General features: G+C 43.4%; 1 long non-coding RNA gene across 2 annotated transcripts; it reads right to left on the minus strand.

Annotated features, from left to right (window-relative positions):
- Window positions 1-9,451: 9,451 nt before the first annotated feature.
- LOC130366973 (uncharacterized) lies at window positions 9,452-43,542 on the minus strand. Of its 2 annotated transcripts, XR_008892023.1 has the most exons (4): window positions 43,424-43,542; window positions 41,590-41,708; window positions 10,110-10,184; window positions 9,452-9,697 (listed from the first exon to the last, which is right to left on the minus strand). It is a non-coding gene; the product is annotated as an uncharacterized LOC130366973 (long non-coding RNA). The 2 variants fall into 2 exon arrangements; XR_008892024.1 differs by lacking the exons at window positions 41,590-41,708; window positions 43,424-43,542 and adding an exon at window positions 12,281-12,317.
- Between the last annotated feature and the right edge of the window lie 28,547 nt (window positions 43,543-72,089).

Here is a 72,089-nt window from a genome sequence, read left to right on the forward strand (position 1 = left end):
GGGGACCAAAATTCCCTCGGGCGTATGAATACGCCCTGGGTCCTTAAGTACCAGGACGTCAAGGCGTATCCATACGCCCTAGGTCCTTAAGTGGTTAAAGGGCCTACACTTTCATTTTTGACCTTTTTGCTATTTATGTAGTGAAAAAACATTTTGGGGTTAGCTTTACTTTCTTTGGCAATGAGTCTTTCTGTCTCTATTTTTGCGGCTTTTAGCTGTTTTTTACATATTTTTTTATTTTTCTCTATAGTTTGTTAATGCTTCTTCACTGCCGTCCTGTTTTAGTAGTTTAAGTGCTTTATTTTTGTCATTGATTGCCCCATTAACATTCTTATTCATCCATATTGGTTTTCTTTTATTTCTGACCCTTTTATTCCCATAAGGTATATACATCTTACAGTGAGAATTTAAGATATTTTTAAAAGTCTCCCATTTAGTGTCAGTATTCTTGTTTTTGAGGACACTATCCCATTTTATATGGCTAAGGGCTTCTCTGAGTTGATCGAACTTTGCCTTCCTAAAGTTCATTGTTTGTGGCCCCTCGAGAGACTCCCTTATTGAAGAACAAGTTAGAATGTATTATATTATGATCACTATTTCCTAGGTATCCTTCTACTTGCACATTAGTTACTCTGTCAGGTCTGTTGGTTAATATTAAGTCTAGTACGGCGCCCCCTCTGGTCGGGCCCTGCACCATTTGGGACAGATAATTGTCTTTAGCTATAGTCAGAAACCTGTTTCCTTTATGAGATTCATAGGACTCAGTCTCCCAGTTTATATCAGGATAGTTAAAGTCCCCCATTATTATCACATCATTTTGATTTGTTTATTCTGCCTTGTTTATTTGCCTCAGTAATTGATCTTCTGTCTCTTCCATTATGTTTGTTGGCTTATAGCAAACCCCTATCAGAATTTTTTTATTCTTATCTCCATAAATTTCTACCCATGATGACTCCACATTATCGTTTCCCTCCCAAATATCCTCCTGCAGTGCAGCCTTCAGACTGGACTTTACATGAAGACAAACTCCTCCCCCTTTCCATTTTGTCCGATCCTTCCTGAATAGACTATAGCCCTGTATGTTGACCATCCAGTCACAGGTATCGTCCAACCAAGTCTCTGTTTTACCTACTATGTCACAATCCTCAGACATTTTCAACTCCAGTTTGTCAGTTTTTTTGATCAGACTTCTGGCATTAGTCAACATGCAATTCAAAGGTGTATGTTTTTTTCCCTATGACGCCTATCCCTATTAACTATTCTAACCTCTCCCTCCGCTCCACCCCCAGGTACATTATTAAGTCCCCCCTCTCTAGCTACACTATCTTCCCTGTTACGCCTAGCGCTCCGGGTCCCCGCTCCTCCCCGGAGCGCTCACGGCGTCTCTTTCCCTGCAGCTCCCCGGTCAGTCCCGCTGACCGGGAGCGCTGCTCTCTCATGGCCGTTGGGGATGCGATTCGCACAGCGGGACGCGCCCGCTCGCGAATCGCATCCCAGGTCACTTACCCGTTCCCGTCTCCTGCGGTCATGTGCTGGCGCGCGCGGCTCCGCTCTCTAGGGCGCGCGCGCGCCAGCTCCCTGAGACTTAAAGGGCCAGTGCACCAATGATTGGTGCCTGACCCAATTAGCTTAATTGGTTCCCACCTGTTCCCTGCTTATATCTAGTCTCCTCCCTTGCACTCCCTTGCCGGATCTTGTTGCCTTAGTGCCAGTGAAAGCGTTCTTTGTGTGTTTATACCCTGTGTACCAGTACCTTTGCTATCTCCCTTGACTACGAACCTTGCCGCCTGCCCCCGACCTTCTGCTACGTCCGACCTTGCTACTGCCTACTCCCTTGTACCTCGCCAATCTTCTGTATCTTCAGCAGCCTGAGAGGTGAGCCGTTGCTAGTGGATACGACCTGGTCACTACCGCCGCAGCAAGACCATCCCGCTTTGCGGCGGGCTCTGGTGAAAACCTGTAGTGTCTTAGAACCGGTCCACTAGCACGGTCCTCGCTATCCCTCTCTGGCACAGAGGATCCACCTCCTGCCAGCCGGCATCGTGACAGTAGATCCGGCAATGGATCCCGCTGAGGTTCCCCTGCCAGTTGCCTCTGATATCACCACGGTGGTCGCCCAGCAAGCCCGACAGATCGCCCATCTAACCCACCAGATGTCAGAAATGTCCACCATTGTGCACCAACTTCAGTCGCAACTTCACCAGCAATCATCTCCTCCGCCAGCTCCTGCACCCCTTCCGCAGCGAGTGGCCACTCCTAGCCTCCGCCTGTCTTTGCCGGACAAATTTAATGGGGACTCTAAGTTTTGTCGTGGCTTCCTTTCGCAATGTTCTCTGCACTTGGAGATGATGTCGGACCTGTTTCCTACTGAAAGGTCTAAGGTGGCTTTCGTAGTCAGCCTTCTGTCTGGAAAAGCCCTGTCATGGGCCACACCGCTCTGGGACCGCAATGACCCCGTCACTGCCTCTGTTCACTCCTTCTTCTCGGAAATTCGAAGTGTCTTTGAGGAACCTGCCCGAGCCTCTTCTGCTGAGACTGCCCTGCTGAACCTGGTCCAGGGTAATTCCTCCGTTGGCGAGTACGCCATACAATTCCGTACTCTTGCTTCTGAACTTTCCTGGAATAATGAGGCTCTCTGCGCGACCTTTAAAAAAGGCCTATCCAGCAACATTAAAGATGTTCTGGCCGCACGAGAGACTCCTGCTAGCCTGCATGAACTCATTCATCTAGCCACTCGCATTGACATGCGTTTTTCTGAGAGGCATCAAGAGCTCCGCCAGGAAAAAGACTTAGATCTCTGGCCACCTCTCCCACAGTCTCCACTGCAATCTGCGCCTAGGCCTCCCGCCGAGGAGGCCATGCAAGTGGATCGGTCTCGCCTGACCCTGGAAGAGAGGAATCGCCGTAAGGAAGAGAATCTTTGTTTGTACTGTGCCAGTACTGAACATTTTCTGGTGGATTGCCCAATCCGTCCTCCACGTCTGGGAAACGCACGCTCGCACTCAGCTCTCGTGGGTGTGGCGTCTCTTGATGCCAAGTCGGCTTCTCCACGTCTCACGGTACCTGTTCGGATTTCCACTTCAGCCAGCTCTCCCCTCTCAGCCGTGGCCTGCCTGGACTCTGGAGCTTCTGGGAATTTTATTCGGGACTCCTTTGTGAATAAATTCCGTATTCCGGTGACCCGTCTTGTCAAGCCACTCCACATTTCCGCGGTCAACGGAGCCAGGTTGGACTGTACCATACGTTTCCGCACGGAGCCCCTTCTTATGAGCATCGGATCTCACCACGAGAGGATTGAACTTTTGGTCCTCCCCAATTGCACCTCGGAAATTCTCCTTGGACTTCCCTGGCTTCAACTTCATTCCCCAACCCTGGATTGGTCCACTGGGGAGATCAAGAGTTGGGGGTCCTCTTGTTCCAAGAACTGTCTAAAACCGGTTCCCAGTAACCCTTGCCGTAACTCTGTGGTTCCTCCTGTATCTGGTCCCCCTAAGGTCATTAAGGACTCTGCCTGCCACAGGAAATGCCCCTCCCCCCCTCCCAGTTCCATCAGGCAAGCTTCTGTGTCCCCTCATGGCCCTCGTCCTGGTGTCACACTGCCCCGTGCCAGGTCCCGCCCTCTGCCCTCTCTCCCCATTCCTACTCCTGCGGTTCTGCCTGCCGTTGAGGAATCCCTCCATCCTTTCCCGGTGTCCTCATCCCAGGGGAGGCAGTTACCCGATAAAGAGAAGGGGAGACCTAAGGGGGGGGGTACTGTTACGCCTAGCGCTCCGGGTCCCCGCTCCTCCCCGGAGCGCTCACGGCGTCTCTTTCCCTGCAGCTCCCCGGTCAGTCCCGCTGACCGGGAGCGCTGCTCTCTCATGGCCGTTGGGGATGCGATTCGCACAGCGGGACGCGCCCGCTCGCGAATCGCATCCCAGGTCACTTACCCGTTCCCGTCTCCTGCGGTCATGTGCTGGCGCGCGCGGCTCCGCTCTCTAGGGCGCGCGCGCGCCAGCTCCCTGAGACTTAAAGGGCCAGTGCACCAATGATTGGTGCCTGACCCAATTAGCTTAATTGGTTCCCACCTGTTCCCTGCTTATATCTAGTCTCCTCCCTTGCACTCCCTTGCCGGATCTTGTTGCCTTAGTGCCAGTGAAAGCGTTCTTTGTGTGTTTATACCCTGTGTACCAGTACCTTTGCTATCTCCCTTGACTACGAACCTTGCCGCCTGCCCCCGACCTTCTGCTACGTCCGACCTTGCTACTGCCTACTCCCTTGTACCTCGCCAATCTTCTGTATCTTCAGCAGCCTGAGAGGTGAGCCGTTGCTAGTGGATACGACCTGGTCACTACCGCCGCAGCAAGACCATCCCGCTTTGCGGCGGGCTCTGGTGAAAACCTGTAGTGTCTTAGAACCGGTCCACTAGCACGGTCCTCGCTATCCCTCTCTGGCACAGAGGATCCACCTCCTGCCAGCCGGCATCGTGACATTCCCCCTCTATGTTGTATATTCCCTCCCCCCCAGTCCCTAGTTTAAACACTCCTCCACCCTTCTAGCCATCTTCTCCCCAAGCACAGCTGCACCCTCCCCATTGAGGTGCAGCCTGTCCCTATGGTAGAGCCGGTATCTGACAGCGAAGTTGGCCCAGTTCTCCATGAACCCAAACCCTTCCTTCCTACACCAGCTTCTGAGCCACTTGTTTACCTCCCTAATCTCCCGCTGCCTCTCTGGTGTGGCTCATGGTACAGGTAATATTTCAGAAAATATTACCTTGGAGGTCCTTGCCTTGGGCCTTAAGCTTGGGACTTAAGCCAGGGACTTAAGCTTGCGGCATAAGTACCTGAAATCCCTGCGACACAAGGCCATGAAATCATTTTTAAGGACAATCCACCTTCCTCTTACTTTGTCATTGGTGCCAACCCAATCCGCGATGTGCCGAACCTGTCTGGCCTGCCCTGCACTCCTCCCTCCCTCCTTTCTGGAGCAGACACCCCCCTGGCTGTCAGAGGCAGAGTCCTGCTGCAGTACTGCTAGCTCTGAAATGGCATCCCCCTCATCTGCTAACCGGGCAAACTTGTTGGGGTGTGCCAGTTCAGAACTAGCCTCCCTGACACTTTTCCCTCTACCCTGTTTTCTAACTGTAACCCAGCTAACTGCCTGACTGTCCTGCACCTCCGTCCCACTATCTTCCCACACATCTACCCCCGAGAGTACTTGCTCAGTGAGTAGGAGACTCCTCTCCAAGTTGTCAATGCGTCTCAGTGTTGACAGTTGCTCCTCTAGATCCAGAATCTGGGCTTCCAAATGAACAACTTGCACACATATCGCACAACAATATGCACCCTCAAACTGCTGTTCAAGGATTGCATACATTGTGCAGGATGCACACTGGACTGCCTTTTCCAACATGGAGGCCATACTAGATGTGGGAATTGCAAAAATTAACAGTAAAAAAAACAATCAAATATTTCAATTTAAACTCCCTGAATTTAAAGTCTCTTAATTTTAAGTCCCTCTCACTTTTATACTTACACTCACTTGTATACCTCAAACTCTTGTATACAGACACACAATCACTAGCTCAGACAATCGCTTAGTATACTTTCTTTTATAGTTACCAGTTATGGTAAAATGAGTAATTACAAAGGACAACTGCTCATGCATAAAACAAGCCCTCATACTGGTCTGTGAAGGAAAATATAAAAGAGTTATGATTTTTAGAAGGCGAGGAGGAAAAAATGAAAAAACAAAGATAAAATTGTCTGTGGCTTTTAAGAGATACTCCGTTTGAAACATCTTATCCCTTATCCAAAGGATAGGGAATAAGATGTTAGATCACGGGCATCCTGCTGCTGGGAACCTCCGCGATCTCTGGGTTCGACAGCGGCTGGAACAAGGAAGCCTGCAGCTTCCGCGTTTGTGATGTTATGCCACGCCCTCTCCATTTATGTCTATGGGAGGGAGTGTGACGGCTGGTACAAAGCTTTCATGCTTCCTCCCATAGATGTGAATGGAGGGGGTGTGGTGGCCCGCATTGCCAGTCATCGGGCATGGAGCGGAGTTCGCTCTGTGGTTGAATGACAGGGGTGCCGTGCCAGAGATCGTGGGGGTCCCCAGCGGCGGGACCCCCGCGATCTAACATTTTATCTCCTACCCTTTGGATAGGGGCTAAGATGTTTCCAGAGGAGTACTCCTGTATGGCCAAAATGGGCTATGTCCTTAAGTGGCTAATTAACATTATATTTTAACATTATATTTTAAAAGTACTAACATTTACGCACACAGTGACGCCACAAATGATATTGTTAATTTTTGTTTACATTATTTTATTAACAAAATGTGAAAAACTATTTTTAATCCCCATAGGGGACTATTACTTGCAATTTTTCGATAGCACAGCATCAATCGTTGTTATCGGAGATCAGTGTTATCGATGCTCCACTAGTGCAGGTTGCCTGCACTATTGGAGTGAGTCGGAAAAAGGTAAAAGACCGCTCAGCTGATCTTGACCACCATCACGAAATTGCATGATCCCTGTCAGCTCCCTAACTTACCAGCATTATTTTTTTTCCGTTTTAGACACCATGATCAACTTTGATGGTGGCGTCTAAAGGGTGAATGCCAGAAACCAGCCTGATCAGCAATGTTCAGCATTAGCCATGGGTCCTAATTGCTGCCCACTGGGTATGAAGCACGCTCAGCTCCTAAGCGCGCTCCATACAGTAGGAGATGAGACTAAGGCTTGGTTCAATTTATATAAATATTTAATATAAGATGTGTTGATATCTGCTTGTTGTCAGTGAATGGAAATTAAAGGGAACCCGTCAGATCACACAAACAATAAATAAATGAATATGTTACTCAGTACCTAATCCTGACTATGTATATCTATTTTTATGGGGGCGTGTCCTTGTGGTGGTGGGAGGGGATTGGTGTGTCTGCTCATGCAGCCTTGTCCACGAGTCATCTCTTGTCTATGACACATGGACAAGCATGATGCTGCTGCAGGATTGGTTAGTATCCCAGTAGGTATGGGGACCCCTAGTGGTGATATGCTTAGGAGCGGTTTTCTTTATTAAAAATGTAAAATATTTTAAACAACATATTACAATAGGTCTTTCATTTTCATCATTAACAACATTTAAAAAGGTTTTGGATCTGACAGTGCCCATTTAAAGGCCAAAACCCCATCCTGGCCTACTTTTGTTTTAGGAAAGAGCTTTTCAGTTTTTTAGACAGCAGCAGATACAAACCACATTGCCTAAACCCATCCAAATATGTCTCAGCTTCAAGATTTAAACAACAATGTTTCCATTCTCTGAAAGCAAACATTTGTCTTGCATATGGTGATTGATTTTAACAATTGAGCTGCAGCGGCAGTCTAAAGTGATACATTGAGTTGTATAGTTCTTGAGGACTTAGTTATTCTTGTGGACTGCAGCTGTCACTCCATTGTTAAATTCTTTTATGTTGTGCTACAAAAGTTGCAGTGTAGCCCTAGCACAAGGACTACCACTTAACGTAAACATACAGTAACAAGTTATTTCATATACATTGTCCAAAGGCATTTCCAAAAGCATGAAAATTTTGACTGCGATAAAAAAAGTAATATTTTATAAATTCTCTTTTAATTATGACTTTTCTTTTTTAAGTATTTCTTGTCTTAGGGGCCATGAGCCTTTTTATGTTCTACACTAAAAAAGTAAAAGCTTTAAGCAATGAAAAAAAGTTTGCCGTCTGAGGTACAAAAGAGATGTGGTAGTGCAAGAGGCAAGTTACATTTATACACTACATTATACAGAGAATATTGCCTTAGGTCTCCAGAGATACAAATATTTGGCCAAGAAAGAAAGAGGTAACAACAGTGTTGTATCATGTGACGTCTCATATGTGAAACTCTGAAAATGTACACTGCAATAACATTAAGACCTTTCTTTTGTCGCTCCATAATATAAAACTCCTTTACTGCTGGGCTCCCATCTACAATGTAATCAAATGAAACCTCACTCGTGCTTATGAATCCCTCTACAGTATCTATTCTCTCTTCCTTTATTAAAAATTGTTCAGTCTCTCTTTTTTACAACCTGTATTTTCCCATGACCTTTTCTATCATTCAACACCTATCGCTTCCTCTCATGAATGCATCAGAAGGCTTTCAAATGTGAAATCTATTCTTTGCAACACACTTCTTTGTTCTATATCTATTCTGTAGACCGCACAAAAAAATATCCCAATAGCAAAGTTTAATATAAGCCTGGAGAAGTAAAAAGCCAACCTAGCCACTCTGAGTAATTGGGAATCACTGCAAATACTGTAACATTCTATGTAGATAAATGTAAACCTAAATATCTTAGGGAAAACATTTGCCATATATCCGTGAGGCAGGTAAAATTAAAAGATTCACAGGTAAAGTAGCATGCACTGCTTATTTTCTGCTGCTTAGATTCTTTTTTTATATACAACCAGGCAGACATAATTTTGGTATTATGCAATACTGTGGCCATATCTAAATATACAGCTTTGTCTGGGCACTTGGTCACATCTTGGCATATGGTGGAATCTGTCACCAGTGTCACCTGCACTAATCTGCTGGTAATAGGGCGGGTGGCGCTGATTCCAACTGTTTACCTTTTTTTTTTTCCCTACGTGGCACCCCTCCTGAGTTATGCAAATATGCAAATGAAATGCTTTGGTACACTGGGTGTGGTCCTAGCCACGTGGTCCACTCTTCTGCATGCCCAGCTCCTATCATATAATCATGATCACAGGTTTTTCAGCCGCATTATCTTCTATACTGCACCGCTGAGCTCTGCCCCACACTAGTCACATGATTGTGACATCATCATAGATCTTACTCCTCCAGCAGATGCAGAGCAGGCCCTGGTTGGGCAGTCATCGCTGTTGTGTTGTGTGTGGAGATCTCTGCTCCTCAGTGACTGCCCAACAGGGACCTGCTCTGTATCTGCTGGATGCCGTACATGTGGGAGCGGGGCTCAGCAGTGCAGAAGAAGCTCAGGGTCATGAATATTTATAATGGGGAGGATGCACAATGGGCTTGGGGGACAAAACAGAGCACCGAGGAGCTGGGAACGCCCAATTGCACCTAAGCACTTACTTGCATATTTGGAATTTTGGGTGTAACTCAAGAACGGGGCCACATTGAAAAAAAAAAGGTAAATAGTGTTGGAATCAGCATTACATAATGACACTTTACTTGAGTGCTTTTTTTTTTTTTTTTGGTCCCCATCAACCTACCATTACTTTCCAAGCTATATTGTCTGCAGTTTGTCCTTTCCAGTTTCCTAACCCTATATGCTAAACCGCTGGACCACAGACATAGACTTACTTCTCACAAATAACCTTAGAAATATTGTAATATATTCTCTAATAATAAAAAAAAACATCAATATATTAATAGATAATTTTTTTTTGTTTATTGTTTTTTTTTTTATTGGAACAGTTGCAAAAATGTGTTTTTATTTTCTCTGTATACAATTGCATAAAAGAAAATGTGCGATTGTATATTACTGTGACCTTGGGTATATAATGTGATTAGGGATGGCTTGGGCCACATCAGGTGCAATCTTAGCATAATAAATACATTTATGCTGCTTTCCACCTGGAAGGTGCTGATCATGTGGAAAGTTTATTGTCAATCAATCCTCTGCTATCTCTGAAATCCACATGTGCTCCTCGGATTGAATGTTAAAATAACCTGGACAAGGTTGAAAGTAGGAAGGCAGAAATGACTTTCAGGCATCTAAAATTCCGGCAAGCACTTCATCATAAAAGCATCGCTGGTTAAAAATGAGACAGTCAACAAACTGAATTTGAGGCAGAAAGGTGAGAGAAGGAACGAAATGTAAAGGACATAGATCTAAGGTCCAAAGTAACATCTGTGATAGTGCATCTAATTCAGTTATTATTCCATCTACTGGCTGATCTAGACACTGAGCCAGGAAAATATGATACAATGTGTATATAGAAGGTTTACACTCCACTGCACCATGATGAGAACTTATCAAAGCACAGTCGAAAAATCACCCCATCCAATTGCTTCACCCACCGAGAGGAATGTGTGTCACAGAAAGAACAAAAGGCATTCAAATCGGCAATAAATTGCTTACATTTTATTTTCTCCAGCAATCTTTGTTCCCTCAAGGTGTCATCTGGAAGAGGACAATTACATTATCCGTCATTACCTACAAAGGAACAAGAATGGCTCAATAATGCTAAATATTGAGTTATTATTGATTTATCCAGTTCAGATATGTTAGCAATAAACGTGTCTGTCAACAATGGGATTAATTCAAAGAGCTGACATTAAAAAGAAAGCCCATGTGCCCATCTGTTACTATGTGTAGCATTGAAAGGATTGTTTTAATGTGAGACGTATACCATAATGAAGGCTGCTGACCTCTGGTCCCCAGCAGAATAGGAAGGGATGATGGTGGCATCTGTACCTGCCATGGGCATTATGGGTCTATATGTCCTACATCCCGGTATACCTCTATGAAAGTCATTTCTTTCTTTATCTCTTCTGAAGACAAAGGAAGAACATAGCTGCTTTATTGTTTAACATCTCCCTACTAATAAAGATTTCTGAACTGCTATTCTTAGTAGATAGTGTTGACCCTTACTACGAACTGTTAGTTGGCACCCACATAAATCATTAGAAACTCGATTCCTAAAAAAATCCATACCTTGTCTAACCTACATTTTTATGGCAGCAATTAGTGCTTCCCTGTTCCTCCCACAGAGAAAGGTCACTATTCTTGCATTTGAGAAGAATGTGTAATGAGAGAGCGAAACAGTGTATTAATAAACACATAATGTGAAAAAGTGTCAGGAATAAGTGGGAGATATGAAAGTTGTAGGTTAATGTAATGCCAACAAATGGCAGATTTATAGTGAAATATGGCCAGCTATTGTATCCTATATAAAATACTGCTTTAAAGGTTCAAAAATATGTTGTCTATATGCCAGCCATTGTGTGTTGTGCTGCTAAAAAAAAAAAAAAAACTCCATACAATATACGAAGAGCATATTAGAGTAAATTATAGTAATATATTTTAATTTAGCATTTGTATTCTGCTGTGAAGTTGAACACTACACTTGAGGGTGTATAGTACAATAATCTTATATTAATGCTGATAAATGTATCAACTTACTACTGTACTTATTCATTGTCATCAAAGTGACTGTTTTTGACATAGAAAACCCAATCTTTAAAGCGTGAAAACTGCTCAGGCGAGTGCAAGGTGATGTTGTTTTCAAGGTCAAAATGGGCTAGCCAAAGAACGTGTCAAATCTGAATTTAATGACTAAAGTTAAAAGACCACTGCTGTCTGCACTACATGAAAAATGCTAGATAATATTAGCATTCTGCAAAAAGACCAGGCTGTTTTTTTATTTTGCAATATTAAGACGAATAATAAGAATTGATTGTATATTCATTATAACTGGGATTAGAGGAAATCTACATATTAAGTCACTTATATTTCATTTTAACAACATTTGATATGATTGCCTGTAAAGAGACTGGTTCACACCTGAAATGTATAGCTATATTGCCAGGTATATATTTACAGCTCTCGCTGTTTTAGGCATCAAGCCTGAATATGCCCCTTTCACACGCACCAATTATCATCATGACACTTTTGTAAAAATACTGTAATTGGTTGATATTAAAGGGGATTTCCAGGACTTTGTGATTGATGACCTGGATGACAATACAGGGGTAAGGGGGAGGATGGCTCATAATATATGGGCAATGTGGCAGAAACTAGGGGGATATTGTGGATGGGATTATGACAGCAATGTGGTGGATACTTGGGGAATATTTCTGGTAATATGAAGGGCAAGGTGGCAGACACTGGGATGGTATATTGGCCACCAATATGGGTGTGTTGTGGCTGACGGTGGGAGGATGTAGTAATTAGAAAGTAAGGAGGGACATTAGGAGATATACTGTAGTGGTTGACAATAGAGGAACATTGTGGCTGACACCTAGGTTATTGAATGCCCGGGGGAGAGGAACTGCTGTACTTAAAGTTACTCTGCTAAAGTCACAGCTGTGGACACACACTCCCTCCATGGGCAAGACAGGCCACAGGGAGTAGTCAGGGGCACAGCTTAAGGCTCATGGGGCCCTGATGCTAAAGTTTAGCTTGTTGCACAAATTAACTTTGTATATACTTGTGTCTGCAGGACACAAAAACAGACTACCGTACTTAGGACTTCAGCAATACAGAATAGATACGTGTGTATAAGACTTATTTGTGTATAGAAAACATACCATATACAACTAGAAGGGACAGTACGTAGACCCTGACTCCTCCCACCCATGTAACTGATCACATGACATCATTACTGGTCCTTTAGCCTACACTACTCAGGGTTCCCATCTTATACTACAGCAGCCCATGCTGCTATCTAGCCATAGTGAATCTCATCCTGATTAAGGGGTACTTGGCTGGCACAGGCTCAATAAATGAGGGATTTATCTACTGTCTTGTGCTGCAATGGTCACCAGTATTCAAATTGCATTTCGACCCTCCTGTTCACAGTAGTCCCAATATACAAACTATACATCAGGGACATGTACACATAGGCCTCAAATGGGGCTCCATAAAGACCACTCAGACCCCCAACGATCTAAAACTCATCCCCTATTCAGCACATAGGGTATAAGTTTTTATCCATGAGGTACCGCATGTACTCGAGTATAATCCGACTCGAATATAAGCCGAGGCCCCCTTATTTTACCACGAAAACCCAGGAAAAGTTATTGACTTGACTATGAGCCTAGGTTGGGAAATACATCATCCCCCCATGTAATCATCCAGACCCCCGTCATCATCCCCCCCCCTTCATCATCACCCCCTGTCAATCCCTTCATCAGTGGAATTCAACCTGCGGACCTTCAGATGTTGCAAAACTACAACTCCCAGCATGCCCGGACAGCCATTGGCTGTCTGAGCATGCTGGGAGTTGTAGTTTTGAAACATCTGGAGGTCCGCAAGTTGAAGAGCACTGCGGCCTTCATCATCATCCAGACCCCCGTCATCATCCCCCCCTTCATCATCACCCTCCTTCATCATCACCCCCTATCAATCCCTTCATCAGTGGTCTTCAACCTGCGGACCTCCAGAGGTTTCAAAACTACAATTCCCAGCATGCCCGGACAGTCATCGGCTGTCCAGACATGCTGGGTGTTGTAGTTTTGAAACCTGTGGAGGTCAGCAGGTTGAAGACCACTGCAGCCTTCTTCATCATCCAGCCCCCCCCCTTTTGTTTTGTACTCACCTCCCCTCGGCAGGACGTTAGGGTGAGCTGGTCAGGGCCATCTATGCTGCAGGGACCGTCCGGTGGGGATGGTTAGTCATTGCAGGTGGTCCATCTTCACTGGGGGGGCCTCTTCTCCATGCTTCGGCCCCAGCCCCGGAGTAGGGACGTTGCCTTGACGACGATGCACAAGGATTTTGCGCATTAACGTCCCTGTGGGTCGTTGTCAAGGCAATGTCACTACTCCGGGGCTGGGGCTGAAGCGCAGAGAAGAGTCCCCCCTGGTGAAAATGGACAGCCCGCTATGACTAACTATCCCCACCGGACGGTCCCTGCAGCATAGATGGCCTGGACCAGCTCACCTTAACGTCCCGCCGAGGGGAATTGAGTACAAAACAAAAGGGGGGGGGGGCTGGATGATGACGAAGTCCGCAGTGGTCTTCAACCTGCGGACCTCCAGAGGTTTCAAAACTACAACACCCAGCATGCCCAGACAGCCGATGGCTGTCCACGCTTGCTGGGAGTTCTAGTTTTGAAACATCTGGAGGTCTGCAGGTTGAAGACCACTGATGAAGGGATTGACAGGTGGAGAGTTCACTCGAGTATAAGCCGAGGGGGGCTTAAATCGTGCTGAAAAACTCGGCTTATACTCGAGTATATACGGTAAAAAAAAAGTACACTCTGAATAAAAATGGTACCGATAAAAACTACAGATCACGGCACAAAAAATAAGCCTCATGCGGATAATAAAGAGCTATAGCGGTCAGAAGAGGACTTATAGAGGGACATTTATTATTGGAGGTGAGTTTTTTTTTAGCTTAGCTTGGATGCATTAATAGTCGCAGGTGTGCTTAAGCAAAGATTCGTGCGACAATTCATGAGGCAAGAGGTTAGCAAGTTTTTGAAAATGCTCTACATGGAGTAATTTAGGAATTTTTACTATGCAGTGGTAACAAATTTATCAAGTGTGGCTTTCCCAGAAAATGTTGCAAACTCCTTTGAAAACACCACAAATCTACACCAGCCCAGTCCTGCCTTACAAAACTGCCTTTGGAGTGCACTTTTAAAAAGTCACTCATTTAATGCGCAACAGAGTAAAAAGTCACAGAGGAGTGAAGGAATCATACAAAACAGTGTTTTGAAAAAATAAGTATGATAAATATGTTGCACGTAAAATGCAAAACTAAAGAAAAAATAAATTACTTCAGAACATACTTTCCAACAACAACAATGATTAATCTCCCCCCAATGTTTTTAATAGTAGTAAAATAAGAAAACTAACTATAAATTGGGTATCGTTGGAAGTAGAGATGAGCAAATTTTTGAAAAATTTGATTCAGCTGATTCGCCAAATTTCCCCCAGAAGATTGTTTCCGTCCTAATTTATTTGCAGCGAATCGCTAATAAAAATGGCTATTACTGGCCTACAGAGAGCCTCAATAGGGGTGTAGAACATTTTGCCTGGCTGTAACACGCATAGGGTTTGTGTTGGGTTAGTAAAATAATACTGTTATTCAGTAAACATGCAGATCAGAAGCGTCACTATTAGAATCAATGTCGGAGAGCAGCACAATGACAGAGCCTGGAGGTGGCATCAGTATGAGGAGACCATATAGTGGCTGAATGATACAACGTGGAGGTGGCGGCAGCATGAGCAGAACATATAGTGGCTGAATGACACAGCCTGGAGTTGGCAGCATCATGAGGAGACCACATAGTGGCTGAATGACGCAGCCTGGAGTTGGCGGCAGCATGAAGTGGCTGAATGACACAGCTTGTCTTTTGCGGCAGCATGTAGAGTACATATAGTGGCTGAATGACACAGCCTGGAGGTGGCGGAAGCATGAGGAGAACATATAGTGGATGAATGACACAGCCTGGAGGTGGAGGCCACATGAGGAAACATATAATGCCTGAGTAACACAGCATGGAGGTGGCGGCAGCATGAGGATTACATCTAGTGGCTTAATGTCACAACCAGGAGTTGGCGGCAGCAAGAGACCATATAGTGGCTGAATGACACAGCGTGGAGGTGGCGGCAGCATGGGGAGAATATATAGTGGCTGAATGACACAGCCTGGAGTTGGCGGCAGCATGAGGAGACCACATAGTGGCTGAATGACGCAGCCTGAAGTTGGCGGCAGCATATAGTGGCAGAATGACACAGCCTGTAGTTTGCGGCAGCATGAGGAGAACATATAGTAGCTGAATGACACAACCTGGAGGTGGCGGCAGCATGAGGAGACCATATAGTGCCTGAATGACATAGCGTGGAGGTGGCAGCAGCATGAGGAGAACATCTAATGGTGCCGTGGGTGGCAATACCAGTACCATGTGATGAAGGTGGGTGAAAAAAGGAGAACTTGGCATCAGATGTGTAGCATTAGGAGGGTGGCAGGATCAGAATAGTAGCAGGTAGGCAGAAGAAAACGGTCTATTTGTAACAGTGTTCATGTGCACAAGTAAGTATTGAGGAAGTGCATTACTTAAAACTTAACTTTTAATAATATACTTAGGATAAAATATTCGGACCCCATTTTTTTTAAATCAAACAAAAGGAAAGGTGTGCGAAAAACATGTGTCACCTACACCACCAAGTATTGATGTGATGCAAAGACCTCAAAAGGATGGAAGGGAACAACATATGGTCCATTGTAACCGGTGGGGGTAAAAACTACCTCTGTAAGGCCCTATTCTCACATTATTAATTCCCTTCTTGACAAGTGTTACTCGCCCTAAAATGGGCTCCCCACACAGCCAACTCTCCCTATTTCCACCTACAAACACTGCCATTTCCTAGGGTTTTTAGGTGGAAATAGAGATTGGCACCTGTGTGGGGCCGCACTTTTTAAGACGAGTAACCCTTTCCTCGGAAAGGATGAAGGAAACAACATATTGTCCATTGTAGCAGGTGGGGGTAAAAACTTCCTCTGTAAGACCTTACTCTCGCCCTATTAATTCCTTTCTTGGCAATTGTTACTCACCCTAAAAAGGGTGGACCAACACAGGAAACTCTCTATTTCCACCTAAAAACCCTTGGAAATGGCAGTGTTTGTAGGGGGAAAAAGGGAGAGGTTGCTGTGTGGGGACACCCTTTTTAGGGCAAGTAACACTTGCCAAGAAGGGAATTAATAATTCGAGAGTAGGGCCTTACAGGGGAAGTTTTTACCCCCCCCCCCCCCAGTTACAATGGACCATACTTTGTTCCCTTTCACCTTTTAGAGGTCTTTGCATCACATCAATACTTGGTGGTGTAGGTGGCACATGGTGTTTTTTTGCACATCTTTCCTTTTGTTTGATTTAAAAAAAAAATTTGGGTCCATATATTTTATCCTAAGCATATTATTAAAAGTTAAGTTTTACATAATGCATATCCTCAATTCTTACTTGTGGTCTGATGCGGAGGAATGTCTGTAACTGGGGAGCAGCACCTTTAATATGTGTTGCGCTATCCATATTTATGAAGTGTTGGTGTGGCACCATGGTGACTTTACTCTGATGCATCAGGCATTGGTGGGTGGAAATCCTGGCTGATCCATGCCTGATTCATCTTCACATAAGGTCAGTCCCTCCACATTTTTCGTGAACAGACGAGATCTCCTTGGGGTTACTTTGGCCCCCGCCCCACTAAACACCCGCTATGATGGCACACTACTGGCCGGGCAGGACAGCTTTTCCAGAGCAAACTCTGCTAGTTGAGGTCACAAATCAAGTTTGGCTGCCCAGAAGTCCAGTGGATCTTCAAGGTGTGTTGGCATGGTTACATCAAGGTATGCCACCACCTGCTAGTTCAGGTCCTGCTCCAGGTCTACCTGCTGCTGATGAGTTGCATATACCATATAGTGGCTGAATGACACAGCTTGGAGTTGGCGACAGCATGAGGAGACCATATAGTGGCTTAATGACACAGCCTGGAGTTGGCGGCAGCATGAGGAGACAATAAGGTGGTGGAATGACACAGCCTGGAGTTGATGGCAGCATGAGCAGACCATATAGTGGCTGAATGACACAGCCTGAAGTTGGTGGCAGCATGAGGAGACCATATAGTGGCTTAATGACACAGCCTGGAGGTGGCGGCAGCATGAGGAGAACATATGGTGGCAGAATGAGACAGCCTGTAGGTGGCAGCAGCATCAGGCTTCCTGAAAATGACCCGGTGACAGAGTGGTGCAGTGGGTGGCAATACCAGTACTGGGTGACGAAGGTGGGTGAAAAAAGGAGAACTTGGCATCAGATGTGTGGCATCAGGAGGGTGGCTGAGGCAGGTAGGTAGAAGAAAACAGTCTCTTTTGTAAAAGTGTTAATGTGCACAAGTAGGTATTGACGATATGCATTACGTAAAACTTAACTTTTAATAATATGCTAAGGATAAAATATATGGACCCCCAATTTTTTTTTTAAATCAAACAAAGTGAAAGGTGTGCAAAAAACACCATGTGCCATCTACACCACCAAGTATTGATGTGATGCAAAGACCTCTAAGAGGTGGAAGGGAACAACGTATGGTCCATTGTAACCGGTGGGGTTAAAAACTTCCCCTGTAAGGCCCTACTCTCGCATTAGTAATTCACTTCTTGACAAGTGTTACTCGCCCTAAAAAGGGCGGCCCCACACAGGAACCTCTCCCTATTTCCACCTACAAACACTGCCATTTCCTAGGGTTTTTAGGTGGAAACAGGGATTGGCTCCTGTGTGGGGCTGCACTTTTTAAGACGAGTAACACTTTCCTCGAAAAGGATGAAGGGAACAACATATTGTCCATTGTAGCAGGTGGGGGTAAAAACTTCCCCTGTAAGGACCTACGCTCACCCCATTAATTCCCTTCTTGGCAATTCTTATTCACCGTAAAAAGGGTTGTCCCACACAGGAAACTCTATATTTCCACCTAAAAACCCTTGGAAATGGCAGTGTTTGTAGGGGGGAAAAGGGAGAGGTTCCTTTGTGGGGCCGCCCTTTTTAGGGTGAGTAACACTTGCCAAGAAGGGAATTAATAATGCGAGAGTAGGGCCTTACAGGGGAAATTTTTACCCCCACTGATTACAATGGACCATACGTTGTTCCCTTTCACCTTTTAGAGGTTTTTGCATCACATCAATACTTGGTGGGGTAGGTGGGTCCATATATTTTATCCAATGCATATTATTAAAAGTTAAGTTTTAAGTAATGCATATCCTCACTACTTGTGGTCTGATGCGGAGGAATGTCTGTAACTGGGGATAAGCACCTTAAATATGTTTTGCACTATCCATATTTGTTGGTGTGGAACCATGGTCAATCTACTCTGATGCATCAGGCATTGGTGGGTGGAAATCCTGGCTGATCCATGCCTGATTCATCTTTACAAAGGTCAGTCTCTCCACATTTTTTGTGGACAGATGAGTTCTCCTTGGGGTGACTATGGCCCCCGCTGCACTAAACACCCGCTCTGATGGCACACTACTGGCCAAGCAGGACAGCTTTTCCAGAGCAAACTCTGCTAGTTGAGGTCACACATCAAGTTTGGTTGCCCAGAAGTCCAGTGGATCTTCAAGGTGTGTTGGAATGGTTACATCAACGTATGCCACCACCTGCTAGTTCAGGTCTTGCTCCAGGTCTACCTGCTGCTGATGAGTTGCTTCACTGTGCAGGTGAAGAAAGATACTTATTAGCGACCGTAGACTCAGGCTGCTGCTGATGGAGCTGGTACTGCTCCTGCAACCCCACCCCTCCCCAGCAGCCATGGTAGTGGAAGGTGAGTGCAGAGGGCCCCCCCGAGTCAGACCTGAGATAGGATGGATGATGGCACAGATAGGCATTGGCCAACTGACTATGTAGGATGTCTCTGTAGTAGGACAGTTTGTCCTCCCTCTCAGTGGGTGTAAAAATAGCCCCCCTTTTGTGCCGATAGTGATGGTTCAATAAGGTGGAGAGCCAGAAGTCATCCCGCTGCCGAAAGGTGACAATTCGGCAGTCACTACGCAAGCAAGTGAGCATGCATTGTGCCATTTGTGCAAGTGACTCGGAGGGACTCCCTGCCTCCATCTCCACTGCATACTGCCGCAATGTGTCTGGGTCCTCTGTCTCGCCTTCCTCATAACCCTCTAGCTCCTCTGGCTGCTCCTCCTCTCTTGTCAGATGACTAGAAAAACCGCCCATCTCGCGAAACCTAAACTTTGCTCCACTGTGCCCCTCCCACTTTCCTCCTCCTCCAGTTCAGGCCCCACATGGCTAATGTGGCTGTGAGATGTAGGCGCCATGTCTCCAGTGCCCTGACCAGCCATCGTTTCCAACACGTGTTGTAGTAGATGATGCAGTGGAATGACGTTGTTCATCATGTAATGACTGACTAATAATGTGGCTTACTCAAAGGGCCTGAGCAAATGGCAGGTGTCACGTATGAGCTGACACTGGTTAACATTGAAGTTACACAGGGGAGTCCCCATATACGCTTGGATCATGAAGAAATTGGGGATGGCTTTTCTCTGTTCGTATAGTCGGTCCAACATATGGAGGGTGGAATTCCAACGTGTGGAAACATCGCAAATCAGACTATGTTGGGGGATACCGTTCTGATGCTGCAGCTCAAGGATTGTGTGCTTTGCTGTGTGCGAGTGGCTGAAGTGCATGCAAAGTTTCCTTCCCATTGTTAGGATGTCTTGAAGATGAGGGGAACACTTCAGGAACCGCTTGACAACCAGATTGAACACGTGTGCCATGCAGGGCTCATGTCTCAAGCTTCCTTGTCACAGTGCAGACAAGATGTTCTTCCTGTTGTCGGTCACCATGGTTGCCATTTCCAGTTTTCGTGGAGTAAGCCATTATTCGATTTCTTCATGAATGACTTTTAGCAGTTCCTCCCCTGTGTGACTCCTATGCAAACCATATTAAGAACAGTGTAACACCGCCGTTGTCACGATGCCGGCTGGCAGGAGGTGGATCCTCTGTGCCAGAGAGGGATTGGCGTGGACCGTGCTAGTGGACCGGTTCTAAGTCACTACTGGTTTTCACCAGAGCCCGCCGCAAAGCGGGATGGTCTAGCTGCGGCGGTAGTGACCAGGTCGTATCCACTAGCAACGGCTCAACCTCTCTGGCTGCTGAAGATAGGCGCGGTACAAGGGAGTAGACAGAAGCAAGGTCGGACGTAGCAGAAGGTCGGGGCAGGCAGCAAGGATCGTAGTCAGGGGCAACGGCAGGAGGTCTGGAACACAGGCTAGGAACATACAAGGAAACGCTTTCACTGGCACAATGGCAACAAGATCCGGCAAGGGAGTGCAAGGGAGGAGATCAGATATAGCCAGGGAGCAGGTGGAAGCCAATTAAGCTAATTGGGCCAGGCACCAATCATTGGTGCACTGGCCCTTTAAGTCTCAGGGAGCTGGCGCGCGCGCGCCCTAGAGAGCGGAGCCGCGCGCGCCAGCACATGACAGCAGGGGACGGGAACGGGTAAGTGACCTGGGATGCGATTCGCGAGCGGGCGCGTCCCGCTGTGCGAATCGCATCCCCGACGGCCATGACAGTGCAGCGCTCCCGGTCAGCGGGACCGACCGGGGCGCTGCGGAGAGAGAGACGCCGTACGCGCTCCGGGGAGGAGCGGGGACCCGGAGCGCTAGGCGTAACAGCCGTGCCCTGCACACATGGTATGCTGAAGGAGCACTGAGACTTGTCCGTGCAGTGGAGGCTGAGGACACGGTGGAGGATGAGGAGGCAGAGTCACACACTGTCACAGGACCAACGGCCTGAGAGCATGGAGGCGGAAGCGGTGTGATCTTTCTAAGTTGCTGTTGTGGCTGTGCAGGAACCCCATTCACCCAGTGGGCCTTAAGGGAGATGTATTGTCCCTGACCGTAATTACAGCTCCACTTGTCGGCGCTGCCGTGCACTTAGGTACACACCGACAGGCTCAAGGACTGGCCCACCTTCTGTTCCAAAAAATTGTGCAGGGCTGGTACTGCCTTCTTCGGAAAGAAATGATGGCTTGGGACTCTCCACCTTGGCTTGGCCCAAGCCATCAGTTCTCTGAAAGGTGCAGAGTCCACCACTTGAAAAGGGAGTGACTGCAGCACCAGAAACTTGGACAGGAGCACATTCAGCTTCTGCGCCTTTAGATAAGTGGGCGCATACTGGTGTCTCTTGGACATGGCTTCGCTGATGGATTGCTGGCGGAGTGACTGACTCGAAGTGAGATGAGGCAGGAGCATCTGGAGTGACTGCAGATGGGTATGACACACAGCTCAGTCGAAGTGGTGGATCCTTGGCTGGCTGAAACGGGAGCAGCATGCCACTGGGTGATGCAACAGACTGAGCCACCACATCGGGGCCACGGTTCTTCCAGGCTGCTTTATGGTGAGGCTGCATATGTTGACACAGGGTCGTGGTGCCAACATTGGGACCCTGGCAATGTTTCACCTTCTTCCAACAAATCTTGCATATGGCCATGTTAACCTCCTCTGGATGCTTGAGGAAAAACTGCCACACCGCCAAATAATTGATTTTCCCACCCACAGTCCGCACTGATTGACTCCTACTGCCGCTGACTCCAGGAACCCCTGTTTCACTACCTCCTGTGAAGGTAGGCTGACGCGAAGCAGGTGGTCTACCCCGGGCACGTTAGGCTCCAGACTTTCCACTTCTGCCACCATGCTGACTGTCAACCAGGCTACCACCTTGCTGGCTCAGCTGCTGCCTTACGGGCAACCTGCAACCCTCTTCATCTGATGATGATGATGAAGCCCCTTCTACACCCGGGTCCCAAGTGCGATCGGCTTCATCATCATCGAGTTGTGTCTGCACGCCACTGATGTTCTTCTCAGGTTCCTCAACAGTGTCTGTTTGAGGAGCCTGAACGCTCGCAACACCACCTCCCACGCCACTCTCCTCATCACTACTTGCCTGCCTAGCAGAGGAAGCGGTGGATGTCTCCTCCACTTCTTGGCTGGGCAGTAGCTGCTGACTGTCCTCTAGTAGATCGTCCTCACTAAATAGTGGAGGTGAACCCACAGCATAAGATACTTCTGTTGGGGAGGGAACAGCATAGGACAGAGGCAATGGGAGGACAGGGACTGCTCCCGGGCCATGCCAACTGAGGGTTCTGTCTGAGAAACCCACCAACTGTTGACTGGGGGTGTCAGATGTCACTTGTAAGGAAGTGGATGACCGTATTAACCAATCGATGACGGCAGATGGGTTGCTGGTCGAGACACGACCATTAGCTGATACCGGGAGCTCAATCCTCTCGCTGCGACACCTGCTGCCACTCGCCCCCAGTCTGCTGCGACCTCTGCCTGATGAATTTAGGCCTCTGGCACTCCTCTGTGCATGTCCTGGCACTTCTCTGCCTGACATACTTAGAGTGTACATGAGGGGAGTACAATACACTCCACTACACTTTAAACAGTATTTGTGTACAACACCAGCCGGTATTTACTTTTGGCTTTCCTTTCACAGTATCTAGGCCCTTAAGACTTTAACCCCTTTCCGCAGAATGACTTATATAAATTTCAAGTTATGCAGGTAGTTAACGCATCTTTACGTTTGAATAAGTAATTCAATTAACCCGGTTATGCGTGGCATAACACGGGTTAACGGGCAGAACTCCCGCTGTTACTGGAGGGAGACAACTTCTGCAAGCCCCCTCAGGACCATCTGTGAATGGTCCTGGTCAACGATCACTGTGATTGGTCCCTGTGGACCAATCACAGTGTCTCAGATGACAGGGGGGGGGGTGAAAGTTCACATCCTCCGCTCTGCCTGTCCCTAGAAGTCTGGGCAGAGCAGAGAAAGAGGACCCTGAGAGCTGTGGGGGACAATGTGGCGGAGGGAACAGTGGCACTTACCTGGGACCGGCGCAGGCAGCGGGGACCAGGGACCAGCGGCAGGCAAGTGGAGGAGGCAGCGTCGGCATCAGAGGCAGCAGTGAAGATCAGTGAAAAGTGATCTTCACTGCTGCTTCTAGGAGTTTCAAAACTACAACTCCCAGCATGCCCAGACAGCCTTTGGCTGTCCGGGCATGCTGGAAGTTGTAGTTTTGCAGCATCTGGAGGGCCACAGTTCGGAGACCACTGTGCAGTGGTCTCCAATCTGTGCTCTTCCAGATGTTGCAAAACTACAACTCTCAGCATGTTCAGACAGTCCAGGCATGCTGGAAGTTGTAGTTCTGTAACATCTGGCCCTTCACATGTTGCCGAACTACAACTCCCAGAATGCCTGGACTGTCTGGGCATGCTTGGAGTTGAAGTTTTGCAACATCTGGAGACCTACAGTTTGGACACCACTACACAGTAGTGTCCAAACTGTTCTCTAGTTGTTGCAAAACTACAACTCCCAGCATGCCCTTCAGCTGTCAGGGCACGCTGGGAGTTGTAGTTTTGCAACAACTGGAAGCACACCGGTTGGGAAACATTGTCTGTTTCCTAACCCGTGTGCCTCCAATTGTTGCAAAACTATAACTCCCAGCATGCACTGACAGAGGTGGAGGCAGCTGGAGGCACACGGGTTGGGAAATACTGAGTTAAGTAACAAACACTCAGTGTTTTTCAACCAGTGTGCCTCCAGCTGTTGCAACATTACAAGTCCCAGCATGCCCTTCTGCTGTCACTGCATGCTGAGAGTTGTAGTTTTGCAACAGCTGGAGGTTTGCCCCCCCTCCCCATGTAAATGTACAGGGTACAATCACATGGGCTGGGGTTTACAGTGAGCTTCTCACTGCAGGTTTGAGATGCAGCAAATTTTCCGCTGCAGCTCATACTCCCAGCGGGAAACACGCTTTGACCCCACCCGTGTGACTGTACCCTAAAAACACTACACTACACTACACTTACACAAAATAAAGAGTAAAACACTACATATACACATACCTCTACACAGTCCCCTCCCCTCCCTACCCAATAAAAATGAAAAACATATCGTATGGCACTGTTTCCAAAACAGAGGCTCAAGCAGTCAAAAAACAACAACTCCCAGTATTGCCATACAGCTATTGACTGTCCAGGCATGCTGGGAGTTTTGCAACAGCTGGAGGCACCCTGTTTGTGGATCACTGGGATAGAATACCCCTATGTCCACCCCTATGCAAATCCCTAATTTAGGCCTCAAATGCGCATGGAGCTCTCTCACTTCGGAGCCCTGTCGTATTTCAAGGCAACAGTATAGTGCCACATATGGGGTATTTCCGTATTCGGGAAAAATTGGCTAACACATTTTGGGGGGCTTTTTCTCCTTTTACCCCTTATGAAAAGGTAAAGTTGGGGTCTACTCCAGCATGTTATTGTAAAAAAATAAAAAAATTTACACTAACTTGCTGGTGTTGCCCCATACTTTTTATTTTCACAAGTGGTAAAAGGAAAAAAAGAACCCCAAAATCTGTAATGCAATTTCTCCTGATTACAGAAATACCCCATATGTGGACAAAAAATGCTCTGCGGGCGCACAACAAGGCTCAGGAGTGATAGCACCATGTACATTTGAGGTGATTTGCACAGGGGTGGCTGATCGTTACAGCGGTTCTGAAATAAACACAAAAAAACACCCACATGTGACCCCATTTTAGAAACTACACCCCTCATTGAACGTAACAAGGGGTATTTTCGTACAATTTTCGTTGAAAATGAAAAATGTAAATTTTTTTCACTAAAATACTGGTGTTATCCCAAATTTATCATTTTCACAAGGGGTAATAGGAAAAAAGCACACCAAAATTTCTAACCCGATTTCCTCTGAGTAAGAACATACCCCATATGTGGACTTAAAGTGCTCTGCTGGTGCACTACAGGGCTCAAAAGAGAAGGAGCGCCATTGGACTTTTGGAGAGGGAATTTGGCTGGAATTGAAAGCCATGTGAGTTCACAAACTACAACCCTCATAGAATGTAATAAGGAGTGCTGTGAGCATTTTTACCCCACAGGTGTCTGACAGATTTTTGGAGCAGTGGTCCGTGAAAATGAAAAATTTAATTTTTCACTTGCACAGCTCTTTGTTCCAAAAGTTTGTAAAATGCCAGTGGGGTGTAAATGCTCACTGCACCACTTATTATATTCCGTGAGGGGTGAAGTTACAAAAATGGGGTCACATGTGTTGGGGGGGGGGGGGTCACACTGTTCTGGTAGCATGGGGGCTTTGTAAATGCACATGGCCCTTGACTTCCATTCCAAACAAATTCTCTCTCCAAAAGCTCAAAAGCTCCCTCTCTTCTGAGTATTGTAGTTCGCCTGCAGAGCACTTAACATCCACATATGGGGAATATCCATTCTCACAGTACGCCTTGTTACGTGCCTTTAGGGGTGTAGTTTCCAAAAAAGAAAGCCATGTTTTTTTGTTTTTTTGGGCTGTTATGGAACCATATGGGCTTCCTAAATGCAACATGCCCCCTAAAAACCATTTCAGCAAAATTCACTTTCCAAGATCCTATTGTCGCTTGTTCGCTTCTGAGCTGTAGCGCACCCACAGAGCATTTTACGCTCACATATGAGGTATTTCCTTACTCGAGAGAAATTGGATTACACATTTGGGGAGCATTTTCTCCTTTTACCCCTTGTAAAAATAAAAAAACTGAGTCTACAAGAACATGTTAGTGTAAAAAATGGAGATTTTGAATTTTCTCCTTCACTTTGCTGCTATTCCTGTGAAACAACTAAAGGGTTATCAAACATTCTGAATATCATTCTGTATACTTTAAGGGATGCAGTTTTTATAATGGGGTCATTTATGGGGTATTTCTAATATGAAGATCCCTCAAATGCACTTCAAAACTGAACTGGTCCCTGAAAAATTCAGATTTTTAAAATTTTGTGAAAATTTTGAAAATTGCTGCTGAACTTTGAAGCCCTCTGATGTCTTCTAAAAGTAAAAACATGTCAACTTTATGATGCAACCATAAAGTAGACATATTGTATATGTGAATTAATATATTATTTATTTAATATATTTTCCTTACAAGCAGAGAGCTTTAAATGCAAAATGTTCTAATTTTTCATGACATTTTCGATTTTTTCACCAAGAAATGATGCAAGTATCGACGAAAATTTACCACTATGATAAATTAGAATATGTCACAAAAAATTATCTCGGAATCAAATTCATTAGTAAAAGCATCCCAGTTATTAATGCTTAAAGTGACAGTGGTCAAATGTTCAAAAAATGCTCTGGTCCTTAAGGCCAAAATGGGCTTGGTCTTTAAGGGGTTAACAGGAACAATATAGTACACCACCTAGATGTACGTATGTGGTATGTACTTATGAGAGGAGGACAATGCGCTCCAGTATGCTTAAAACAGTATTTGTGTACTACACCAGCCAGTGTGTACTTTTGGCTGGCCTTTCACAGTATCTAGGCCCTTAAGACTTTAACAGGAACAAAATAGTACATCACTTAGATGTGGAAAAATGCTTTTCTGCGCAACACACAGCACTGTCTGTCCCTCTCTATTAGTGATGAGCGGCATAGGCTATATTCGAATTTGCAATATTTTGCGAATATATGGACGAATATTCGTCATATATTTGCGAAATTCGCATATTCGTTATATTCGCTTTTTTTGGTGCATATGCGAAAATATATGTGCATATTCGCGAATATTGAGCCCTCCCTTCTTTAATGTATAGGGAACTATGACTAGTGCATTAACTCTGTGATTTTTTGCCTGTTGAAACCAATAGGCCTATTGTGGTCTATGGGGATCTCATGGCATATAAAACAGTAAGATAAGCAGGACCATCTTGGCAGCACAGTGGAATGGGAGACCACCACTGGTTCGCGTCCTGGGGTGGGACATAGTGTTTCAGTCAATCTGTATCTGATTGGTTGCTGAGTTGCCCATAGCAACCAATCAGATTGCTTCTTTGATTTTTTTAGAGGCCTTTTCAAAAATGAAAGAAACAATCTGATTGGTTGCTGTGGGCAACTGCACAACTCTTCCTCTACACTGGTTTTGATGAATCTCCCCCATAGAGGGAGATTTATCAAAACCTGTCAGGAGGAAAAGTTTCTGGGTTGCCCATAGCAACCAATCAGATTGCTTCCTTCATTTTACATTATCGTTTGAGGAGCTTGTCCAATGTTTTGTAGGTTACATACTTTAAATGTAGCCAATTTCTGGTCCAATTTGTGTAAAAATGACTTGCATCTCATTTATTATGAGTTTTGTCACAATGATGCCATCTTTTCTGAGTGAATGAGATGTTACTGTATAACGTGATGTGCCGAGCAGCTCTGGATGACAACTGTGCTGCTCCTCGCATATTGATAATAGACCTGTGTGAGGAGCAGCAGAGCCCATATAGAGGACATGATAGACTATTATCTCTGATGGGATTTATTCTCTACACAGCTCTGCTGCTCTGCCGAATACCACAACCACCTGCAGTCATTGCAGGAATTGAGTTGTATTAAAGGAGAACTCAGGTACAGAACATCTTATCCCTTTTCCACTGGGTCCGATCATTGGGGCCCCCCACTATCTCCTGCCCGCCTTTCACACCGTGCATGGAATGTGTACCACTGCACGAAGCAGTGGCTGATAAGCCCCTCCATGTATCTCTATGGGAAAGCCAGAGATACACGAACGAGATACATGGAGTGACGTGTTATCCGTGCACGGATTGGATGTCGCTCCGTACATGGAAGGAGCTGGGGTGCTGACCAGGACATTGCGGGGGGACCTAGCGGTCGGATTCAATGTGATCAGACATTTATCCCCTATCCCCTATCCTGAGGATAGGGGGGGATAAGATGTTCCGTACCAAAGTTCCCCTTTAAGAAATGCAAGGCTTTTACTAACATTTTAGTGCCCTTTTTTTCCTTGAGCACCTGCCCTCCAAAATGTCTGTGCACATCCCTGCTATATATGGTGTGTTACATGGTCTGTATATTAGGGTATTGTCATGTTCTCTCTCAGTTTCATGATATGGAATCACTGCAGACCATTAACCTACAATAATGTCAATAAGGAAATCAGTATCAGAAGTAAATGTCCTATTGATAAGATCTTGGAGTGAACGTCATCCCACTGGAAAACCTCTTATTACTTGTTCCTTCCTTGAGACCCAGCCACCTATATTAGCATGGCTTGTTGTGCCCCAGTGAGCAGTAATGAGTATTGTAGCAGCAGAGATGAGATGATCATTTCTAGTCAGGCTCTTTAACCCCTTCAGGACCAAGCCCATTTTGGCCTTAAGGACCAGAGCGTTTTTTGCACATCTGACCACTGTCACTTTAAACATTAATAACTCTGGAATGCTTTTAGTTATCATTCTGATTCCGAGATTGTTTTTTTCGTGACATATTCTACTTTAACATAGTGGTAAATTTTTGTCGATACTTGCATCCTTTCTTGGTGAAAAATCCGTAAATTTGATGAAAAATTTGAAAATTTTGCATTTTTCTAACTTTGAAGCTCTCTGCTTGTAAGGAAAATGTATATTACAAATTTAAAAAAAAATTATTCACATATACAATATGTCTACTTTATGTTTGCATCATAAAAGTGACGAGTTTTTACTTTTGGAAGACACCAGAGGGCTTCAAAGTTCAGCAGCAATTTTCCAATTTTTCACAAAATTTTCAAACTCACTATTTTTCAGGGACCAGTTCAGGTTTGAAGTGGATTTGAAGGGTCTTCATATTAGAAATACCCCACAAAAGACCCCATTATAAAAACTGCACCCCCCAAAGTATTCAAAATGACATTCAGTCATCATTTTAACCCTTTAGGTGTTTCACAGGAATAGAAGCAAAGTGAAGGAGAAAATTCACAATCTTCATTTTTTACACTCGCATGTTCTTGTAGACCAAATTTTTGAATTTTTACAAGGGGTAAAAGGAGAAAATTTATACTTATATTTGTAGCCCAATTTCTCTCGAGTAAGCACATACCTCATATGTCTATGTAAATTGTTCGGCGGGCGCAGTAGAGGGCTCAGAAGGGAAAGAGCGACAAGGGGATTTTGGAGAGTACGTTTTTCTGAAATGGTTTTTGGGGGGCATGTTGCATTTAGGAAGCCCCTATGGTGCCAGAACAGCAAAAACCCCTCACATGGCATACCATTTTGGAAACAAGACCCCTTGAGGAACATAACAAGGAATAAAGTGAGCCTTAATACCCCACAGGTGTTTCACGACTTTGGCATATGTAAAAAAAAAAATATTTTTTTTCACTAAAATGTGTGTTTCCCCCCAAATTTCACATTTTTCCAAGGGTTAATAGCAGGAAATACCCCCAATATTTGTAACCCCTTCTCTTCTGAGTATGGAGGTACCCCATAAGTTGACCTGAAGTGCACTATGGGCGAACTACAATGCTCAGAAGAGAAGGAGTAATATTTGGCTTTTTGAGAGCAAATTTTGCTCGGGGGGCATGTCGCATTTAGGAAGCCCCTATGGTGCCAGAACAGCAAAAAAAAAACACATGGCATACCATTTTGGAAACTAGACCCCTTGAGGAATGTAACAAGGAATAAAGTCAGCCTTATTACCCCACAGGTGTTTCACGACTTTTGCATATGTAAAAAAATAAAATAAAATTTCCACTAAAATGTGTGTTTCCCCCCAAATTTCACATTTTTGCAAGGGTTAATAGCAGGAAATACTCCCCAATATTTGTAACCCCTTCTCTTCTGAGTATGAAGGTACCCCATAAGTGGACCTGAAGTGCACTATGGGCAAACTACAATGCTCAGAAGAGAAGGAGTCATATTTGGCTTTTTGAGAGCAAATTTTGCTCGGGGGGCATATCGCATTTAGGAAGCCCCTATGGTGCCAGAACAGCAAAAAAAGAAAAACACATGGCATACCATTTTGGAAACGAGACCCCTTGAGGAACGTAACAAGGGATACAGTGAGCATTTGCCCCCCACTGGTGTCTGACAGATCTTTGGAACAGTGGGCTGTACAAGTTTTCATTTTCACGGACCACTGTTCCAAAGATCCGTCAGACACCAGTGGGGTGTAAATTCTCACTGCAACCCTCATTACATTCCGTGAGGGGGGTCGTTTCCGAAATGGGGTCACATGTGGGGTTTTGTTTTTTTGCGTTTGTCAAAACCGCTGTAACAATCAGCCACCCCTGTGCAAATCACCTCAAATGTACATGGCGCACTCTCCCTTCTGGGCCTTGTTGTGCGCCCCCAGAGCACTTTGCGCTCACATATGGGGTATCTCTGTAGTCGGGAGAAATTGCGTTACAAATTTTGGGGGGCTTTTTTCCCTTTTACCTCTTGTGAAAATGTAAAGTATAGGGCAACATCAGCATGTTAGTGTAAAAAATTTAATTTTTTTACACTAACATTCTGGTGTAGACCCCAACATTTCCTTTTCATGAAGGGTTAAAGAAGAAAAAGCCCCCCAAACCTTGTAACGCAATTTCTCCCGAGTACAGCGATACCCCATATGTCGCCCTAAACTGTTGCCTTGAAATACGACAGGGCTCCAAAGTGAGAGCGCCGTGCGCATTTGAGGCCTAAATTAGGGATTTGCATAGGGGTGGACATAGGGGTATTCTACGCCAGTGATTCCCAAACAGGGTGCCTCCAGCTGTTGCAAAACTCCCAGCATGCGTGGACAATCAACGGCTATCTGGCTATACTGGGAGTAGTTGTTTTTCAACAGCTGGAGGCTCTGCTTTGGAAACAGTGGTGTACCGGACGTTCTTATTGGGGGAGGGGGGCTGTGTAGGGGTATGTGTATATGTAGTGTTTTTAACTTTTTATTTTATTTTGTGTAGGTGTAGTGTAGTGTTTTTAGGGTACAGTCACATTGGCGGGGGATTACAGCAAGTTTCCCAGCGCAAAATTTGCTGCATCTCAAGATGCGAGAAACCCACTGTAAAAGCCTCGCCCATGTGAATGTACCCTGTACATTCACAGGGGGGGTGCACCAGCTGTTGCAAAACCACAACTCCCAGCATGCATGGTCTGTTAGTGCATGCTTGGAGTTATAGTTTTGCAACAGCTGGAGGCACACAGGTTAGGAAACACGGAGTTAGAAACAGACAATGTTTCCCAACCAGTGTGTCTCCAGTTGTTGCAAAACTACAACTCCCAGCATGCCCAGACAGCTGAAGGGCATGCTGGGAGTTGTAGTTCGGCAACATCTGAAGGGCCAGATGTTGCTGAACTAAAACTCCCAGTATGCCTGGACAGTCAGTGCATGCTGGGAGTTGTAGTTTTGCAACAGCTGGAAGAGCACAGATTGGAGACCATTATACAATGGTCTCCAAACGGGGGCCCTCCAGATGTTGCAAAACTACAACTCCCAGCATGCCCAGACAGCCAAAGGCTGTCTAGGCATGCTGGGAGTTGTAGTTTTCAGACTCCTAGAAGCAGCAGTGAAGATCTTCACTGCTGCCTCTGAGGACCACATACTTACCCGTCGCTGCTCGTCCACGTGGCCGGTCCCGCGCTGCTCCTCGGTCCCGCCGCTGGATCAGGTAAGTCTGCCGGTCCCCACGTGTTCCCCCCGAATGCCGCAGGTCCCCGCGAGCCCCTGCAGCCTTCGTCCCCCGTTCTGCCCGACTTCCAGGGGCGGGCAGTGCGGGGGATCTGAACTTTCACCCCAGATCACTGTGATTGGTCCACAGGGACCAATCACAGTGATCGCTGACCAGGACCATCAATGGATGGTCCTGGGGGTGAAGCAGAAGTTGTCCCCTGCTGGAAACAGCGGGACTTCTGCCAGTTAACCCGTGCGATGCTGCGCATCGCCGGGTTAACTGAATGTCATTTATAAACGCCGGGATGCGCGAACGCACTGCACAACCCGGCGTTTATATATGACATTCTGCGGGAAGGGGTTAAAAGGCGTTTACTGGAGGAAATCATGTCTGGTGTAAATAGGTAAAAAAAAAAGTATAGAATTGTTGGCCTGGCGAGTCATTTTCAGATCAAAGTAGTTTCATTCTTAGTGCTTACCCAATAGTCTATTTTAATTTTTATTTACCATTTCAAGTGTAGTTTACCACCTTGACATACTTTTTATTTTAACAAATTCTCCTGTCTTTCTAAATGTCTTGTTGCAATCTAGGGGACATTATTGACAAAGCTCTTTCAATTACCTTCAAATCAAGGGATATTCCAGCACTAAAAAAAAAAAAAAAACAATAAATAATAATAATATAAAGCTAGAGCCATGTGTGGTGGCGGAATTGGGATTAAGCCTTGTGGAAGTGTAGGGTAGTTAGGGTGTTGCTCTTCAGGATAGTTAAGGTCGTTGTTAACCCTTGTCACTCATGACACCAGGGTGAGGGTTAAATGCTGTGTATTTGACAGGCCTATTGCCACCCTTCCCAAGAGCAATAGTTGATGCAGAAATAAAGGATTGTCCATAACCACTGTTAACTGAAAACTTGCAGGAACTTTTACTGAAGAATTTCTGTACATGCAGCAATAGTAACAGTCCAGATAACAGCGTCTCTATGCATATAGCTTGAGCAGCGATTGACAGTTGGTTGGGATCAGATAAGATCAATTTAGCTTCTTAGGGATTTTGTAGCATAGATTCGCTGGATTTAAGGGTGCGTTTAGGTCCAGTGATCTTGCGGTGAGTAGCGGGGAATTGCTTAGTCTATCCGCTATGTTAGAGACCTAGGCCGCAAGGCTTTGGCCTAGTAAATCGTCTTGTAAGCTGCAGAGGTCCTACCTCTTCCAGAGTCAGCAACCCAAGAGTAGGATCAAGATGGCGCAGGTCCCTTATATGTGCAGGGGCTGGCCGTTTTGGATTGGTCCATAACAACTGTCACTCACCGTTACAGTGCATTGTGGGTGAATACGTCACGGGAACCTCCAAAGGTCCTGTAGCAAAACCATAGAGTTCTAATCTAATCACGTGACCCGCAGGTCCTGATACGCTCGAACAGGTAGGCAATTAAATATATACACATATCTATACTTATATTTATAAGAACTTCTATATAGTCATAGACTAACTGAGGGGTGACAAGGGGATAACTACAGAAGAGGGACTCCGACGTTCTAGGGACTCTGACTATGGGGACCTCTGCAAAGGTAACGTATAAAAGACGGTACCAGGACACCACACATGTGAAGAAAACAACTGTACTTTATATTACCGGTCCCCAACTGGTTCCTCTGTAACTCCTGTACTTTATTCCCTGTCCTTTAAATTGGCACTCCTTATGATAAATAAAAAAAATCTTTCTAATGTACTTTGTTTATAAAAAAAAAAGTTTTCTATGTTTTATTTGTGTTTAAAAAGCTGCCACTAGGTGTCTCCATACTTGTCCAGAGCATCTTTTTAACATACTTTGGACTCCTGCTGTATAGCTTGGAAGAAAGAAGAGACAGAGGGGATATGATAGAGACATTTAAATATATAAAAGGAATCAACGTGGTAAAGGAGGAGAACATATTTAAAAGAAGAAGAACTACCACAAGAGGACATAGATTTAAATTAGAGGGGCAAAGGTTTAAAAGTAATATCATAAAGTATTACTTTACTGAGAGAGTAGTGGATGCATGGAATAGCCTTCCTGCAGAAGTGGTCACTGCAAATACAGTGAAGGAGTTTAAACATGCATGGGATAAGCATAAGGCTATCCTTCATGTAAGATAGGGCCAGGGACTATTCATAGGATTCAGATTATTGGGCAGACTAGATGGGCCAAATGGTTCTTTTCTGCCGACACATTCTATGTTTCTATGTATCTATGCTGGCCTGGCAGAAGTCCAAACTCAGAAAATGAAGCCTAGAGTGCTGATGGGTGCATGTTCAGCTTTATCCAATCATAGCTCCTCTCACACTAAACTGCACACTGGCAGTTGGTAGCAGCGTGAGGGAGGAAGTTCTCCCCTGTATGGCTTCAGATGATGTCACGCCTGCTGGGTAACGCCCGATCTCAGTCTGTGAGTCTGAACCAGAGGCTGAGCAGATAATACAGAGCAATATCAAGGTAGAAAACTTCAAAATAATAAAAATAAAGGCAGATGGTGGTTTATCATGATGGAGGCAGTAAACTGGGAGGATTATATTTATCAAGTTATCCTCTTAAGGACTCAGGATGTACAGGTTCGCTATGACGACCTGGTACTTCAGGACCCCTGACGTACCTGTACGCCCGTGGGAATTTTGCTCCCCACCATGCGCCGGGCGGGGACCGGGGTGACTGCTGATATCGATCAGCAGGCACCCCGCGCAAATGCTCAGGGGGGTCCGGAGATCCCCCATGTCGGCAATCGCCGCAAATCGCCGGTGAATTCACACCTGCGATTTGCAGCAATTTCGGGTCATACAGGTGACCCGGAAAATAAGGGGGATCGGGGTTGTCCGAGACACCCACGAAACCCCTGAACGGATAGGAGTGAGGTGGCAGGGGTGCCACCCCTCCTATCCCTGCTATTGGTTGATAAGAAGCAACGACCAATAGCAGATTGGGGGCGGGGGGGGTTAACTTTCAGTTCCCCCATTGTGCTCACCCACAGAAGGCTGGACAGAACGGGGAAACCGACAGGGATCGGCGGAGATGACGATCGGTTGCAGTGATCGGCGGCAGCAGAGGACGGCGATGCGGCTCCCTGGATCCTACGGAATTCGGTGAGTTGCCAAGCAACATCTGGAGGGCTACATTTTGGAGACCACTATACAGTGGTCTCTAAACTGTAGCCCTCCAGATGTTGCAAAACTACAACTCCCAGCATGCCCAGACAGCTGTTTGGGTATGCTGGGATTTGTAGCTTTGCAACATCTGGAGGGCTACAGTTTGGAGGTCACTGTGCAGTGGTCTCTAAACTGTAGCTCTCCACATATTGCAAAACTGCAAATCCCAGCATGCCCAAACAGCAAACAGCTGTCTCGGCATGCTGGGAGTTGTAGTTGCGTACCTCCAGCTGTTGCATAACTACATCTCCCAGCATGCCCTTCAGCGATTAGTACATGCTGGGAGTTATAGTTTTGCAACAGCTGGAACCACACTGGTTGGAAAATACTGAGTTAGGTAGCAGAACCTAACTGAAGGTACTGACCGTGCATGCTGGGAGTTGTAGTTTTGCAACAGCTGGAGGTTTGCCCCCCATGTGAATGTACAGGGTACATTCACACGGGCGGGTTTACAGTAAGTTTCCTGCTTGAAGTTTGAGCTGCAGCTAATTTTTGGCCGCAGTGCAAACTCCTTGCGGAAAACTCACCGTAAACCCCCGCCAGTGTGAATGTACCCTAAAAACACTACACTAACACATAATAAAGGGTAAAACACTAAATATACACACCCTTACACTGTCCCCCCCCCCCCCCCCAGTAAAAGCGAAAAATGACAGTGTTTTCAAAACGGAGCCTCCAGCTGCAAAACTACAACTCCCAGCATTTCCGGACAGCCACTGACAGTCCAAGCATGCTGGGAGTTTAGCAAGAGCTGCAGGCACCCTGTTTGGGAATCACTAGCGTAGAATACCCCTATGTCCACCCCTATGCAATCCCTAATTTAGTCCTCAAATGTGCATGGCGCTCTCTCACTTCAGAGCCCTGTCGTATTTCAAGGAAACAGTTTAGGGCCACATATGGGGTATTTCCGTACTCGGGAGAAATTGCACTACACATTTTGGGGGGCTTTTTCTCCTTTTACCCCTTATGAAAAGGAAAAGTTGGGGGCTACACCAGCCTGTTAGTGTAAAAAAACTAAAATCTTTACACTAACATGCTGGTGTTGCCCCATGCTTTTCAGTTTCACAAGCAGTAAAAGGAAAACAACACAATTTCTCTTGAGTACGGAAATAACCCATATGTGGGCGTAAAATGCTCTGCAGGCGCACAACAAGGCTCAGGAGAGCGCACTATGTACATTTGAGGCCTACATTGGTGATTTGCACATGGGTGGCTGATTTTACAGCAGTTTTTACATAAACCATGGGTGTTTGAAGAATTTACATTAAAGTTGGATGGGAAAATGAAAAAAAAAATTTTTTCACTAAAATGCTGGTGTTACCCAAAATTTTTCATTTTTACAACGGAAAATAGGAAAAAAGCCCCCAAAATTTGTAACCCCATTTCTTCTGAGTAAGAACATACCCCATATGTGGATGTAAAGTGCTCTGCTGGTGAACTAAAATGCTCAGAAAAGAAGAAGCGCTGTTGGGATTTTGAAGAGAAAATTTGTCCGGAATTGAAGGCCACGTGTGTTTACAAAGCCCCCATATTGCCATAACAATGGACCATCCCCCCCCACATGTGACCGCATTTTGCAAACTACACACCTCACGTAATTTAATAAGGGGTACAGTGAGCATTTACGCTCCACAGGTGTCTGACAGATTTTTGGAACAGTGGTCCGTGAAAATGAAAAATGTAATTTTTCATTTGCACAGCCCACTGTTCCAAAGATCTGTCAAACGCCAGTGGGGTGTAAATACTCACTGCACCCCTTATTACATTCTGTGAGGGGTGTAGTTTCCAAAATGGGGTCACAAGTGGAGGGTCCACTGTCCTGGCACCACGGGGGGCTTTGCAAATGCACATGGCCCCTGACTTCCATTCCAAACAAATTCTCTCTCCAAAAGCTCAATGGCGGTCCTCCTCTTTTGAGCATTGTAGTGCGCCAGCAGAGCACTTGACGTCCACACATGGGGTATTTCCATACTCGGAAGAAATGGGGTTACAAATGTTGGGGTCATTTTCTCCTATTACCCCTTGTAAAAATGTAAAATTTGGGAAAAAACTGCATTTTAGTGAAAAATTTTTTTTTTTCATTCACACTAACAAAAAGTCATCAAACACCTGTGAGGTGTTAAGGCTCACTGTACCCCTTGTTACGTTCCTTGAGGGGTGTCGTTTCCAAAATAGTATGCCATGTGTTTTTTTCTTGCTGTTCTGGCACTATAGGGGCTTCCTTAATGTGACATGCCCCCCCAAAAACCATTTTAGCAAAATTTGCTTTCCAAAAGCCAAATGTGACCCCTTCTCTTCTGAGCATTGTAGTGCGCGAGCAGAGCACTTGACGTCCATACATGGGGTATTTCCATACTCAGAAGAGATGGGGTTACACATTTTGGGGGTCAGTTTCTCCTAATACCCCTTGTAAAAATGTAAAATTTGGGAGAAAACTAGCATCTTAGTGAAAAAAATAATAATTTACACATCCAAATTTAACAACAATTTGTCAAACACCTGTGGGGTGTTAAGGCTCACTGAATCCCTTGTTACATTCCTTGAGGGGTTTAGTTTCCAAAATAGTATGCCATGTGTGTGTGTTTTTTTTTTTTTTTTGCTGTTCTGGCACCATAGGGGCTTCTTAAATGTGACATGCCCCCCAAAAACCATTTCAGAAAAACTCACTCTCCAAAATCCCACTGTCGCTCCTTCCCTTCTGAGCCCTCTAGTGCACCCACAGAGCACTTTACATACACATATGAGGAATTTCCTTACTCAAGAGAAATTGGGTTACACATTTTAAGTAGATTTCTCTCCTTTTACCCCTTGTAAAAATTCAAAAACTGGGTCTACATGAACGTGCAAGTGTAAAAAAGGATGATTTAGAATGTTCTTGTTGAATTTGCTGCTATTCCTGTGAAACACCTAAAGGGTTAACAAACCTTTTGAATGTCATTTTGAATACTTTGAGGGGTGCAGTTTTTATAATGGGTTCATTTGTGGGTTATTTCTAATATGAAGACCCTTCAAATCCACTTCAAACCTGAACTGGTCCATGAAAAATTCCGATTTTGAAAATTCGGTGAAAAATTGGAAAATTGCTGCTGAACTTTGAAGCCCTCTGGTGTCTTCCAAAAGTAAAAACATGTCAACTTTATGATGCAAATATAAAGTAGACATATTGGGGGAGATTTATGAAAACCTGTGCAAAGTAAAAGTTGCCCAGTTGCCCATGGCAACCAATCAGCTCGCTTCTTTCATTTTTAACAAGGCCTGTGCAAAATGAAAGAAGCGAGCTGATTGGTTGCTAGGGGCAACTGGGCAACTTTTCCTCTGCACAAGTTTTCATAAATCTCCCCCATTGTATTTGTGAATCAATATATAATTTATTTTGAATATCCATTTTCCTTATAAGCTTCAAAGTAAAAAAAAATGCAACATATTAAATTTTTTCCAAAAATTTGGGACGTTTTTTTTTTTTTTACTAACAAATGATGCAAGTATCGACAAAATATTACCACTAACATAAAGTTGAATACGTCATGAAAAAACTATCTAGGAATCAGAATGAAAAGTAAAAGTATCCCAGAGTTATTAACCCCTTAAGGACTCAGCCCATTTTGGACTTAAGGACTCAGACAATTAAATTTTTACGTTTTCATTTTTTCCTCCTCGCCTTCTAAAAATCATAACTCTTTTATATTTTCACCCACAGACTAGTCTGAGGGCTTTTGCGCGACCAGTTGTCCTTTGTAATGACACAACTAATTATATCATAAAATGTATGGCGCAACCAAAAAACACTATTTTTGTGGGGAAATTAAAAAGAAAAACGCAATTTTGCTAATTTTGGAAGGTTTTGTTTTCACACCGTACAATTTACGGTAAAAATGACATGTTTTCTTTATTCTGAGGGTCAATACAATTAAAATGATACCCATTATTACATACTTTTATATTATTGTTTTGCTTAAAAAAAATCACAAACTTTTTAACCAAATTAGTACGTTTATAATCCCTTTATTTTGATGACCTCTAACTTTTTTTTTTTTCCGTATAAGCGGCGGTATGAGGGCTCATTTTTTGCACCATGATCTGTAATTTTTTTTGATACCACATTTGCATATAAAAAACTTTTAATAAATGTTTTATAATTTTTTTAAATAAAATGTATAAAAAAAGTAGCAATTTTGGACTTTTTTTTACGTTCACGGCGTTCACCGTACGGGATCATTAACATTTTATTTTAATAGTTCGGACATTTACGCATGCGGCGATACCAAATATGTCTATTAAATTAATTTTTTACGCTTTTTGGGGGTAAAATAGGAAAAAACTGACGTTTTACTTTTTTATTGGGGGAGGGGATTTTTCACTTTTTTTTCACTTTTACTTTTACATTTGTTTACATTTTTTTTTACACTTGAATAGTCCCCATAGGGGACTATTCATAGCAATACCATGATTGCTAATACTGATCTGTTCTATGTATAGGACATAGAACAGATCAGTGTTATCGGTCATCTTCTGTTCTGGTCTGCTCGATCTCAGACCAGAGCAGGAGACACCGGGAGCCGGAAGGAGGAAGGTGAGGGGACCTCCGTGCGGCGTTCTGAATGATCGGATCCCCGCAGCAGCGCTGCGGGCGATCCGATCATTCATTGAAATTGCGTACTGCCGCAGATGCCGGGATCTGTATTGATCCCGGTACCTGAGGGGTTAATGGCGGACACCCGCGAGATCGTGGGCGTCGGCCATTGCCAGCGGGTCCCTGGCTGCGATCAGCAGCCGGGATCAGCCGCGCATGACACGGGCATCGCTCCGATGCCCGCGGTTATGCGCAGGGCGTAAATGTACGTCCTGGTGCATTAAGTACCACCGCACCAGGACATACATTTATGTCCTGCGTCCTTAAGGGCTTAAAGGGGTTATCCAGGAAAATACTTTTTTTTTTTATATATCAACTGGCTCCAGAAAGTTACACAGATTTGTAAATTACTTCTATTAAAAAATCTTAATCCTTTCACTACTTATGAGCTTTTGAAGTTAAGGTTGTTCTTTTCTGTCTAAGTGCTCTCTGATGACACGTGTCTTGGGAACCGCCCAGTTTAGAAGCTAATCCCCTTAGCAAACCTTTTCTAAACTGGGCGGATCCCGAGACACGTGTCATCAGAGAGCACTTAGACAGAAAAGAACAACATTAACTTCAGAAGCTCATAAGTACTAAAAAGGATTAATATTTTTTTAATAGAAGTAATTTACAAATCTGTAGAAGAAGAGAGAGAAGGATGCACTCACCACTTAGCTGCCGGCAAAAAATTGCTTTATTTGGACATAACTTCAGAGCGTAGAGGACAGGGGGTGCAGGACGCCAGACACGAGCAGGTCGTGTCTGGCGTCCTGCACCCCCTGCTCGTGTCTGGCGTCCTGCACCCCCTGCCCTCTACGCTCTGAAGTTATGTCAGAATAAAGCATTTTTTACCAGCAGCTAAGTGGTGAGTGCATCCTTCTCTCTCTTCTTCTACAATATTGTGCTGCAATTTGTGCATTACCCGTGGATAGCACCACCACATAACCGGTTCATTGGCCTCCGTTCACACTGCAGTTATACCCGGCATATAAGGGACTATAAAAGTGATTGCACAGGAAGTATCCAGTAGTGGTGCCGAACTATCCTACTTCTACACAGATGAACGTTAATTTACAAATCTGTTTAACTTTCTGGAGCCAGTTGATATATAAAAACAAGTTTTTTCTTGGATAACCCCTTTAAATGCTTAAAGTGACAGTGGTCAGATGTGCAAAAAATGGCCATGTCCTACAGTGAAAATTGGCTGGGTCCTTAAGGGGTTAATGAGAGGTACTCTTTAATGCTTATCTCTTCATCCTGCTTACAGAACGAGTGCTCAGAGCAGGACCTGCCAACTTAGCCACTCACTATACGCAGCGATGTCACATCTTGGCCAGTGATTGGCAGAGTGGGCAAGTCCTGCTCTGATCACTTGTCTCTTAAACAGGCAGAATAGATGAGCATCGAGAGACTGTAAGGAGCCGAATGGGTCCTGTACGAAGACCAGCTTGGAACCCAGAGGGTGAGGGTTGTTTGTAAGTATCTTTTTTTCCATGGTCAGAGCATTATGGTAAAAGTATTATGGTGTAAGTACTGAAATACTCATTTAAACTGTAGATTCAGAATCTTGGAAGACCATAGTCCTTTGACATGCATTTTCTGATGTATCCATGTGTTTTCCCCTGTGCTGTATTATTCACATTCAGTTTACTATGGATTAATGTAATTGACCTGAAAATGCCACATGGTGTAACGATCTCTGATATATATATGCATGTTACAGATTAACTTTGTATCCTTCCTGCTCATACTCAAAGTTTTTTCCCATGTATACCATGGATACTAATCATCATTATTTGTATATGCTAATTTTCGCATATGTTAATTTTCGCATACGCGAATTTTCGCATATGCGAAAATAAAACGAGAATATTACGAATATGCGCGAATATATGACGAATATTCGTCCATATATTCGCAAATATTCGCAAATTCGAATATGGCCTATGCCGCTCAACACTAGGATATATTAAATCGATGGGGGTCTTAGGGTCTAATTCCTGGCACCTTTGGTCATCATCAAAGCTGCTCCTCGTCACTTACCAGGCACCACCACCGATCTGATATTGGTGTCCTATCCTATACCCCTTTAATGATACCAAGAATAGCCATAGGTGTATAGGTTTACCTACCTGACTGTTAATAACATCATTTATGTTGCTTTGTTTTTCATGTGAAAAGAATTACGTGAAGTAACTGTGAGTCTTCTTTGATATTAATAATCTTGCACTTTATTACTTTCTATGTCATTCTGAAAAGCATAAAAATATAGAAATAAAGTTACAAACTAAAGTTGTGTACTTTTCCCTCTCACCTTCTTAAAACATCAGAACACATTATAAAGCAGAATCACAAGATTCAGAACGTGTGAATTTAACCACAAAAGGTGGGAAAAGTGATGTTGTATTAGTCAGATGTCACTGTCTTCTATGTCTGCATGCAAAATAGCTTAAAGCATCAAGAAAACTGGCTTATATGGCAGAAAGGAAAGATCAAGTGTAATATTAGACAGATGAAGTGAAGAAGGAAAACCAACAGATTTTGATCGATCGTGGCCAAGAAAGAGAAGAATGAGACCCTTTGAATGGCCTATAAAATTAAGGAAGTGGTTACTCAGAGATATTATTCAATCAATTGCCAAGTACTATTGCTTTGCAACTACTGTGCTAATGGCGATATCCATGAATGATTGCAGACCAGACTACAACTGTCAGCAGCTTCAATGTTTGACTGCTTTCAGAAGCAAACTAGGTGCCTTGTTTTTGATGGATCTATTTAATGTCCAAAGTAAAGGAGATTCCTCAATCTAACAATGAGGCTATTTACGTCAAACAGTGCAGTGAGCTGCTTGAAGCACTCATGGCTTTTTACCTTTGTAATGTAAACCTGCTCATACGCATGAAGTACTTTTATGGTAATTCACAGAATAAAGATTCTTATTTTTTCATTGTATTAAAGCATTGAACATGTATGAATTAAGGATAACTCTGTTGGCCAGAATTTGGGGGAGGGGCGGGTTGACCATAAGAACCCACGGCTTCCTGCTGCCCGACGCAGCAGGTTCTTCACTGTCAGCCAATCAGCTGACTAAGCGAGTCAGCTGACCGGAACCAGAAATCAGTGCGCACAGGCAGCGGGAGCCGGTAAGTGACCAGGACTGTTCGGAGGTAGGATAGCTGTATTCCCTCGCTCTGGAGGTAAGCCGAAGCTTGAGGGGTCCCCTGAACAGTCCGGTCCTGGTTTAGCGTTGTCCTGCAGGTTAAGAGATGGCCGGCTCAGGCCACGCTACATAAGCCCGCTCACTCATAAGGAGGACGCCAGCTCGGGCCACGCTTCTTTAAGTTTTACATGTATAAGGGGGTTACCAGCTCGGCCACGCTACATAAACCCGCTCACTCATAAGGGGTACGCCAACTTGGGCCATGCTACATTGACTTATATGTATAGGGGGTTACCAGCTCAGCCACGCTATATGCACTTAATACACTCATGGAGGTATGCCAGCTCGGGCATGTTTCCATGGCTACAATTGGAGGTCAGTGAGTTGTTGATGTCCGGTTCGGCCACGTCCGGTTCTGTTACGTCATAGTATGTTAACGTAGGCAGCATACTCTTGTAATGTTCTATTGTCTGTGACCAGTCCCCCATGATTTTCTCTATGCTGGTTCTACTTTGGGATTCGTGGCAATTTGGGATATTCACTGGTTTGTGGGCCACTGGCCTCCCATGATCAGTCAGTTGGAAGTGTTCAAGCGGAATTCCATGTCACTCGAACTCTACCCTATTTGTCACCGTTGCCCAGGTATGTGGACATGCATGGCAGAAATCAACTGTATTGTTCATTTCTAACAACTCTTCCACTGTGTATATTTTGTTGAAAGGGTGGTCTAAAAGCCGGTTGTCATGTCTCTAGCTAGACGTCTGGTTGGTCGTCTCTCCGTTACAACTTTAATTTTACATGCTTACATATTAACGAGATTCAGAACATGGCTGCAGATGCACTATCCAATTTTCACTCATCTTTCAGGTTATGCCAGAGACCGATGTCACAGGGGCTCAGATTCCACTACATCATTTACTGATCCTGAATTAAATAAACATTTTCGGGTAGCTCAACATCTGATTATTGATTCGCTGTCGCCTAATACACAAAGAGTATATAATGTAGCCTGGAGTTCATTTAGAAATTTGTGGCTAGTCATCCGGAAGGAACCATCCATTCTGTCTCTTTCATTTCAGCATACATCAGGTTTTGGCCATTTTCCATAGCACCTCACCCGCAACACCATTAAGATTTCTCCAACAGGTATTCAACACCATTCATCTTAACTAATTCCAGCAGTCATTCTTTGTTTTCTTCCAAGTTGATCAAAGCTGCATCAAAGGGTATTTAGAAAGGGGAGGTTCCACAAAATCCTACCTGACAACCAATTTTTGGAGAACTATTTAGGAAATTATCTGATGTATTACACCTATCTCCCTTTGGTTTTCATAATAGTTTGATTTTAGAAGCAGCCATGTATTTAAGGTATTACGGGTTTCTGCCACCAGGGGTGTTTCACTTATAGGATGATAGAACCAAATGACAGGGGCCCTTATTATTGACAATAATCTAACCCCAGGGCAAAAGCCCTGGGTAAAAACCCCTTTAGAATCAACCCCTTAAAAAATTACTTTTATTGTATACATTTAAAACACTGCTTAGTGCCCCCAATGAAAAGTTCAAATACTCTCAAGACGGACCCTGTATACTGTGAATGTATATGGAGTTGACATTTGAATGTATCTGCAGTGCCATCATTATAAGGTCCGTGCTGGGGTGTTAAAATCACTCAATTGCCCGCCTCTACATGTTTCGCCGTATCCTCTGCGTTTTCAAGAGGCAAGAGTGGCAATCATGGTAACTAAAATGGCAGAAGGAGTATTTATAATCATGGTTGTCCACATCATTAACCTGTGCCCGGTCCCAGGGCCACTCACTGGTCTTGTTTCAACCTTTAGCATGCTATATCCAATCAGATCCTGGTAACGCTAATCACTACCTGGGTTATCTGTCAGAATTCACCTGTAGTATTCAGTCTCCGGTCCACGTCACTGTTGTTGTATGCCGGCTCTCATTCCGGCATCATCTCCGTGCGCGGCGCATGTCCTGTAGTGCGCCCGGAGAACTTTAACTTCTTCCGATGCTAGTGTCAGCTACTGCGCATGCGTTGGCTCGTAGTCTCGGAGGCTGTAATGATATAATAGTACGCATGCGAGCTCTTATCCTATCCATACTGATAGGTGCTATTATATTATGGTGATGTCCTGGTTATTAAATCTTAGCTAATGTTCACTTATTTAATTAATAGGGGATGACAATCTAAGTGAAGCTGATAATTATCCAACTGGACAAGGATGATATTTAGTTTAACCAAAGGAACAATGTGATTGTTAAAGTAAATGTAAATAGAATTAAATAATAAATACCAATGATTAAAATAAGTGTAAGTCGATATTGACAGTGTTCAATATAATAGTGTGTATCCAGTATATGAATTTTAGGAATGAATGTATTAAAGCAATTTATGTGTAACATATGCGTGAAAACTGAGTAGACAATTATTGATAGAAAAGATACTAAGTGATATGTCCGGTATCGTTGAGAAAACAACATGAGAACATGAATGTGCACGCCCATTACCTAACATAAAATTACATTATTTTCATTGTTTATTATAACCATTAGTTCAGATGGTTCCATAATATGTTATTGTCCCAATGCTCAAATGAAAAATATTTACCCCATTCAATAAAATAGCTTATAGTAATATTTTCCCCCTTCAATATAACTGCTATAAATAATATTCGCATGCCTCTCCTAAGGCCATCAATGATGTGGACAACACATGACATTATGATATCCAAATTCTATGTTCTGGTTACCGCCTAGTTACCATGATCATTTAATTTAATTAATGGGGTGCTCTGTAGTATTAATCTCAATTGATAAAAATCAAATTTGTAACAACCTAAAGCTGAAGCTATAAATACATTTTATATCAAAATACCTTATCTCATAAGAAGGTTGAAAAATTGAAGCCTTCATTAATTCCCACAGCTACATATGCCCAATGTCCATGCCCAAAAATATATATCGGCAAAACTATACAAGAATTTTGCCGTAGGATATCCCAGCACCTAAGTAACATCAGGATTAAAAAAGATACCCCTTTGGCCAGACATATGCATGTCTTCCATGGGGGAATTATCGGGAATTAAAATTTGCTGGTTTATGTCAGTTGAAGTTGGGCCCCAGAAAAGGGAATATTGATGTGAGGCCAAATGGATTTGGCGCCTACATAGCCAAGCACCTGTGGGAATTAATGAAGGCTTCAATTTTTCAGCCTTCTTATGAGATAAGGTATTTTTATATAACATTTATTTATAGCTTCAGCTTTAGGTTGTTACAAATTAGATTTTTATCACTTGAGATTAATACTACAGAGCACCCCATTAATTAAATTAAATTATCATGGTAACTAGGCGGTAACCAGAACATAGAATTTGGATATCATAGTGTCATGTGTTGTCCACATCATTGATGGCCTTAGGAGAGGCATGCGAATATTATTTACAGCAGTTATATTGAAGGGGGAAAATATTACTATAAGCAATTTTATTGAATGGGGTAAATATTTTTCATTTGAGCATTGGGACAATAACATGGAACCATCTGAATTAATGGTTATAATAAACAATGACAATAATGTTGTTTTATGTTAGGTAATGGGCGTGCACATTCATGTTCTCATGTTGTTTTCTCAACGATACCGGACATATCACTTAGTATCTTTTCTATCAATAATTGTCTACTCAGTTTTCACGCATATGTTACACATAAATTGCTTAAATACATTTCTAAAATTCATATACTGGATACACACTATTATATTGAACACTGTCAATATTGACTTACACTTATTTTAATCATTGGTATTTATTATTTAATTCTATCTACATTTACTTTAACAATCACATTGGGGGAGATTTATCAAAACCTGTGCAAAGGAAAAGTTGCCCAGTTGCCCATAGCAACCAATCAAATGGCTTCTTTCATTTTGCAGTGGGCTTGTTAAAAATGAAAGAAGCGAGCTGATTGGTTGCTATGGGCAACTGGGCAACTTTTCCTTTGCACAGGTTTTGATAAATCTCCCCCATTGTTCCTTTGGTTAAACTAAATATCATCCTTGTCCAGTTGGATAATTATCAGCTTCACTTAGATTGTCATCCCCTATTAATTAAATAAGTGAACATTAGCTAAGATTTAATAACCAGGACATCACCATAATATAATAGCACCTATCAGTATGGATAGGATAAGAGCGCGCATGCGTACTATTATATCATTAAAGCCTCCGAGACTAAGAGCCAACGCATGCGCAGTAGCTGACACTAGCATCGGAAGAAGTTAAAGTGGGCGCGCTACAGGACATGCGCCGCGCACGGAGATGATGCCGGAATGAGAGCCGGCATACAACAACAGTGACGTGGACCGGAGGCTGAATACTACAGGTGAGTTCTGACAGATGACCCAGGTAGCGATTAGCGCTACCAGGATCTGATTGGATATAGCATGCTAAAGGTTGAAACAGGATCAGTGAGTGGCCCCAGGACCGGGCGCAGGTTAATGATGTGGACAACCATGATTATAAATACTCCTTCCGCCATTTTAGTTACCATGATTGCCACTCTTGCCTCTTGAAAACGCCGTGGAGACGGTGAAACATGTAGAGGTGGGCAATTGAGTGATTTTAACACATCAGCACGGACCTTATAATGATGGCACTGCAGAGCCATACCATTTAGGGAAAGGGAGTGTCAACTCCATATACATTCACAGTACACAGGGTCCGTCCTGAGAGTATTTTAACTTTTCATTGGGGGCACTAAGCAGTGTTTTAAATGTATACAATAAAAGTTAATTTTTAAGGGGTTGATTCTAAAGGTTTTTTTTTTACCCCGGCTTTTGCCCTGGGGTTAGGTTATTGTCACTTATAGGATGAGTCATGTACAATACCCAAAGGTAATTCAAATAAATTGTGTTGCGAAGCATTAACCCCTTAAGGACCACGGGTTTTTCCGTTTTTGCACTTTCATTTTTTCCTACTCACCTTTTAAAAATCCTAACCCTTTCAATTTTGCCCCTAAAAATCCAAATGAGGGCTTATTTTTTGTACCACCAATTCTACTTTTCAGTGAGATCAGTTATTTTACCCAAAAATCTACGGCAAAACGGAAAAAAAATCATTGTGCGACAAAATTGAAGAAAAAATGCAATTTTGTAACTTTTGGGGGCTTCCGTTTCTACGCAGTACACTTTTCGGTAAAAATGACTACTTCTTTTTATTCTGTAGGTCTATATGGTTAAAATGATACCCTACTTTTATAGGTTTGATTTTGTCGTACTTCTGGAAAAAATCATAACTACATGCAGGAAAATGTATACGTTTAAAATTGTCATTTTCTGACCCCATTAACTTTTTTTATTTTTCTGCATATGGGGCGGTATGAGGGCTCATTTTTTGCGACATGATCTGAAGTTTTTATCGGTACCATTTTTGTATTGATCGGACTTTTTGATCGCTTTTTATTAACTTTTTCATTATATAAAAAGTGACCAAAAATACGCTATTTTGGACTTTGGAATTTTTTGGCGCGTACGCCATTGACCGTGCAGTTTAATTAATGATATATTTTTATAGTTCGGACATTCACGCACGCGGCGATACCACATATGTTTATTTTTATTATGTTTATATATTATTTATATGGAATTTGGGAAAAGGGGGGTGATTTAAACTTTTAATAAGGAAGGGGTTAATGTGTGTGTGTTAAACTTTTTTTTAACCTTTTTTTCTTTTACACTTTTAGTCCCCTTAGGGGACTTTTAGGAGGAATCATTTGATTCCTCATACAGATGAATGGGATTACATACAATCCCATTCATCTGTGTGCTCTGCGCTCGATTGATAAAGCCTGGTCCTGCCAGGCTGTATCATTCAGAGAGCCGAAGCCGACACAGGAGGAGAGGTAAGCCCTCAGGCTACCTCAGTAGTGGATTGTTCCCCCGCGATCGCACTGCAGGGGACCAATCCACCCCACTGGACCACCAGGGACTGGATACAGGCACCTTTAGACGCCGCTGTCAACTTTGACAGCGGCGATCTAAAGGGTTAATAGCCGGCTGCGGCGATCGCCGCATGTCGGCTATTAATGCCGGCCCCCAGCTGCAAGAATCAGCTGGGGGCCGGTATGACGCAGGCTCGAGTCGGGAGCCCGCGTCATACCTCGGTAACGGCCATTGGACGTGTATACACGTCCATGGTCGTTAAGGGGTTAAGAATGGTCCTATATTAATACCAAAACTACTTTACCAGGACAGTTGGTAATGATACGTTATTTTGCCACCACGCCAAATGGTGCCAAGTCAAAATACTCAATGCTCTGTTTGATATGAGTTCTGATTATAATCCAGAAGCTCCTTACTATCATTCAATGGCAATGCTTTAACCATGTCTCAGATTATTAAACATCTTCGCAGTTTAATTAGACCTTCAGGTGATGATCCCTCAGCCTTGATGGGTCGTTCATTCCGAATCGGTGCTATTGCCGGAGCTTTGCAGAGCGGAGTTTCGGTGCATGTTTCAAAGAAATTGGGGCATTGGTAGTCAGGCTGCTATATGCACTTTATTCCTAACCCTGGTAAAGAGATGGCTTACGCTTTTCAATCTTTAGTTATGTAATTGTATTCTGTAATAAACAACTTTGTTTACATCTAGGCTTTGCCCTCTTTTTCAGATATACTCTATACGCGGCAGTAATGGCACAACTCAGACTACATAGTTACGTTTTAGGGGTCATGTATTAGATGGTTACAACTAAGTTAGGTAGGTAAGCATTTCGGGTCATGAGCACCAACCACAAGTATTAAGGCTAACTCTGTTAGCCTGAGTTCGTGGGAGGGGAGGGATGACCATAAGAACCCGCGGCTTCCTGCTGCCCGACGCCGCGGGTTCTTCACTCCCACCCACCCTCCCTTGTTTTCTTACCAATTTTCACAGGGTATGCCCTCTTTTTCAGGTATACTCTATACGCAGCAGTAATGGCACAACTCAAACTGCATAGTTAGGTGTTAGGGGTCATGTATTAGATGGTTACAACTAAGTTAGGTAGGTATGCATTTCGAGTCATGAGCACCGACCACAAATATTTTTTACCTTTTTTTCTTTTCTGATTATATATTTTTTGTTGTACTTTTTTTTCCCCAAATAGCGGTGTGTTTTTTGTAATTAATACATGGGAATGGTGTGTAACTGGGCATTAAAATAAATGATAGTGGGCATGATAAATATTACATTAAATTTCAGGAAGCACACTGCTTCTGTTGTTTTCTTGAGGTATGTTGTGTGGAAGTATTATTCTCAGGAAACACTTTTCTTAGGAAACACGTTTCCTTATGTTTTGCACTTTCCCTATGTTCCCCTTTGCTTTTTTTTTTTTTTTTACCACTGCTCTGAGCTGTGGGGTTTTTAACATTTTGGCACACAACCTGACAAAACAGGTCATGTTTATTTGTAAATGAGGGTCATTGTGTGGCTGTACTATATTCAGAGGGCATTGTGTGTAGAGCTGTTGCTTTAAGGGGGCACAGTGTATGTCAGTTTCACTTTTAAAGGGTATGATGTATAATGCTGACATAATAAATTTTGGAATTGCTTGGAGCTGGAGACCATTTTAATTCTTCGACATACTTTAGAAAACATCAGTAGTCATCCTGACCAGCGTCAATTGTGCTCTGTGACCTGAGTGAGATTTTCCTGTAACTGACCGCAACTACATGGCGCTGAGCTGACTATCTTTCTTTCATGTCAAGGGCTCACTTAAGTGAGTAAAAAAAACATTGAACATTGCAAAGTTAAAGGGGTACTCCGGCACTAAGACATTTTATCCCCTATCCAAAGGATAGGGGATAAGATGCCTGATCGCGGGGGTCGTGCCACTGGAGACCCCCGTGATCTTTCACGCAGAACCCTGTTACCATCAGCCCCCAGAGCATGTACGCTCCGGGTCTGATGACTGACGATCATGGGGCCCAAGTATTGTGACATCATGGCTCAGCCCCATGTGACGTCACGCTCCACCCCCTCAATGCAAGCCTTTGGGAGGGGGCGTGACAGCGGCAGGACCCCCCTCAATCAGGCATCTTATCCCCTATCCTTTGGATAGAGGATAAGATGTCTTAGCGCTGGAGTACCCCTTTAAAATGATTTATGTAATTTAACTGAAAATAATAAATGTATTTGCAGCAAACATCAAATTACATTGGTCACTTTGATGCTCTAAGGCCATGTTCACACGTACAGAATTTCTGTGTGGAATTCTGCATTGGAATTCAACAGGATTCTGCTACACTGTGCACACAGCAGAATATGTGTGCCAGATGTTACTGGCATGGAAATTCCGATTTCCATGTCCGCAGAAAGAATGGACCTGTTCATTCTTTCTGTGGACTCCGCATGGAATGCATAGCCATCTATGAGACGGCGCATTCCTGTGCGGTCCTAGTGCTGGCATATGGTGCCAGTGCCCGCAGTCTCCAGAATGTTGGCACAAAGATTTCCCATGCAGAAATTCTGTACATGTGGACACAGACCTTAAGATCAGGCAATGTGTTAAACTCTGTTTAAAGCGAAGCAGTTATGGTGTTAATGGTGTCACATCAGGCAGGCATAAAGGCAGCCCTGAGCTCACCCACAGCTACTTTCCCTGCCTACTTGACAATTTACTCTAAGCAACAGATCCTTAACTGGACAACAGTCCCTACTCTAAGTAAGTACAGGGCATCAGAATGGTCAGACAAACCAGATTAGTAACCATCAGACACATCAGGGACAAAGTCAGCACACACAGGGTTAATTAGAGAAAAGTCAAAGTCCAAATAACTAAAGTAGCAAAACCAGAAGAGACAACAAAGAGATGAACAAACTAGTCAGACAGGTTGAGATCAGAACCAGGAAGAGCAATGAAGTATGAAATCACAAGGCAAAGAGATAGTCAAGCACAAGCATTGTTTGGGAGAACAGAAGACAGAGAATAAACACAAGTGAAGGGTATGGGAGAATCACAAGCAAACTGAAATCACAGAGCAGAGGTTAAATAACCCGCCCAGGAGGAGGGCACATAGAACTCCACACTGACTGGTTCAGAGCTTCTGGAGCTGATAGCACAGGAGGGGCTGTCAATAAACTGTTTACAGCTCTATTTAGTGCAGAGCTGTTGCCACGGTGATGCATGATCCTGCTGGCTCTGGGCCTGGAGAAAGCAGGCTGCACAGAAGATCAAGACTAGGATTGTGACAGATGGCAGTAAAAAAACTGAGAAAGGAAGTCAATGCTAAACCAGTGCTGCAGCCCTACATTACCAGGATTGGTGGATGCTATTACAGTGGGCTTATAATGATCACAAATTTATTGGTGCTGACATATATGGCTTGTGCTCATGTTAACCTCACCTCTCAACCTTCAGTCAGCTCCTTCAGGGGCCTTTATGTTAATTTCATAATCCATAATCCAGTACTTATGAATCTAAATATATGCTGGTCTGTATACCCATGTGACCTGAGGAAGGGGGAAGATAGCCCTTGAAACGTTTTGTCTGTAACATAAGAATTGCTCTTTGCATCGAACTGCAACCGATCTTCAGGTATTTTGCTCTCCCTTTGGCTTGTGCCCTGGACGAATATGCCTTTTTCTTCCAGCAATCTTCAGATTCCTACTTCCTACTATGGGCTGCTTCCTGATATTTTAGTCTGTGATCAGACATCTTTATATGGCAACCTCAATGTAATGCTAACATCTTCAGGTCAGTGTAGATCTTACCTCTCACCTACACACCTTGAACCACCAGGTTACTCCACTTTTCCCTTTTGTTTCTTAAACATATATTATTGTCTGCCTCATGCTACCTCCTACAGTCTCAAACTTTTTCCAGTTATATGTATTAGGTTTAAAAATACATATAATAATACTATCAATCCTAGTGGATTTATATTCTTGTTTGTTGCTTTAGAAACTGTTTTTCAATGGCATCACCTACTATGTGACTCCTTCCATCCGGTTATCATGACAATTTCATACCTAATTGATCAGTGGTTAATTTGCTGGGAAATCTATTGACAATTCAGTATCTAAATCTTGTATCTCCAAGTCATTATTTACTGTAATAGATTCTTCTGAATGCTTTTCTATTTCATTTTCTGCTCCTTATTCCTTTTCTATATTGCAGCAAATCTTAATTCTTTTATAGATCCAGTTAGAGAATGACATATTTTAGACTGAATGTGGGTGCAAAAGTAAGCAATGTCCCATGAGACATAATGGACATTGATCTTTTTCACCCTGGATAATAGGAACTGATGAAGGTCATTTTGTCTGAAGGTGTATTGTCTGAGACATTTCATGTCTATTAGGAGATGATTTTTCATGCTTATTAAATGACACAGTGAATTTGAGTTAAGTGTTTGGTGCATTATTTAGTACATCCCTTGAGGAAATGACCTGGGGATGTGTTATCAAGTAGCTTTGTGTGTCTTTGGATTAGACTTATGCTGGAAAGAGAATGGGTAAAACAATGCTTGTTTAAATCACTTTGGAGCCTTGTTTCTTTTATGGATTTTCTATGCAGATATGAGTACTCAATTATTTTGTTTGTCCTAGTTTAGAAAGGATTACATGTCTTAGTCTGAATGGTTTCTTTAACACGTGACCACATATATAAAATGCCAAGCTACGTTTCTGAATATACATATTATTTAATGATATTGTTACGCCGAGCGCTCCGGGTCCCCGCTCCTCCCCGGAGCGCTCGCTACACTCTCGCTCCCGCAGCGCCCCGGTCAGATCCACTGACCGGGTGCGCTGCGATTCCGCCTCCAGCCGGGATGCGATTCGCGATGCGGGTGGCGCCCGCTCGCGATGCGCACCCCGGCTCCCGTACCTGACTCGCTCTCCGTCGGTCCTGTCCCGGCGCGCGCGGCCCCGCTCCCTAGGGCGCGCGCGCGCCGGGTCTCTGCGATTTAAAGGGCCACTGCGCCGCTGATTGGCGCAGTGGTTCTAATCAGTGTGTTCACCTGTGCACTCCCTATGTATACCTCACTTCCCCTGCACTCCCTCGCCGGATCTTGTTGCCATTGTGCCAGTGAAAGCGTTCCCTTGTATGTTCCTAGCCTGTGTTCCAGACCTCCTGCCGTTGCCCCTGACTACGATCCTTGCTGCCTGCCCCGACCTTCTGCTACGTCCGACCTTGCTTCTGTCTACTCCCTTGTACCGCGCTTATCTTCAGCAGTCTGAGAGGTTGAGCCGTTGCTAGTGGATACGACCTGGTCACTACCGCCGCAGCAAGACCATCCCGCTTTGCGGCGGGCTCTGGTGAATACCAGTAGTGACTTAGAACCGGTCCACTAGCACGGTCCACGCCAATCCCTCTCTGGCACAGAGGATCCACCTCCTGCCAGCCGGCATCGTGACAGATATGTTATTGATATAGTCGAAGAGCTTATTATGACATATCCATGGTGTATATGAAAGTATAAAAGTTATAACAAATGAAAGGTTAACACAGGCTGCAAATTACTTTTTATGCAATTGATCACATAAGGTAACTGTAATTTTAGTTTATAAAGACATGAATTGCTTAGATATAAATATATACAGTACAGAGAGAGAGAGAGAGAGAGAGAGAGAGAGAGCACAGTTTGGTGTTAATTGACTTTAGTCTCTATGTAGAATCATATAACCACATGGTCTGCAACAAAGTTAAAATAATAAATATATAAAACATTAATGTACTAAAGTTCATGTTGTATATCTGTGGTTTTGCCTGCACTTCATATGCTTCAAAGGGAGAGCCTTATATAATCAACGGTCTGTATTTTAATAGTTCCAAGGGTATTCTGACATACAAGTTCTGCGGTATTCTGACATACAAAACTTTCTCCATCACAGTATATGCAAAAAAAACATAAAAATAAAAAATTCTCAATATTTAGTAATTCAATCTTTAACTAGTTTTACATATAATCCCTTACCGCTTACTGGCCTAGAATGTGATGTTAATAGCTTGTTGCCTAGGGTTACAACATGTAGTTCAGCTCCAGCTTATTGGTTGCGCATGCTCAGTTGCAGCAGGGTGAAAATTGTGTCTATAGTGTAGCTGCCAGCAGAGCATGATGTAAATTGTAGTCTTCTACTCACATGGGCTGCTTCTGAAGCCATGTCACATAGTAACATAATTCATAAGGTTGAAAAAAGACCAGTGTCTATCAAGTTTCACCCATAACCCTAATGAGTCCCTACTGAGTTGATCTAGAGGAAGGCAAAAAACCCTCATACTAGAGGTAAAAATTCCTTCCCGACTCCAAATATGGCAATCAGAATGAATCCCTGGATCAACGTTCTGTCCCTATAAATCTAGAATCCATAACCAGCAATGTTATTACCCTCCAAAAATGCATCCAGACCCTTTTTGAACTCTTTTACAGAGTTCCCCATGACTACCTCCTCTGGCAGAGAGCTCCATAGTCTCACTGCTCTAACAGTAAATAATCCCTGTCTTTGCTGGTGTAGAAATCTTCTTTCCTCTAGGTGTAGAGGATGCCCCCTTGTTATAGATACAGTCCTGGGTATAAATAGATCATGGGAGAGATCTCTGTACTGCCCCCTGATATATTTATACATAGTTATTTGGTCTCCCCTAAGCCTTCTTTTTTCTAAACTAAATAACCCTAATTCTGATAATCTTTCTGGGTACTGTAGTCCTCCCGTTCCCCGTAATACTCTGGTTGGCCGTCTTTGAATCCTCTCCAGCTCCACTATATCTTTCTTGTACACTGGTGCCCAGTACTGTACACAGTATTCTATGTGTGGTCTGACTAGTGATTTCTACAGTTGTAGAATTATTTCCTTGTAGTGGGAATCTATGCCCCCATTGATGCACCCCATGATTTTATTTGCCTTGGCAGCACCTGCCTGACACTGGTCACTACAGCTAAATTTACTGTTAACTAAGACTCCTAAGTCCTTTTCCACATCAGTCTTCCCAAGTGTGCTCCCATTTAATACATAATCCCAGCCCAAATTTTTCTTCCCCATGTGCATTACCTTACATTTTTCAGTATTGAATCTCATCTGCCACTTACCAGCCCAAACCTCCAACCTATCCAGATTAATTTGTAACAGTGCACTGTCCTCTATAGTGTTTACCGCTTTACATAGTTTAGTATCATCTGCAAAGATTGCTACTTTACTCTTCAACTCCTCCATAAGGTCATTAATAAATATATTAAATAGAACAGGACCCAAGACTGACCTCTGTGGTACCCCACTAGTAACAGTCCCCAAATCAGAATAAGTACCATTAATAACCACCCTCTATTTACTATCACTGCAGTTACTTACCCACTTGAACAGATTCACCCCCAGCCCAATCCTTCTCATTTTATGTACTAACCTTTTATGTGGCACTGTATCAAACTCTTTGGAAAAATCCAGATATACGACATCCACTGATTCCCCCTGGTCCAGTCTGGAGCGTACCTCCTCAAAAAAAGCTGATCAGGTTAGTTTGACAGTACCGATCCCTCATAAACCCATGCTGATATGGAGTCATACATTTATTTTTATCTAGATACTCCAAAATAGCATCTCTTAGAAAATCCTCAAACAATTTACATACAACAGAGGTTAAACTAATAGGCCTGTTATTCCCGGTGGTCACCTTTTGCCCCCTTTTTAAATATTGGCACCACATTTGCTATGTGCCAGTCCTGGGGAACATTCCCTGTCACTATAGAGTCCCTGAATATTAAAAATAGGGGTCTGTCTATTACATTACTTAATTCCTTTAGGACACAGGGGTGAATGCCATCTGGACCTGGTGATTTGTCTATTATAATTTTTTGTAGGCGGCACTGTACTTCTTCCTGGGTTAGAAAGGTGATCTGTACTGGGGAGTTTACCTTATCTCGCTGTATTTCATATCCTGCTTTGCTGAGATGGAACTCATAGGGCGCAATAAGGTTACAAAATAAAGTGATTCTACATGTTTAAAATGTAGGATTAGTGTCATACTGCTACTTTATGTGAAATGCATGTTGGCAACAGAACATGCCTTCCATATGTGCATGTTGGTATGTGCCCTAAACAATGGACAATAAAGGGGTTATCCATCCTTTTAAAAAGATAGTTTCTTAGGATAAAGCATTGGTATTAAATCCATAAGGGTCTGATGCCTGGCATCCTCGATAATAAGAAAAATATTGTGGGTGGAGTTGTAGTCTAATATTATTGGCCTCTCCTGAAGACAAAATGCCAGCACAAGGCTTCCCAGCAAGGACCTGCACTGTGATAGTGGAAGCAGGGGAGCATGGAGCAAGTATAGGGGATAAATAGCAGATGGTTGGGTCCATTGGGACTACCGGGATTCTACCCACTATTTGCTCTTGAAATGACACACCCAGCAGATAGGTAGATCCGTGTGGGCTCATTTTCTTCATGCTGGTAGTTGTAGGCAGGTTTCAACTATAATATACAGCTGACACCTGCTGCATATAGAAAGAGCTCAGCTTATGAGCGTGCTATATATGCAGTGACCGCTGAGCCACTGTAAAAAGGCATATTGTTGATCATTAAGAGGTTAATGACTGTTATTAAAGAGGCACGCTCATAAAATCCTCTGGTGGCCATCTACTTTGCATTGCATTCTCTCCTCTTGCTAGTGCCTTTGTTAGGCAGCTTTTGGCTTTCTTACAGTTTTCCCCTTATGAGTGACATTCAGACTTGCTGAAACCTCCAGCATGTTATATGTAGAAAGGAAGTCACTTACTATTCCAAAGAGACTCACAATTGATAAAAGACAAATAAAAGAACTGGTAGGAAGAATAAATGCTCTACAATGTACATTTAGTACAAAGCATGGGGAAAGAAAAACATTTGTGGGAGTACTTCTTTAATAGAAGCCAACAGAACTAGGATTTCAGTTTAGGCAAGCACGAAACCAAGATACATAATGCAGTGTGTTCACATAGGTAATCAAATATATATACTTTTGTGTATTTCATATATATTAAATCTACCCATAAACTGTAAAACAGCGTTTAAAGGGAAATGCATCCTGTATTCATTGAATAGAAACACTTGAGGTTTAAATGATAATAGACCCTCGATTGGGCCAAGAAATATAACTTCATAAGATTAAAGACTGTTTATTATTTATTTTTTGCAGGAAGTAAATTCAAACCAAAATGTTCCAGCCTCTCAAAGTAAAGTGCATTACTGTGCAATGAAGAAAATGAATTTAGAAATAGATTGCCACACAATTGCTCAGAATCCTCTTGTACTTTGCAGTCCTTAAAATGCCTCTTTCAGGATTGTAAATGCTCTCATAACAATCATAAGAATAATATCTAACACAGACAGATATTCCCTTGCTGTCGAGATGGGGACATTTTACATAGGTTTCAATTTCTGTCTAATGGAGATATGCTTATATAATTGCTTTTAGCTCAGAACACATAAAATATGTGGATAGAAGAGAATGTTTTTCCTTCTATATAGCTTTATCCACAGACATAAAAACATTTTAGTTTTTTTTTTGTATCCCGCAGCCACAACAAGTGCATAGTCGCCAGAGGAGGTGAACATTTAATAGGCTTAATATCATAGATGAAAGGGGTTGTGGGTAGAAAATTACTCAAACAAGATGGAAGAAACACTAAGTGGCTTTTGTCGCTAGAGAAAGAATTGATTCCATGGAATGGCTGGATGTGTGGCCATGTGTCAATTTAAAGGGGTACTCCGGCCCTGAGACATCTTATCCCCTATCAAAAGGATAGGGGATAAGATGTCTCACTGTGGGAGTCCTGCTGCTGGGGACTCCGCAATCTTGTATTTGCCACCCACCTGTTTGAGCTGCACGCCGCGGTGCCAGCTCACAAACAGCTGGTTGGCGACCCCAGGGACGTCACAACTCTGCCCCCCACGTGATGTCACCCCCCACGCCCGCTATGCAAGTCTATGGGAGGGGGCATGACGGCCGTCATGCCCCTTCCCATAGACTTGCATAGCGGGGGCGGGGGGTGACGTCACACGGGGCGGAGTTGTGACGTCACAATACTCCGGCCCCGTGGTCGCCACCCAGCTGTTTGTGAGCTGGCACCGTGGCATGGAGCTCAAACAGGTGGGTGGCAAATATAAGATTGTGGGGTCCCCAGCGGCGGGACCCCCACAGTGAGACATCTTATCCCCTATCCTTTGGATAGGGGATAAGATGTCTCAGGGCCGGAGTACTGCTTTTAATTCTGTAGACAGAATGAGTCAGGGCGTCTGTATAATGACTGTCTATGATGCTTCTCTCCCAGTAAATTAGTAGAAATCCAGGAGCTGGAGGGAAACTGGGTTATTTGTTAACGTGCAGCATTAAAAACTATGTAAAAAATATATCATCGTTTATTCACATCTGAAATAACCTGCACTAAATTGGAAACAAGACCTTGAAGCTTTGAGAAGTGTTTGCTGTATTTCTGCCAGTGGCAATTATAGACCAGAATCCGGCTTCCTCCTTCTCTGTTATTGTGTCTGCACATATTAAAATGACCAGATTTTTTTTTCCCTAAAACCGTGTCCATTCTTACTCTGTGATAGGCAGTTTAAACAATTTATTTCTCATCAGTGGGCTGAGCTGCCAAAAACATCTTTTGGTAGAAAATAGAAGGTCTTGAGGGCCTTACTTAACTTCTTTATATGCAGTAAATTTACACGTCTAAAATGAGTCACATGCAAGTTGTGTTTTCATATGATAATGGAGCAGAGGAGCTATGACAGATGGGGACATTAGAGCTCATCTGAGCCATTCTTGATGTCTCCATGGTTTCAATCCCATATTATTTCTGCAGCATTAACCATTTAACCATAGGCGTGCGCAGCCTATTGCATTAGGGTGTGCACCCTAAAGCACAAACTCACTCCGCGCATGCGTGTGTGTGTGTGTTTATGTATGTATATATCACATACATATACACACACACACTCTTGCTTGCATAGTGTAGGACGATTGTATCCAGGGCCGGTTTTAGGCTTAACATGGCCCTGGGCAAAATCAGAAGTGGGGTCCCAAAAGTCGTAATAGTACACTAATCAGATTAGCACTATTAGTCACTTCAAATACCATAAAAAATATCTAAAAAGCAAAAAAAAAAAAAATGGTACTGATAAAAACTACAAATTACAGCGCTAAAAATGACCCTCACATCCCCATATACAGAAAAATAAAAGTGCTATAGGGATCAAAATAGTACAATTTTATATTTTTGTATAGTTCCCCCACATTAGGTTGGCAGTATAGTTCCCCCACATTAGATTGGCAATATAAATCTCCCACATTAGGATGGAAATATATTTCCCCCACATTAGGTTGGCAGTATAGTTCCCCCACATTAGGTGCAGTATAGTTCCCCCACATTAGGTTAGTAGTACAGTTCCCCCACATTAGGTTGGCAGTATAGTTCCCCCACATTAGGTGCAGTATAGTTCCCCCACATTAGGTTAGTAGTACAGTTCCCCCACATTAGGTTAGCAGTATAGTTCCCCCACATTAGGTTGGCAGTATAGTTCCCCCACATTAGGTTAGTAGTACAGTTCCTCCACATTAGGTGCAGTACAGTTCCCCCACAGGTGCAATATAGTTCCCCCACATTAGGTGCAGTACAGTTCCCCCACATTAGGTGTAGTATAGTTCCCCCACATTAGGTGCAGTATAGTTCCCCACATTAGGTGCAGTACAGTTCCCCCACATTAGGTGCAGTACAGTTCCCCCACATTAGGTGCAATATAGTTCCCCCACATTAGGTGAGGTGCAATATAGTTCCCCCACATTAGGTGCAGTATAGTTCCCCCACATTAGGTGCAATATAGTTCCCCCACATTAGGTGCAGTACAGTTCCCCCACATTAGGTGCAATACAGTTCCCCCACATTAGGTGCAGTACAGTTCCCCCACATTAGGTGCAGTATAGTTCCCCCACATTAGGTGCAGTACAGTTCCCCCACATTAGGTGCAGTACAGTTCCCCCACATTAGGTGCAGTATAGTTCTCCACATTAGGTGCAGTATAGTTATAATTGTAGGGAGGAGGACAAGTCTAGAATTTACCATGAGGCTTATGGGACTAATTCTACCCCTGATCTTATATTTGCCAAGGGGTTCAATGGGCGGAGCCAAAGGGTTGTCAAAATTAGGTTTTGCCTAGAGTGTCAAAAATCCATGCACCAGCCCTGACTAGACCTCCCACTTGTGTGTATGTTTGCTGGTGTTTATGGGGAGGCATTTGATGTGGATTTGAAAAAAAAAATTGTAAGTTGAATGGTAAAACTCATGTTTTTCTTTACTTGGCAAACAGAAGAACGCTTTTACTATAAGATGGGGGCACAGAGGGGGGAATATTCCAAATAGAATTTTTTTTTGCACCAGATTGGTTGAAAAAGTGATGCGGCACCCAGCAAGCTTGGAGCAGCATTCACGTTGTATTTTGGGTCTGCAGCTGACCCAAAACTAGGACTCCCAGGATGTTGCACCATAATCTAAATTGTACTCCTATATAGAAGTGTGGAGTTGTAGTTTTGGTCATCATAGATTGTATCAGGGCATGCTGGGAATTGTAGTTGGTAACTGCACCTCCCAGCATTGCATTCCTTCAAGGAATGCAATTCTGGGATTTGCAGTTACCAACTACAATTCCCAGCATGCCCTGATACAATATATGGTGACCAAAACTACAACTCCCATTATGTTGCACTTGGGGTGCTGTGTGTGTGTGTGTGTGTGTGAAGTGCTGTGTGTGAGTGTGTGTGTGTGGGGGGGGGGTGCTGTGTGTGTGTGTGTGTGGGGGGGGGGTGCTGTGTGTGTGTGTGTTTGTGAAGTGCTGTGTGTGAGTGTGGGGGGTGCTGTGTGTGAGTGTGGGGGGGGGTGCTGTGTGTGTGTGTGGAGGGGGTGCTGTGTGTGAGTGTGTGGGGGGGGTGCTGTGTGTGAGTGTGGGGGGTGCTGTGTGTGTGTGTTTGAGGGGTGCTGTGTGTTTGAGGGGTGCTATGGGTGCTGTGTGGGGGATTGCGTACATAATACATACATAATATAAAATACATACATAATACATTAAAAAAAAAAAAGTTTATTTCAGCAACCGGGTCGGTGCTGTAGTCGTTTTTAGTATTTTTGCTGGTAGAAGAGCACGGACTGCAGAGAACAGGCCGTGTCCCATGTATCAGAACAAAGGGAAAAAAGAAAGTGGCCTCTTTCAAGGTGCTTGTAGTATTAAAACATCAAACCTTTAATCTGTATGCATTAAAAATAGAAAAAGGTGACATCAATCATAAAAGAGAAGCGAAACGCCAACACGTTTTGAGCAAAATGTCGCTCTTAATCATGGCTATATGTAGCCCAAAACGCACTGGAGTTTCACTTCTCTTTTATGATGTCACCTTTTTCTATTTTTAATGTATACAGATTAAAGGTTTGATGGTTTAATACTACAAGCACCGTTATCCTTGGAAGAGCTGGAGGAAACTTTATTTTTTCTTTTGTTCTGATTCATAATACATACATACATACGTCATACATACACACATCATACATGCATAACCTACACACACATATATATATTATATATATATATACACACACATACATACATAATGCATAAATACATACTATATGCATACAAACATCATACATATATAATACATACATCATACATACATATGCACACCATACATAATACATACACAAATCCATTATATATACATAGACATCATACATAAATACATCATACATACATAACATACAGTACATACATAACATATATATATATGGTATGTATGTACTGTATGTTCTGTATGTATGATGTGTGTATGCATGATGTATTTATGTATGGTGTGTGTGTATATATAATGGATTTGTGTATGTATTATGTATGGTGTGCATATGTATGTATTATGTATGTATTATATATGTATAATGTTTGTGTTTATGCATTATATATATATATATATATATATATATTATACATACATAATGCATAAATACAAACATCATACATATATAATACATACATATGCACACCATACATAATACATACACAAATCCATTATATATACACACACACCATACATAAATACATCATACATACATAATACACACCATACATACATAATACACACCATACATATTACATACATACATAATACACACATCATACATCCCACCCCCCTCCCGTCCTCGGTCTGTGCACTTTTCTTACCTGCGGCAGCCATGTTGGGGTCAGAGGCCGGGCTCGTCCACTCCCATCTGCTCCACACTTTGCACCATCGCCCACTTCTTCCTCATGCCGAGGAATGGACACTCGGTGCCAGGAGTTGCGGCCAGGATCATCCGAGGAGGTGGAAGGAGACGTGCGCAGCTGCGGGGCAGCCCCTGCGTCTGCAGTTAGCGCAGCAGTGTGCGCGGCCGGGGAAGGGGGAGGAGTGGGCCGGAGGAAGGGGAAAAGAGTGGCCCAGAGGAAGGGGGGATAGAGCGGCCGGAGGACGGGGGATAGAGCGGCCCGGAGGAAGGGGATAGAGCGGCCCAGAGGAAGGGGGGATAGAGCGGCCGGAGGACGGGGGATAGAGCGGCCGGAGGACGGGGGATAGAGCGGCCCGGAGGAAGGGGATAGAGCGGCCCGGAGGAAGGGGGAATAGAGCGGCCGGAGGACGGGGGATAGAGCGGCCGGAGGACGGGGGATAGAGCGGCCCGGAGGAAGGGGATAGAGCGGCCCGGAGGAAGGGGGGATAGAGCGGCCCGGAGGAAGGGGGATAGAGCGGCCCAGAAGAAGGGGATAGAGCGGCCCAGAGGAAGGGGGGATAGAGCGGCCTGAGCCGCAAATAAAAAAAAATGCATTTTTAAACATCCGGTGTGCCCTGAAAGTCTTTCAGGGCACACCGGATTTTTAAAAATGCATTTTTTTTTTATTTGCGGCTCCGGCCAATCTATCCCCCGTCCTCCTGCTGGTGATGTCAGGGATGTCCGGTGGGGCTGGGGTTTAGTAGTGAGGAATAAAAAAAAAAAAAAAAAGTCCTGCAGCAGCGGGCCGCGGCTGCGGTGATTAGGGTGTGCCTGTGCACACCCGGCACACCCCGTGCGCACGCCTATGCATTTAACCATCTTGCTGACCTGGCTAAACTAGCTGCAACTGTTCAACTGGTAAAGTGAACAATTGACACTCAGGTATTTGCCATTAAAGGTACATGTCATGTTGGAAAGTTTTAATACTTTGCAGTGAATTGTATCATTGGTACCTTTGTTAAAGGGGTACTCCACCCCTAAACATCTTATCCCCTATCCTTTGGATAGGGGATAAGATATCTGATCGTGGGGGTCCACCGGGATTTCGGCTGCAGCACCCCACTGTCATTACTGCATAGAGCAAACTCGCCCTGTGCGTAATGACGGGTGATACAGGGGCCAGAGCATCGTGACATCACAGCTCCGGCCCCTAATGACATTACGGCCCGCCCCCTTAATGCAAGTCTATGGGAGGGGGCGTGACGACCACCATGCCCCTCCCGTAGACTTGTATTGAGGGGGCAGGTCGTGATGTCACGAGGGGTCGGAGCCGTGATGTCCCAATGCTGCGGCCCCTGTATCGTCCATCATTACGCATGGGGCGAGTTTGCTCTGTGCAGTAATGACAGCGGGGTGCTGCATCCGAGATCCTGGGGGTCCCCAGCAGTTGGACCCCGGTGATCAGACATCTTATCCAGTATCCAATGGATAGGGGATAAGATGTCTAGGGGCAGAGCACCCTTTAACTGGTTGGTGTCATGAAAACTAAGCAGAAGTACAGAAAAAACATACACATCAGTGTGAGAAAGAAGGAAACTGTGAACGTTAGATTTTAAGAGTAAATGTGCTAATGAAGAATTTACACTGAAGGAGAGCATTGTTAATACATATACAGTAGATGCATTAAAAATATTAAGTGGAAGTTTTTTTTTTTTGCTGGATAATGAATTGTCCCAAAATGAATGACCTATGCCATGTAACAGTCCAAGTGCACAGATTGGTTTTGTGTGCACTCTGTTAAATTATGCAGCAGTCAGACATTTGCACTGCCTCTTCATTCATGAAGCCAGGACCACATGAAGATAGCCAAGCAATGTACTTGAATAGAGCTGCAGTGCATGTCCAACCAATTCAAGCAGGGGGACCCCTGTTCTCATAATCAGTTGGGGTCCAAGCTGGAATAGGGGATGAGAATGTTTTGTGGACATATTTAATAGGTAAGATTAAGGTCAATCGATAGCTAGCCTATAATATAGTTTAGGTTAACTCATATTGTTAGTTTTTATGACATCTAATTATTTTAATAATTTTATTAGATATTTTCATACAGTTTTGTCATTTTTTTTCCCCGAAAAGATATGAAATTTGCTTGTGGTGACAAAACTATGCCTAATGTATTCTACAGTATAAATGTTGGTAGTCAGTCATGTTCTTGGGTATCAAATGCAACAGGGAGTTGGAAATAGAATCTTTTTTTGTACATTATATAGAAAAGTTTACTAGGTTTCCTGGAGCAATCCGTTTTCTTCAGATCTTGTGCGCAATAGCTGTACTGCTAAACAAATGAACATCAATTACCTACAGTGTGACAGCCTGTCTGTAATCATATCTATAACATCAAGATAAAGAGCAAGGTAGCACATTTTACATTGAATGAGAGATGAATGAAGAGTCCTTGCCTCAGCAATAAACCTCAGCCTGGTGATAGCCATTGACTTACTTACCGATTTTACACAATAACAGCAAGGAGATGACTGATTAATAGAAAAGTGCAGTCAACCAAAAGATTCAGATCTCGTGTCACGGAGGGCAGGAAGCCCCAGCGGAAACTCATTTAGATAGCTAGAAAGAGTTGAGCAAAAGGGTAGCCATATATTTTATTTAGATACAAATCAAAGTAGAACTTAACAGGAGATGCTTAGCCTTGTACTGTGTTTATGCTTTCAATGGCTTGAGATTGTAATATTACTCCTTCAGCATTATAGTGTTTATGTACAACATCGGCAGTACTATACATCTGCCATTCAGCAATTCTTGAATTAATTCTAGGAAGAAGACATACTGTAATTGAAAAGGTAATAATACAAAGTAGTAGCACAAGATTTATATCTCAGATAACAAAAATCCTCTGATATACTGAGGCTACAAAGAAACCACAGCCCTTATGCTAGTGTACACAGAAACCACACCCCTTATGCTAGTGTACACAGAAACCACACCCCTTATGCTAGTAAAACATGTTGACTAATTTAAATACACTGCTTCAAAAAATAAAGGGAACACTTAAACAACACAATGTAACTCCAAGTCAATCACACTTCTGTGAAATCACACTGTCTACTCAGGAAAGCAATACTGATTGACATCAATTTCATATCCGTCTTTGATACTGTACATGTAGTCTAAGCTCTTATGCAAGTTTAGCACCGCCACCAGCATCATATATATTTCAATACTGCAATATTGTGTCATACTGCAAACAAGTCCACCGGTGTGTGGAATAGCAGTGCCAGGCTGGCTTTTTCTCCTTTGCTATCAATTTCACATGCTGTTGTGCAAATGGAACAGAAAACAGATGGAAATTTTAGGCAATTAGCAGCACCCCCCAATAAATGAGTGTTTCTGTAGGTGGTGACCACAGACCACTTCTCAGTTCCTATGCTTCCTGGCGGATGTTTTGGTAACTTTTGAAAGCTGGCGGTGCTTTCACTCAAATAGTAGCATGAGACGGAGTCTACAACCCACACAAGTGGCTCAGGTAGTGCAGCTCATCCAGGATGGCACATCAATGCGAGCTGTGGCCAGAAGGTTTGCTATGTATGTCAGCGTAGTGTCCAGAGCATGGAGCCGCTACCAGGAGACAGGACAGTACATTAGGAGACGTGGAGGAGGCCGTAGGAGGGCAACAACCCCGCAGGAGGACCGATACCTCTGCCTTTGTGCAAGAATGAGCACTGCTAGAGCCCTGCAAAATGACCTCCAGCAGGCCACCAATGTGCATGTGTCCACTCAAATGCTCAGAAACAGACTCCATGAGGGTGGTATGAGAGCCCAAGGTCCACAGGTGCTTACAGCCCAACACCGTGCAGGACATTTCTCATTTGCCAGAGAATACCAAGACTGGCAAATTCGCCACTGGCACCCTGTGCTCTTCACAGATTAAAGCAGGTTCACACTGAGCACATGTGACAGATGTGAGAGAGTCTGGAGACACCGTGGAGAACATTCTGCTGCTTGCAACATCCTCCAGCATGACCGGTTTGGCAGTGGGTCAGTAATGGTGTGGGGTGACATTTCTTTGGGGGGGGGGGCCACACAGCCCTCCATGTGCTTGCCAGATGTAGCCTGACTGCTATTAGGTACCGAGATGAGATCCTCAGACTTCTTGTGAGACCATATGCTGGTGCGGTTGGCCCTGATTTCCTCCTAATGCAAGACAATGCTAGACCTCATGTGTCTGGAGTGTGTCAGCAGTTCCTACAAGAGGAAGGCATTGATGCTATGGACTGGCCCGCTCTTTCCCCAGACCTGAATCCGATTGAGCCCACAGTAGGCTGACTGACAAACCTGGAGCATGCACAGAGCCCTGCTAGTCCTGCCCCCATTTCCTGTATTATGTCTCAGCACAGAGACACACAGGGAATAGCATCAGAGACAAACAGTGGGGGGACAGTGAGATCTATCGAAACCTGCATAGAGGAAACATTGATCAGTTGCCTATGGCAACCAATCAGATCGCTTCTTTTATTTTTCAGAGGCTCTTTTCAAAATGAAAGAAGTAATTCTCTGCACAGGTTTTGATAAATCTTCCCCATCCTGGACAGTGGAGGGACCATTAGTGGCAAAAAGTAAAGAACATTTTGTCACCCAAACATATATACATTTGTAAACCAATGTATATTACAAATATACATATAAAATTATCATCTACATTATAAAAACGTTTTTGCATATGGCAGTGCCCATGTAAAGGGGTTATCCAGAATTAAAAAACAAAGATTCCTGCCAAAAACAGCACTCCACCTGTCTGCATGTTGTGTGTGCTATTACAATTTGGCTTTATTCAATTCATTGAAACTGAGCTGCAAAACCAAGTGTGCTGCAGTCAATGTGCTGCAGTTTTTTTTTTCTAATGAGGAATAACCCCTTTAAGCACCAGCCATCCATAACTACAGTAAGATCTGACCCCAAAAGCTACATATTGCTGGAAGAGAAAAAACAGGCAGTAACATAGAAAACTTCTTCAATCACAGATGGATGAAACATCATATGGCTGCCAACAGTAATTTTTGGAAGTTGTCAATCCATGATGAGATCTTTGATTATGATACATTCCCTGCCTGCAAATAAAGAGTTAAGACCCGTGACAGATATGATAAGGAAGTTTGACACATATATAGTACATTGACCTGCTGTTCAGAGTGAGGTCATAATTGCCTATATTAAGTGACTTACCTGCTCAGATATCCATTGAAGCATTTATAGGCATTAATATTAATCTTTGTTCACACACATTCATAGACGATTGAATAGTTCATTAGCCATCATTCTGCTAAGAGAGCCTGCTATTTAATGTTAAGTTGGGCTATTAAGTACCTAAATGTGCATTGCTTGTTTGCCGCTATTCAGGTATTGAACAAGTTGCACAGGAGAAATCTTTGCTCAATAAAACCCAAGGTGATATCCACATGCTGTCTGTGACTCTGTCAGAAGACAATTTCATGAGAACATGACTATTGGACCAATAATACCCAATAATAATAGGGATTGTTATAATTATTTAATATTCAAAATTGTAAACTATTTGTCAAGGATGCATTGGTGCTAATGGCCAGCAGATTAATAAGCATAGGGGATAGGTTCAATACATTGCCTATGCTATGCTAATGCCTATAAAGCAAATGAATTTCAGCCTGATGACATCACCAAGACTTTACTTTCACAATTCTTTATTCATTTTTTTCCCCACTTTAACTCCTATCACTCCTAGTTTTTATTTTTACACATTTACGGTTACAGATAACATTGAGAATTAAAATCACAAAACTATAACCTGAATTCATAATTACATCCAGGGGTGCACTTTTGGGTAAAAATGACACCATATCTTTATTCTGTAGGTCTATAAAATTAAAATGATACCCAACTTATATAGGTTTTATTTTGTTTTACTTCTTTAAAAAAAAATTAATTTTTTGTGCGAAAATTCTTATGTTTAAAAATGTCCTCTTTGGACCCCTATAACTTTTTTTTTTTCCATACATAGGAATGTGCGTGGGCTCATTTTTTGCACCATGATCTTTAGTTTTAATCGGTACCACATCTTTTTGTTTTGATGGGACTTTGTGATCACTTTTTATCAATTTTTTTAGGGTACACAAAGGGATCAAAAATACGCAATTTTGGACTTTTAATTTTTTACGTATACACCATTGACTGTGTGGTTAAAGTAACCTATATTTTCATAGTTCAGACATTTACACATGTGGCGATATCAAATGTTTATATTTATTTTTGTTTACATATTTAAAAAGAAATGGGAAAAGGGGGTGATTCAAATGTTTATTAGGGAAGGGATTAAGTCATATTTATTAACTTTTTTTAAAACTTTTTTTACACAATTTTTTAGTCTTTAGACTATAGCATGCAATCCTTGCATACACGGTTCAATGCTATGCCATTCGGTGCCTTGATGCTGACTGGAGCATCAAGGCACCGAACGGACAGTGAGGAGGCAGGTAAGGGCCCTCCTGCTGTCCTCTCAGCTGATCGGGACACCCAATATGGGATTGTTTTTTATTTTTTTTATTTTAGACGCCACAATCAACTTTAATCGTGGCATCTAAAGAGTTAAATCCGCACATCACCAAAATCGGTAATGTCTGGCATTAGCCACGGGTCTCGGCAGCTGATAGCCGCCGAAACCATCCTGCTGTGATGTGCTCAGCTCCTAAGTGCATGTCATAGAAGGAGAGCGGGACAAGGGCACACATGTACACCCTTTGTCCTTAAGAGGTTAAATGGGTACTCTGGTGGAAAACAATTATTTTTTAAATCAACTGGTGCCAGAAAGTTAAACAGATTTGTAGATTACTTCTATTTAAAAATATTAATCCTTCCAGTACTTATCAGCTGCTGTATACTACAGAGGAAGTTCTTTTCGTTTTAAATTTATTTTCTGTCTGACCACAGTGCTCTCTGCAGACACCTCTGTCCATGTCAGGAATTGTCCAGAGCAGGATAGGTTTGCTATGGGGATTTGCTCCTACTCTGGACAGTTCCTGATATGCACAAAGGTGTCAGCAGAGAGCACTGTAGTCAGACAGAAAAGAAATTCAAAAAGAATAGAACTTCCTATGGAGCATACAGCAGCTGTTAAGTACTGGAGTGATTAAGATTTTTAAAAATTAGTTATTTACAAATCTGTTTAACTTCCTGACACCAGTGGATTTAAAATAGCTTTTCTAGTCCAACGGAGTACCCCTTTAAAGCCAAACTGCTCAAATGGCACAGTGGGTCCACACCTATTGAATGTTACACAATTGAATATCCATTGGTTTGGAGCTTCATTCAGATTTCAGAAGGCAGCTCAGTTCAGGGAACTATAGGCGTCAGGTCAAACACTAGTTAATGTTTATCAATAATTTATACCGAGTTATGGAATGCCTGTACTAATGTATTAGATATCCTTCTGCCTTATTTGCTTTACATTTATAGATGTCTATATTGAGTTTTTATATTACAGCTAGTAGATAATAAAACATAATGTGAAACTATTATAATTTCACAATCTAACCCAAAATCAAAGTCTAATTTGAATTTAGATTTGATGATCAGAGTCTCTGTAGCTTTTGCCCTATTGGTGGAAGCTCATTTATTATATTCTTCTCTAGTGGGTTAACCTTTTTGTGGCATCATCTTAAACTGTTTCCTCAGGCATTATAAAAATGATTGTTTTCATAGCTCAGGTGTCTGTGCTTCAGCGAAATGATGAGCTTTCTGTTAATATAATGACAAGATTGGATGCACGCCCACAGTCTGACTTTCTTTTGGAAAGGAGACACCCTTATGATTCAGGCATTATTGAGAAGTGTGGAAACATAAGAGTGGTGACAGGGTTGATATACCCAAGAGTCAGGTACTCCCTTCATGTGTAGGGTTGGTAGGACTCAGTTTTGTCATATATTCCCTGGTGCAAGGACATTCATTAGAGAAAGACTCGCAAAGGGACTGTAGCTGTCAACTTAATATATTGTGCTGCAACCTTCCACTATTGGACCGTGATACAAGTTTCATCTTATTATAAAGTATCACACAAAAGCAATGTATACTGTGTTTCATACCCTGGTACATTATTTCATGACTTTCTGGATTTAAAAAAAGTTAATTGAGTACATGATATATGCTGCAAAGAGTCAAGCTGAGAACTAATCTTTTGGACAGCATCTACTGGATAGAGCTGCCGATAACTAAGAAAACATACTGCATGAATGCTATGTATGCTTCTTTTGTCTATTGATATGTTAGCTGTAAGCAGTCAGTGTTGTCCCTATAGCAATGTTTATTAAGATTTAGTTGAAAGACTGATTTACTACAGGACATACATCGATAAGTCATAACATTAAAGCCACTGAACCATAAATCTGCAGAATATTTCTTAAATCCACAAAGGGGGACATTTATCATTGTCTGCTTTGGCAAACAAGTTCCGAAGTAATTTTTTAAATTTTTTTTGCTTTAATTTTGCTTATGTGATACATTTTTATCATACTATCACAGTGGGTTGATAAAGGTGGAGCACATAAGCAAAACAAAAAAGTCGCAGCTGAGAGACTTTTTTTTACGACTTTTAAAATTTGCTCGCGTACAGAGTTTTGTACTCCAGGTTAGACCTGGAGCAGACTTGCGACTTTTTGTAAGGGGTTTGCGAGGGGTTTTTGGCTACATGAGACTTTCGCACATCATAAATAAGTGAAAACTGAAATTTGCTTAGGTTAGGCTGTTTGTAACTTTTTGCTTACTCACAAAAGTCGCACAAAAAAGTGCTTAGGCGCATGTGAGACTTTTTTTTAATCTCAGCTTTGTATGCTGAAAGAATAAGGAAATAAACTCTTACTAGGGGCACCAGACAGGGTTGTCCTCTCCCCCCCCCCCCCTGCTCTTTGCCATGATAATGGAGCCATTGGCAACAATGATCAGGAGGGAGGAGAAAATAAGTGGCTTTGGAGCTGGGGGGAGGGAGGACAAACTATTATTATATGCGGATGATATACTGCTTTTCTTGGAGAACCCTATAATATCGTATAGTATTCCAGATGAAGGAAACCGAACGCTAGTTTCCGAAACGCGTCGAAAAGCCTTGTGGAACTCAAAGGCTACCGTGGTGACGTCACTATTCTTTGCCAGCAACACCAAGCAATACAGTAGCTGAACGCAGGTAGGGTGAGA

The sequence above is a fragment of the Hyla sarda genome, chromosome 4 (genome assembly GCF_029499605.1).
Source record: "Hyla sarda isolate aHylSar1 chromosome 4, aHylSar1.hap1, whole genome shotgun sequence".
Classification (NCBI taxonomy): domain Eukaryota; kingdom Metazoa; phylum Chordata; class Amphibia; order Anura; family Hylidae; genus Hyla; species Hyla sarda.